Source organism: Schistocerca cancellata, chromosome 2 (genome assembly GCF_023864275.1).
Source record: "Schistocerca cancellata isolate TAMUIC-IGC-003103 chromosome 2, iqSchCanc2.1, whole genome shotgun sequence".
Classification (NCBI taxonomy): Eukaryota; Metazoa; Arthropoda; class Insecta; order Orthoptera; family Acrididae; genus Schistocerca; species Schistocerca cancellata.
The window spans coordinates 795,507,789-795,579,877 of record NC_064627.1 but is presented as its reverse complement, the minus strand read 5'-3'; the positions used below and the strand labels follow the sequence as shown (position 1 = coordinate 795,579,877).

Genomic DNA, 72,089 nt, shown 5'->3' with positions numbered 1-72,089 from the left:
CCCGGCAGGGTCAGGGATTTTCCCTGCCTCGAGATGACTGGGTGTTGTTGTGTCGCCTTTATCATCATCATTCATCCCCATTACGGTCCGAGGAAGGCAATGGCAAACCACCTCGGCTAGGACCTTGCCTAGTGTCCGGTGTGGGTCTCCCGTATCGTCCCCTACCCTCCTTCGAGTGTGGGACCTCACCATCATCATCATCATCATAAAGGTAGCATGGCTTACTATTTCTGCAAGGGACTTCCAATGACTTGTTGAGTCCATGTCAACTCGAGCTGCTACACTACGACGGTCAAAAGAGGTCCGACACTATACTAGGAAGTATCTGAAGACTTCTGCCACCTCCAGGTATATATGTGATAACAGTGCAACGCGACAGGCTAATGGTGCCTTGTCGGTCATGCGGGGATGGTTAATGCTGATTTTGGATGGCGCTAGAGTTGTCGTTCAACGGAGTCCAATATGTGCTCGATTGGGGACAGAGCTGGTGATCGGTCAGGCCAAGCCAACATGTCGACACTTTGTAGAGCAGGATGAGAACGTGGACGAGCGTTCTCCTATTGGAAAACAACCCCTGCTATGCTGTTCATGAACGGCAGTACAACAAGTAGAGTCACTAGACTGGCGTACAAATTTGCAGTCAGTGTGCGTGGGGAAACCGTGAGAGTGCTCCTGCTGCCATATGAAACCGCACCCCAGACTCTAACTCCAGGTGGAGGCCCAGTGCGTCCATGAAGCAGGCAGGCTGCTTGCAGGACGTCAACTGGCCTTCTCCTGATCCACCACACGGCGATCAGTGGTACCGAGGGAGAACCAGCTTTCATCAGAAAATACAAAAGACCTTCACCCCACCCTCCTGAGATCTCTCTCGGCGTCACTGATATCGCAGATGGTGATGGTTTGGGATCAGTGGTATGCATGCTACAGGGCATCTGGCTCTGAAATGTCATTGAAGTAACAGGTTTGTTACAGCTAGTTGTGCCACTGTCGTGCCAACTGCTGCTGAGATTTCTGCTGCAGATGCAGTACGATACAACAGAACCATACGCCGAACACGATGGTCTTCCCTCTCGGTAGTGCCACGTGACCGTCCGGAGCTCTATCTTCTTGCGATTGTATACTGCCGTTACTAGCGCTGCCAGCAATCGTGTACAGTGGTTACAGTCCTACTAAGTCTTCCTGAAATATCTCAGAAGGAACATCGATCTTCTCGTATCTCTACCACGCGACCTCGTTCACACTCAGTGAGATGTTGATAATGGCGTCTTTGTCACCTTCTTGACTAACGTCAACTGACCAATCACATAGGCAAGTAACGCTCACGAAGTTTACGCCGTGTACTTAAAGCAAACCTGATTGGCATGCTCATAGTGGCCTTACTAGCGCCACTGTTGTACGACTGGCGCGAAATTTGAATCTGCATCATCTTTCCGATGTAGAAACATGCCCACCAACATTCATTTATGCCGCACAACTCCTTCTTACAGAAGCGATCTCTTTTCCGTTAGCGTGTGTACATATTTGGTCGCTGCTAACTGTTTGGAAGTTTGTTGATTTGTCTGAGTACAGCTTATTCTTTATTTTATATTCTGCGAAATATTTTCGTTTAGTTGTGACAAGAGTCACGAAAATATTTAAAAATTTGGTTACCAGATTTGACCAGCCTTTTGTCATCTTGAGATTAGTATTCGTAATTATTTCTCCTACACAGCAATCTACTCTGCAATGTATCCACACCATCATGTGCGTATGAACTATTCCTCCTGTCCCCTTCTCGCCTCGTAGGCTTTAAATTCTCAAAACTTAAAGAAAATATGTCACATTGTTGCAATGAAAGTAAAATCTGTCGACGTGGCTACTTCCTGCATGAATATGCTAGTATACGAAAACTCAAAGGGAAAATTGGACTCTCCCCATAAATCCTAATGCTTTGCCTACAGCTGACTATCCTTAACTAGTGAACACGACAGGAATCATAGATTCCTGCTTGCAACGTTTGCGGCATCTTCTGTGCTCATATTGCAGCGCATACAAGGGTGGAATGGGGTTCAGACTGAAGGTTGTGGACTCAATCTGAAGGTTGTGGACTCAATTTAACAAATAATTCGTGAAACATAAAATATGAGAAACGATAAACAGAAACTAATTAACAGCCCAGTACTGTTTTTAAAGGCGGGGCTCAATAAGATAATAAAAGCACAATAATACTTTTAACACTATTAAAACCAAATTAGAATAGACTTCACCTCAGCTGATAGAATCGGGCCAACAACAGTAATAGTTTACAACATATGGCAGTAAAATAATAAAATTAGCTTCGGCAGTTAAGTAGATAACTGTCAGACGTAATTAACGCTATTTGAAATCTTAAACGTGGCTGCGAAACAGCAACTGTGTAAATCTGAAGAGATTAAAAAAAATCAGCCTACCAGTTGCCAAACAAAGATTTATTAGCTCATTTATTAGCCCTTGATCTAGGTTTCGATATTCCTAAAAATATCTTCTTCAGAAGGAGTCGGCCTTGTTACATCGCATCATGATACATTAGATTAGCTGAAGCCGAGCGGTTCTTGTCATATACAAAATTGGCAAAACGAGAATTGTCATAGCCATAGCTTTAGATATCAGTGAGATTACATTTAACGGCTTCAGAATGAATGTTCACTAGTAAACCCCCACAGGTAGAGACTCCTGTCAACATAAAATTGTTACAGGAGTCACACACAAATATTTCAATTTCCAGGAGTGTATTTGCATAAATTACGTGTACTTCCTGCCAGAGACAAGCGCCTCAGAAACACACTAAATGTAATCTGACTGCTTCTATAGCCATAACTGGGATAATTCTCGTATTGTCAATGTTTTGTATGACAAGAGCCTCTCGGCCCACTAATTCTGAAGAAGATATTTTGGAAATATCGAAATTTAGGTCAAGAGCTAATAAACCTTTGTTTGGTAACTGGTTGGCTGCTTTTTTCAAACTCTTAAGGCTATTTACAGTAGCCCTCAACTGAGTATAAATCTAGAACAACTGCCATCATTAACTAATCACTAAGGCAAAGCTGCTCTCAACGAGTCACACTACTACCTACGTAAATTTATCAATACACTTTCCTGTGAAACATGACATACAGAACAGAGCAATCGTACAAATTTAAATGACAAAGTAGTTTTCAGTTGGTAGCAGATACAAAGTAAGTCACACTCACACCCTAACAGACACATCAAAAAAAGTTTTGCATCACAGACGTTGACTGTGGATATTGTATCACAGAGACAGTCCCTTTGACTGTTCGGAGATGTCACTAAACCGGCTCAAATATGTAAACAACCATGAATGACCAGCGTCTATTAGACGGAGAGGGTCCGACAGCCGATCAGTTCCATTCATTCCACCAGGAAGAAGGTAAACGGCTCGTGTTTTCTGCAGTTCACTCATGTCTTGTCAATACTTTGTTACTTTGTGCCAGGTAGGGCAATCAACAAGGGAAGTGTCCAGGCGTCTCGGAGTGAACCAAAGCAATGTTGTTCGCACATTGAGGAGATACAGAAAGACAGGAACTGTCGATGACATGCCTCGCTCGGGCTATCCAGGGGCTACTACTGCAATGGATGACCGCTACCTACGGATTATGGCTCGGAGGAACCCTGACAGCAACGCCACCATGATGAATAATGCTTTTCGTGTAGCCACAGGACATAGTGTTACGACTAAAATTATGCGCAATAGGCTGCATGACGCGCAACTTCACTCCCAACCTCCATTGCGAGGTCCATCTTTGCAACCACGACACCAGGCAGCGCGGTACAGAGTTTGGGCGCTAATGACCATAGCAGTTTTGCGCCCTAAAACCACAACAAAAAAAAAAAAAAAAGCGCGGTACAGATGGGCCCAAAAACATGCCGAATGGACCGCTCAGGATTGGCATCACGTTCTCTACATCGATGGGTGTCACGTATGCCTTCTACCAGACAATCGTCGTAGGCGTGTTTGCATTCAGTCTTAGAAACACTGTCCAGCGAGTGCAGCAACGTGGAGATTCCCTGCTGTTTTGGGGTGACATTATGTGGGACCGACGTACGCCGCTGGTGGTCATGGAAGACACCATTACGGCTGCACGATAGGTGAATGCCATCCTCCGACCGATAATGCAACCGTATCGGCATCATACTGGCGAGGCAATCGTCTTTATGGAAGACAATTCGCGCCCCGATCGTGCACATCTTGTGAATGACTTCCTTCAGGATAACGACACCGCTCGACTAGAGTGGGCAGCATGTTCTCCAGACATGAACCCTTTCGAACATGCCTGGGATAGACTGAAAAGAGCTGTTTTACGGACGACGTGACCTACCAACCACTCTGAGGGATCTACGCCGAATCGCTGTTGGGTAGTGGGATAACCTGGACCAACAGTGCCTTCATGAACTTGTGGATAGTATGCCACGACGAAAACAGGCATGCATCAGTGCAAGAGGACATGGTATTGGGTATTAGAGGCACCGGTGTGTACAGCAATCTGGACCAATACCTCTGAAGGTCTCGCTGAATGGTAGTACAACATCCAATGTGTGGTTTTCATGACCAATAAAAAGGGCAAAAATGATGTTTATTTTGATTTCTATTCCAATTTTCTGTACAGGTTCCGGAACTCTGGGAACCGAGGTGATGCAAAACTTTTTTGGTGTGTGTGGATACACTCATTTACAACGAAGGCTTGTGTATATGATTTATATATATTTTGTGTAAATTGTTTGAGTTTTGAAAACGATACAATTGCCACCTAGTGAATAGCCGCCATAACTCAAAAGAGTGACAGTGACTCGAGAGGCAGAAAACGTGAGCAAATTTGTATCACGCACTGTGATCTAGCAGTAGAGCGCGTGGTTGGAAACCGAAATGTTATGGAAGTGAATCCTCCCTGAGTCAATGTATTTTACTCTGCTTTTCAGCGCTTGGATTCCACGTTACATTCTAGCGTCTCTTTCCTGGATTGGATAACTGGTTAGGGACATCCGGCAAGTGTCGTCCAACTGATTGCATCGTTTCAGAACAACGGCGTAGCGAAAAATCATGCGAATCTAAAACCTGTGGTTTTCAGTTCTTTACGGACACAGTAAAGCGGTTTCCGAAAATCTTCTTCAGCACAGGATATAACTCTGCTTCTGTTTATCTAACAAAGGTTTTGCAGCAGCGCTGCAGCTGACCCAACTTTCAGCTTTCTGCTTTCATTGTGCCAACGTGGATGCGAACGCGAGTCTTTGCCTGGTAGGGCGAAATATGTTACTTCTTTGTACACTTTCAAATTACACAGAAGACTGTAAACGAGTCTCCGCTGGCGAGAAAGAGATTTAGGCCTTTTAAAGATAAAAAAGGCATGGGCACAATCTTTGGAACGGGATTCAGAAATCTCCTAGGGAAGAATACAAAATATTTCGAAATACATCTACAGATGGTTTATGGAAGCATTTCGAAATGTGTACAAAATTTTAGACTGCTAGTTTCTGCTTTCCTAAGGTTAGTAATAGCAGTTCACACACTTAGTCCACAGCAGATACTTCGAACAACGAGCAGCGAATAATTCAGCTTTCAAGTATCGTAATAAATATGACCTCATCATCAGGCTGTCGTGTCATACTTAATAACTTAACCTACAGATTCCATGCAGTCGTTAGAGAACCATTGCATAGGAAAAAAGCAGCGAATGGAAAACACGTGGTGTTTTATTTTTTATGCTACAAGTAAAACGTATTCCGACAAACTTCTTCAGCAACTCTACTTCGGTGAATTAAACGTAGCTGTAGACAGAATTCTTTGTATGGAAGGCGAATAAGTCGTTCATAGAGAGTCCACGACGGAGAGCTGTGCCAATGAGTCTCAACAATAAATCACTGTGCGTACTAAGCTTCGGAAGAGTAATGCTTTAATAGGAGCTGAACAAATAGATCATGAATGTTTTTTCTTACTTTTTCTCTTTGGCACCTCAGCTTTCCTCCGATACATATTGAATCACTTACAAACGCACACTCATGATTTGCAAACAATATTTACATTAGTTGTAAATATATTATTTAAATCACGATGTGCTCTTATTGTCATGAGATGTCATTCCGAATACCAATTCAGTGTGTAACACACAACATTCATGAGCTCAGACAACTATCCTGGCGTGCGCTGCTTAATCCGTCGTAACACTATTTTCTGAATTTCGCTCATACCTCTACGCAGTGGCCTGCGATACGCTAAGCTAGACAAGCCGTGTGGGCATAGATACAATCGTAATGGTACCCGTGCGAAGCCGGGTTGGGTCGCTAGTATATCTGTTAACTGAAATTACCACACGTGGTTCTGTCTGTATGTTCAGGCTAATTTCAAATACAGCTGTAGAGATTTTCAGACCGTTTTCATTGAATGATTCACAAGGAAAGTTTGTGTATTCTGAACTATGATTCCCACCACCGTAAAAACAACGGCGTTGTCATCTAGCTGTGAACAGCAAAACTCCTCGGAATCGTGATAGCTTGGGCGGTGATCCATACCATTGTTACGTGGCAAATTGTGCTTTGTACGAATGTTACGTGACAACGGATCCTTCCTACTGATGTTGCGAGGAGAGGCTACTCTATGCCAGAGATTGCTTCCACCAAAATTGTGTCAAAGGATGCAGCTTATCGATGGTAAGAGGCTGAGGGTGCTTCGTGCCATTGTTGCATGGTAGAGGATACTTCTTAGCAATATTATACGACAGAGTGCTTTGTACCGTGTAGTTTGGCAATGTGTGCTTCGTAATGAAGTCACACTGGAGAGGGTGCTCTGTACCGGTGTTGTGTGGCAGAGTGTGCTTCTTCATACCAGGCTACTTCGTATCATGTTGTGAGGCGGAGGGCTGTCTATATTACTTGCGCATGGTAGAGATTGCCTCGCCGATGTTGAGTCGTGGAGGGTGTAACCTACAGACGTTATGTGGCGGAGGGTGCCTCGTAGTGATGCTGCATTGGGGGATGTGGAAAAAGTCGCACAGAAATTGTAGCTGGCGCTGGACTGTTCCCGGATTCAAGCAAATGGCAACAGGCTGCAGCTCGTGCTGAACGCTGTTGCATTTGGGCGGACCATACCGCACTGCCACTGCAATTGGGCATCCAGCAAGTGACTGTAGCTCGCACCAACACGGTTCCACTGCTGGGCGGACTGGTGAGGACGGTAGCTTCCAGCTTCTGAGCCGTGGCGCTCGTTACTGGCGCGCCAGTCTCTTGGATGTCCATTATCGATTCTTCGATTTTTCTTATCTTTGCTTGCCGTGTTGTTTTCCACATTCGCGGGGCGAGTGGCAGTTGACGTTTGCTCGGGCTACCTGCTGAGACGCCGCGAGGTACGAGGTGGGAAGCAACCACGTATATGTGGAGTTGGTCGTACGCGGTCTGCCGGTTCAGCATGGAGGATATGTGTTGGCTGCCTGCCTGTCTGCTCTCCTAATTTTGCTCGCCGTGCCTTGCGACCGCCTAGCTTGGGTTGCTGCCTGGTGTATCCTACACGAGCCATACCGGACGTCCAGCAGAAGCCAGCAGAAGTTAAGCATCCTTGTGTTTCTTTAAAGAAAAGGAGCAAATGTATAAGACCTTTTGTAACCAATTTTGGTGGCCTCTTAAGTGTGGCCTTCGCGTTTACACTGCCTTTCGGGAGAGCTAATTCTTTTAAATTTAAATAGTTGTGGTCCCCTGTCCTTTATAATCTTTTGGGGGTTTTATTTGAATTTCCTCTTTGGGGTTCCTTCCTTGTGCTTGGTTAAATGTTTACTTGTATAGCGGGAAGTGACTCCTGGTTAAAACTCGGAAAAGGTGTTTGATGTTACTGCCGCTTCCGGCATTTGTCTTTTCAATTAAGTGTTGTCATCCCTTCGAGCGACCTGGTGTCAGTCCTCGTTAATTAATGCTGGTTTATGTGTACTTAATTTTGAATTGGCCATTTGAATTAATATTTTGGAGCGCAATATAGCACTAAGGCAACCTTATTGTATACCACCTTGTGCCCCGGTCTAGTACCTTAATTTTCAGCGGCACGAGTTAGCTCCACTACCGGTTTTACTGATGTGCTCCCTTCAAAATCTTGTCTTGTATAAGTTTTCCCCATGTGTGTCTGGGAACACAGAGATGAGCTTTCGTGTGACTTCAGTGCTAGTCAGTTAATGGAATCTTCATTTTGGCTTGGCTTCCACTGAAGAGTTTGAGTGGAGCGTAGTGTGATTTGTTATTCATTTAATTATTGTAAGTTTGTTTATTTAATGGGGAGCAAGACATTTAAAGGCTGTTGGTATAAACTCCCCTAGTTGCGGGGTGTTGCTAATTCGTTCCAAATGGCCTACTATCTATTCAATGGCAAGGCTGTTGATTGGTTGGTTACTGTGAGTACAAATTCACGCTATTTATTTGTTACCGAAATTGTTGAAGTGCCTGTGTCGTGATTCAATCACTAACTACGTGTTTGAGCTGAATTGATATAAACCTTACATTGCCTCCTTAAAATTTGTTGCCAGCAGAAACCCTTAAGACAACTAAGCTTTGGCACTGCTCATGTTAACCTTTACTGGGAGCAATATTTCATGTAGTTAAATTTTGTCTTAAAATGTGTATTTCTCTGATGTAATAAACGAGTGATAAAAGAAAAAAGCAAAGGGGCCAGGTCCTTCCCATTGGGTCCGGTTTGTAACACGTATCAATCCCACCATTGCCACGACATGTCGCTCAAAGTGTCAATTAAATATCGAAAACATAACATTCGTGCCTTTGAGAAGCTTGGTGAAGTGTCTTGCGTACATAATTTAAATTATATGAAAGTAATAATATTCCATTTACCGACAGTTATTCTCTGAATTTTTATTGTAACTCAACGCAATGGCCCATCTAAAAATCTGCCATTATGCCAAGCAAGTTGTCCAACTGTACATACTTAGCGCTATGCAATCCAAACTGGGGTGGGTCGTTAGTTAGGTATAATTTTGTTGGTGTTTCATCATCTCATAGATAGTTACTTGAAAAATTTTATAGATTATATAATTATCCTTGTTGTTTCTTATTTGTTAATAGAATGATGATGACCAATGGCTGCTGCTTTACTTACCTTACACTCTGCACTAGATGCACGTCCTCTAAGCATCAAGTCTGCAACTGTATTGTTAAACACAAAAACACAATAAAATGCGATAACAAGTCAGTCTCCATTAAAAATGCGTAATGGTGTAACGATAAGGGCCAGTCAAATGAAAATGAAATGGTTCAAATGGCTCTGAGCACTATGGGACTTAACTTCTGAGGTAATCAGTCCCCTAGAACTTAGAACTACTTAAACCTAGCTAATCTAAGGACATCACACACATCCATGCCCGAGGCAGGATTCGAACCTGCGACCGTAGCGGTCATGCGGTTCCAGACTGAAGCGCCTTGAACCGCACGGCCACACAGGCCGGCAACAACATTCCAAATGTACATTCAATAAGATGTCTTGCTCTAGACAGACGGTAGTTGAAGACCCTGTTTTACAAAGACAGAGATCTTCCAGCAAAAGACCGCATAACATTCATGGACAATGCGAAAGTTTCATCTGCAACACACACAAATACACTCCTGGAAATTGAAATAAGAACACCGTGAATTCATTGTCCCAGGAAGGGGAAACTTTATTGACACATTCCTGGGGTCAGATACATCACATGATCACACTGGCAGAACCACAGGCATATAGACACAGGCAACAGAGCATGCACAATGTCGGCACTAGTACAGTGTATATCCACCTTTCGCAGCAATGCAGGCTGCTATTCTCCCATGGAGACGATCGTAGAGATGCTGGATGTAGTCCTGTGGAACGGCTTGCCATGCCATTTCCACCTGGCGCCTCAGTTGGACTAGCGTTCGTGCTGGACGTGCAGACCGCGTGAGACGACGCTTCATCCAGTCCCAAACATGCTCAATGGGGGACAGATCCGGAGATCTTGCTGGCCAGGGTAGTTGACTTACACCTTCTAGAGCACGTTGGGTGGCACGGGATACATGCGGACGTGCATTGTCCTGTTGGAACAGCAAGTTCCCTTGCCGGTCTAGGAATGGTAGAACGATGGGTTCGATGACGGTTTGGATGTACCGTGCACTATTCAGTGTCCCCTCGACGATCACCAGTGGTGTACGGCCAGTGTAGGAGATCGCTCCCCACACCATGATGCCGGGTGTTGGCCCTGCGTGCCTCGGTCGTATGCAGTCCTGATTGTGGCGCTCACCTGCACGGCGCCAAACACGCATACGACCATCATGGGCACCAAGGCAGAAGCGACTCTCATCGCTGAAGACGACACGTCTCCATTCGTCCCTCCATTCACGCCTGTCGCGACACCACTGGAGGCGGGCTGCACGATGTTGGGGCGTGAGCGGAAGACGGCCTAACGGTGTGCGGGACCGTAGCCCAGCTTCATGGAGACGGTTGCGAATGGTCCTCGCCGATACCCCAGGAGCAACAGTGTCCCTAATTTGCTGGGAAGTGGCGGTGCGGTCCCCTACGGCACTGCGTAGGATCCTACGGTCTTGGCGTGCATCCGTGCGTCGCTGCGGTCCGGTCCCAGGTCGACGGGCACGTGCACCTTCCGCCGACCACTAGCGACAACATCGATGTACTGTGGAGACCTCACGCCCCACGTGTTGAGCAATTCGGCGGTACGTCCACCCGGCCTCCCGCATGCCCACTATACGCCCTCGCTCAAAGTCAACTGCACATACGGTTCACGTCCACGCTGTCGCGGCATGCTACCAGTGTTAAAGACTGCGATGGAGCTCCGTATGCCACGGCAAACTGGCTGACACTGACGGCGGCGGTGCACAAATGCTGCGCAGCTAGCGCCATTCGACGGCCAACACCGCGGTTCCTGGTGTGTCCGCTGTGCCGTGCGTGTGATCATTGCTTGTACAGCCCTCTCGCAGTGTCCGGAGCAAGTATGGTGGGTCTGACACACCGGTGTCAATGTGTTCTTTTTTCCATTTCCAGGAGTGTAGCATATCTGGCTTTGTGGTCCACGGCAATGGGTTGCTGCTAGGTAAATCAGATGTTTTACTAATAATTTTGTTTCCGTCAGTCGAGATCGTGAAGAGAGAAGTGTCAGCACTTTTCATGCACCCTCCAATGTCAACAACAGTGAAGCAATAGTTATGATCGCAAACAGCTAGAACTATGATTGAAAAAATAATGCTTATAATTATAAAACATTGAGCCACTGTCTTGTGGATGAATAACCCTCACATGCTTTCCGTCTATTGCGTCAACGCAGTTTGGGAAATCTGTTACTTTGAAAAAGACCGCGCGGGATTAGCCGAGCGGTCTGGGGCGCTGCAGTCATGGACTGTGCGGCTGGTCCCGGCGGAGGTTCGAGTCCTCCCTCGGGCATGGGTGTGTGTTTTTGTCCTTAGAATAATTTAGGTTAAGTAGTATGTAAGCTTAGGGACTGATGACCTTAGCAGTTAAGTCCCATAAGATTTCACACACAATTGACATTTTTTTGAAAAAGTAAGCTACGGTTTCCCACATTTCTTTGTTCCGTATTCGCATAGTAATTTGTCTCATGTGATCCCATATGTACCTGCATACATCCTGTAGTTTTCCAGATAAGGTTGAAATTCCAATTCGGAAAATGTAATCCAAATCAGCAAGTGATGCATCAGATGCTAAGTTCTTGTAAGAAGAATAGTTTTACATAAATATTCTAATGACAAATACCATAGTTTTAGGGAATGATATACAAAAGAAGTGGAAGAATCTGGGATTATTCTGCAGCAACTGACAAAGCTAAATATATTTTTTATGACCTCCTGTCATTTGCTGTACATACAATAAAATTTATCCTCAGTCACCGTCCAACATAGTTTTCTCAATATGGAAAACGTCATCGCTTCTGTGACAACGTTTTTATTACCTTTTAAATGGAGATATGTTGAAGCTTTTTGACTTTTCTCATATCCATGAGAACCATTTCACTTGGGATCAGTGGAAAGTAGATTAGCATATGTGTTCTCCTTTGCAAATGTTCAATGTGTATTTTTGTTGTTCTGACATGCTGTACGTTCTGGAGAATGTAACTATTGATCTATTGCAGGGGCGGGCAGGAATCCTGCACGTGTGCGGTGCACTTGCACGCGTGCAGTTAACAGGTGTTCTGCGTGCACACAGGGGCAAGCTGGCCACCCGCTTACCTCCACTCCCCGCCATACCTTCTGTCCACTCCTTCCTCTGTAATGCGTTTTGTTTTTTCTAGCTTGCTTTATTGAATGATGGAATAAGGTTAGCAGGAGTGCTTGAAATAAATCATGGTTTGAAAGAATACCTATTAACTACGATACGTTTTATTTAATTATCACAGGTGGAATTAACAATACGTTTAATATCTGGAACAAAATTTCTGCATACAGACAAACGCAAACAGTTACGTAAATTTTCATCACTTATGTTTGCTCTTAACCGAGGGCTATTAATTCAGCAAATGGTTTTCCAGCTCTCACTATATTAAGCGCAATTTTATAGCTTGCACGCACCGCTGGGCTATTATTGTTGTCATCCTGAAAAATTGAAAACAGTGCTCCATAAAATGTTAAATCAGTTAGATGTGAGACATTACGAGAGAAAGTCGCAGATCTCTCGTGACAACGGCAACTAGGACAGATGCATCTAATATCGTCAGGTCGCTCTTCTTAAGCTCAGTCAATTTCCCCATCCGCTCAGAATCCGACAATGAATTGTACTCGTGCTTGTGAAATTTATTATAATGGCCTTCAATTCTAAACTTCCGATGACCAGCGAGAATACTGCCACATATTAAACATTTCGAATTTTCCCGTCTTTGCAGAAAGAAGAAATGATTCTCCCATTACTTTTTAAAAGATAGCAAATCTCCCCGTCTCCGTTTCCTTGATTCACTCTGCGTTTTCCGGTTCTTGAAACACAACGTTCAGTACGTAGTGGTCGCTTCGCATCAACGTCCGTGGCTTAGCCTTTTACTACACTGCCGCAACCTGCCGGCTGTCGCCACTGCCCCGTTCGGCGATTGCACGCGAGCAGCACACGTGCAGCGCTGTGCGCTCACGAGCGGCGTGCAACGTTTGCTCACCCCTGATCTATTGGAACCAAAATTATATATAATCTAATGTAATCTAATCTCTTTCTCAGTACTTTCGAACAGTTAGATTCGCCAATAAATTAGCATCAGTTACGACAAACAAAATCTACATGTACTAGCCTACTGCTGCAAATAGTTTGTTAAATGTTGTTATTAAGATCTCAACGGTGACAACCTGTAACCAAATGACATATAATAACATGCAGCATTTAGCAGAGGGGAATTATTGAAAATTACTCTTCCCCACATAACATAAACCTTCATCCACTTTCCATGTATTCCAGTTTTATAGCAATATCAGTTGAATGTGACGACTTACTACGAATATCATTCTGCAACTAGCCAAACCACATTTGAGCTTGTACAATAACTGAAAAATCTGTTCTCTGTCTCGTAAAAATCCATTATATACAAATAACATACACACTATTCCATTAAAGAAAAATGTAATTAGTTAAGACTAGCGCAGACTTTACGTTTACAGTGTGACACACAAGGTGATTTTGCTTTGTAAAGCCCTCACATGCAGTTCCTCAAAGACAAAAGTTTACATTTTCCGAAACGCCAATGGCAGTGTGAAGAACCTATGATAATAATTAAAAGCCATATTGTCCCATTAATCGACCTTATCGATCCATCATTATATTGGAATTCTTCACCATTATTCACGAACTTCAACGGGGTGACTTTATAACACGATAACACAAAACAAATCAGCAGAACAGGAAACAAGATGGCGGTGAAAACAATGTTAGTTACGATGTGATTGTCGATATGTCGATCCTGGGTTTGTTAGTAGCAGTGTCTTCTGCATGTCTTCCTGTCGTATTACTGATTTTGGTTGGCGTTTGTAACAAAATGAGCGACTGTGATAATTTTATAATACAAATTACAGCATAAAACATTCTTTTTTTAAACAATTACAAAGATATTTGTGGAGTCTGTACTCATATATGAATTTAATGTATGGTACGTACTATTTTAAGAGTACTGGTTGAAATCCGAAAAGAAATGTGAATTTTTGAATCCTGTCATTTAATTTAGGATCTCGTTTTCCGACTTATGGCCATGGGTGAATATTTACATTTCTGTGTTGTGACTGTATTCTTCGTTATTTTCTTTACAGAGTGTGCTGCTTACATTGCTTTAAGTTACATAAAAGTAATGATATTCACTTATTTAATGCTGTCCTCTGACTTCTGTTTACAATCCTATTCAGTGGCCTGCAAAGGAAATGAAAGTTATCTGGCAGTAGGTAATTAATGCTACCATTGCAAAATCATCACGAGCCACTAGTAAACAACAAAGAAGGTCTCTCTTGAAGCGTGATCGAAGAAATGCAGGACGAGGAAAGATGAATAAATGATCTAATATACGGACCAGTCAATTGAACGTGAGTCATATGAAGAAGTAAGGCCCTTTTTACTGCATGTGGTTGCAGTGAACCGGTCGGCGCACAGTACCGAATCCCACTCACTGCAGCTGTCACGTGATGCATGAAAAGAACTGCTGCCTTCTGGCGTGTTGTTTCTAGAATCAGTCAGTAACAAAATGTTTCCTGTAGAGGAAGTAGTAGTTGCTGCTGCTGCAGTCGTTATAAAGAAACGCAAAGTACAGAAAATGAAGCCACCCAATAACTAGTTCTCGATTAAGCTTAGGAGTTTTTCATTGCCTTCACGGGACACTTCGAGCAGATACTGAGAAATTTTTCAATTTCTATCGTATGTTATTAACTTCATCCGATGAAATACGTACAGTACTGAAACCATTCTTCCGTTTGGTGGACACCCACATGAGAAAGCATAAAACAGTGGAAGACAGGATGGGTGTGACTCTCAGGTGGGTGCAAAACAAGCTTCTTTGTTGTAAAAATATGGAACATTTTATTAAAATTTTAACAAGTTATTTGCCATAGGCACAAATATCTCAATCAACATAATAGAATCTAATGTCATGGAAGTTTTTGAGAATTGTATGACAAATGAAGTATTGTATGTATTAACGAAGTAAGAGTTTTTTTTCGAAGGCTCAGAATTGACGAATTATCAGATTGGTTTTCTATTTCTGGTGTGGCTGGGAGGAACGTTGTGGGTAAATGCTATCTATCATGACTGAGGATGGATAGGGGGGAGTTGGGTGACTTATTTCAAAGGCATTTGAGGGTAACTGCTGGCGTGGATAAAAAGCAACTGGGGGAACATCACATGTTGTGTCATGTATGCTACAAAGTTTGAGTAACGTGACTGATGCATAGTCGTAAAAATCTGTAGGTTATGTTTAGAAATAATTTATTTTATTTCCCATTTTGCCCGAAGCTTACCGTGTTCTGGAATAGCTGCCGAGTTTTTTTTACCAAAGACAATAAAAAAGTTTGTCCTCATCAGACGATGTTGTCCTGTTCTCTTCTTTATCATATTGATTTTGAAGGGCGTCCTGGGATTGAATCATCGTCAACATCTCATCGGAAACGCTTGACCCACTCAAAAACCGCGTGCATGATAAACACTCTTCGTCATACACTTCTTTTAGTAAAAGATAGGCTTCAGTAGCAGTTTGTCCAAGTTTCATGTGAAACTTCGCGACAGTTCGTTTCTGTATTATTACACTTGTCATTTTTTTTCGGAGAAAAAGGCAGCTCTTACACAAATGAATACCACGGTCACACACATTTGTTTATAGACAACACAGTTGTCGCATTCGACTGAGAAAACTTCACACTGCACAGCTATTGGTCGTTCATAGTTGGCGTATGTGCAGTTGATTTGTTACAGTACCAGTCGCGTTATTTTACAGCCATATTTCGTACGATGAACGAAGCACACGCTCCGTAAGAAATCATAAATATTATGAAATCAAGGTGCTCTGCATCCTCAATTGAAGAAACTCTCTGTGCTATGTAAGTGGAAGACTAGTAGAAGTATTAGTCACGCTATGGCAACCAAAGCCAATTAACGCATTACACTGATTTTTTTCAGAGTAGAACTACTTCCCATATCGCGTGGCACCGGTAGATGTTTACATATCATATCTGTTAGCGCGCAAGTGCAGTAATAGGCGTCACCTCGTACTTTTGCCCGCAACAAGAGTTTCTAAAGCGCTCTCGGGCCTTCACCCAATTTTCGTTCAGCCGTTAAACTTTTAACGCTCATTCAACCTAAAGGGATTCGTAACGTACTCATCTCACAACGCCCGAAAACATCAGTAACATTGATTACACAGGTAAATCGTTAGACAGTGCAGCTTTTAAATGGTTACATTCTTGACATTTGCGCTCCATTTCCCTCCTTCTCAGCCATGAGTTACATTCAATGTAAAACTCAAAATTATATTGATTTTTATTTCTATTGTCACAGTCAGTATCAGCAGGTTCAGTGCAGACACTCATGACATGCGAATGTTCAACCTTGTTTACTTTGTTACGGAACTCGCGAATGTTTCAGTACTTCCATTTTCATTTCTTGGAAGGGAATACGATTAACGATGTTTGGTTCTAGTTTTTCAGGTTTTACTGTGTGTGGATCATACAACAGTTACGCTGCTAGCTGATAATAGGTCCCTAGGAGACTTCAAAGAAACTTTTTACCCATATTGCGCACAACGAAAGCAAACAAATCTTTGTAATCACAAGTCTGTATGTCTAAAATCAGTGTCTGCTTTCGAGGTATACTTATCTCAACTCCACGCCTTGATTTGTTGTGGCAGGAAAAAGCTGTGCACCTGTTCTAGAACACGCGAGGGTAATTGTCCCACTGCAGCCAGATCGCCTGACGAGTTTTGGTAGCACGCAATCTGTCACAGCTTAGAACTATGAAACTTTTGTCGAAAATTTGGCCGATAATAAGTACTTATGCGGATTATGCCGAGTGCTGAGCTCTGCTGCTGTAGCCAATCATCCCTGGCGTGTTTTTAGGAAATTTAAACCAGGGCTTTGCTAGTGCTCTTCGAATAAGATGGAAAGTAGATGGACAAAACTACATAATACTTATGCGGCTACTGCAATTGCATATATGCAGAAATGATTTCCTGGTATCTGTGTTGTTTTATTTCTGTTGGCTGTTGAATCTGTTTTCAGCACAAACGCGTTTTATCACAGGAACGAGGAGTCAATTATATAACACCAGTTGTGAGTTTTTCAAGAACAGTCACTTGTTCTGTCACCTTGTTAAACATATTCCGGCGACGCTGAACTTCAACGAATTGCGTAACTAGAAGGGGCTTACACATAGCGTCCCACATTTTAAGACCATTGCTCAGTAAGAATTGCGTACTTGTCAGAAAACAGTGCATATTCTGAATTTCCTGCAGAAAAAGTTTGTTGAGGTTACGGACAACAGGTGCAGCACAGTGCGGGACTGAAATGGAACGGCAACTGGAAATATACTCCAAAGTAGAAATACACAGGACTGTACAATTCTTGTGTGCCTAACATCTAAGTTGCACAGAGATTGATCGCGAAATTCTAGCGGTATGTGAACCAACTGCAATGTCATGTTCAGCCATAGTTAAATGGTGCCAACAATTTGACCTGGGTCGAACAGACTTGGGTGATTCTGTTCCGAAAGGAAGGTCATCGACATCGACTACAAACAACAATGTCCAGCCAATCGAGGAAGAGATTCGCAACAATCGCAGATTTTCCGACAATAATGACGTTAACGCAGTGATTGTCGAGTGGCTCCGCGACCAAGTAGCGGATTTCTATCGTCGAGGAACTGAACGACATGTACAGCGTTCCGACTGTTTATCCAGTTTGATAACTATGTTGAAAGATAGTGTAACTTATCTGTGTCAAGTGTTGTTCAGCTTCCATTGTAAAGAAAACTGCCTTTTAGAAGTCCCCTCTTATTATTTTCGTCAGCACACGTCTCGCAATTAGATAAGGATGAGGACCACCGTCTATAGTTACAATTATAAAGACGATGTGTAATAATGTAGTTATTAATAAGATAAAAGAAGCAATTGAGCATAATATTAGTCCAAGGGGAGACGGAAAGCATCCATCCAATTTTCTGAGGAGCAAATTCCAATACAGAAACCAAAATTTGCCATTCAAGAACTTTTGTTTTTACAGTTTTGATAGACATGATGGTGAGGAAAACCAATTAAGAAGAAATCAAACTTTGTTGTTCTGTTTACAAAAAGAAAAACAAAAAATAGCAGTTCATTCGTATACTGTAAAAAAAAATTGTGTATATGAAGAAGCTTGTGAAGCTGTAAACGATATGACTGTTCTACCAATACGAACACATATCAATACAGGCATTCAGGCATCTCATATTGATGTAAGTAGTGCAAAATTACTGAAAGCTCGAGTTTATGTTCAAATGTGACACTACTTCAGCACTGACAGGATGTTATATACACATCAGAATATTATGGTAGAAGTCTAATAGACATATACATTAATTTTTTGTACCATGTTTCAAACAAAGTGAACTGTTCAGTTAAGTAACGACAGAAAAGGAAGACCACTACGTATGGACAACTGTGTTTTATTCATTCCACAGATGCCGCAATTTCTTCTCAGAAATGAAGTTGCACATACCACTGATACTTATACATACTATTTGATCAAAAGTATCTGGACACCCCCAAAAACATACGTTTTTCATATGAGGTGCACTGTGCTGCCATCTACTGCCAGGTACTCCATATAAGTGACCTCAGTAGTCACTAGACATCGTGAGAGAGCAGAATGGGGCGCTCCATGGAACTCACGGACTTCGAAAGTGGTCGGGTGATTGGGTGTCACTTGTGTCAGACGTCCGTAAGCCAGATTTCCACACTCCTAAACACCCCTAGGTCCACTGTTTCCGATGTGATAGTGAAGTGGAAACGTGAAGGGACGCGTACAGCACAAAAGCGTACAGGCCGACCTCGTCTGTTGACTAACACAGACCGCCGACAGTTAAAGAGCGTCGCAACGTGTAATAGGCAGACATCTATCCAGACCATCACATAGAAATTCAAAACTGCATCAGGATCCACTGCAAGTGCTATGACAGTTAGGCGGGAGGTGAGAAAACTTGAATTTCATGGTCGAGCTGCAGCTCATAACTCACACATCACACTGCTGAATGCCAAACGACGCCTCGCTTGGTGTAAGAAGCGTAAACATTGGACGATTGAACAGTTGAAAAACTTTGTGTGGAGTGACGAATCACGGTAATGAACGCCATCTGCCAGCGTGTGCAGTGCCAACTGAAAAATTCGGAGGTGGTGGTGTTAGCGTGTGGTCGTGTTTTTCATGTTTTGCGTGGCACTATCGCAGCACAGGCCTACATCGATGTTTTAAGCACCTTCTTGCTTCCCACTGTTGAAGAACAATTCGGGGATCTCGATTGCATCTTTCAACACGATCCAGCATCTGTTCATAATGCACGGCCTGTGGCGGAGTGGTTACACGACAGTAACACCTGTGTAATGGACTGGCCTGCACAGAGTCATGAACTGAATCCTATAGAACACCTTTGGAATGTTTTGGAACGCCGACTTCGCGTCAGGCCTCACCAACCGACATCGATACCTCTCCTAAGTGCAGCACTCCCTGAAGAATGGGCTGCCATTCCCCAAGAAAACTTCCTGCACCTGACTGAACGTATGCCTGCGAGAGTGGAAGCTGTCATCAGGGCTAAGGGTGGGCCAACACCATACTGAATTCCAGCATTACCGATGGAGGGCGCCACGAACTTGTAAGTCATTTTTAGCCAGGTGTCCTGATACTTTTAATCACATGATGTATTTCGCAAGTTTCATGCAAACGCTTACGAGAGTGAAAGAATATTTGTCATTGAATAAATGAAACAGGTGTAATATGGCAAAACGTACCATTGAAAAGAGTGAAGTAAGACACGCGATATAAGCAAGCCATGATTATCAATATTTACTGTCGTTTCGATGTAAAGTGAATTTTACCAGAAATAAATAATTACTCAAAGGAATAATAAATACGTTTATTTCATACTACTACGTATACTTACATTGTTTAATAATGAACCAATAGACTTAGGATGAGTAGTGAAGTCGGAAAATAACGAGCCAAGACAGGGGCTCCTCTCAGTACGTTAACTACTGGTTGAAACTATTGTAAACTTGAATTAACGGTCCATTTGATTAAATTAGGCCATTAGGTGGAGCATGAGTTGCGGGAGTATTTAAGGCCACACGGTAGCACCATCGTTATCTGCGGCTGTCAGTCGCTCGTCAAAGAAGAACCAATACCGATTTGTGATGGAGACTGTTTATGCGCGGCGAATTGGTTGTACCTGTTAAAAATTTAAACGTTTTACGTATGGTAGTCTCTGGCAGTTAGGGCCTTTGGGTCCTAGAATTTTTTTCTGTTGTTTCAATGACAGAATTTGCCATGCCCCATACTTAAACATGCTTGTGAATGTTGTAGCCCCAGTAGGGACTTTATTTGTGCTGCCGTGGAACGGAATGAAAAAACGTCAATGACTTAAACATTTTGTGTATAGATCGTAGGATAGCGCATTGAGACACTGAATATCTTTATACACTAACGGTTGGCCTGTAGAGGAGCTTAGGTGCTTCATGGTTTTGTCGTTATGTTGCAGTTGCTTGACGGAAAGTGCTGACGCTTGTTAGCTCATGAACAAGTTTAAACTGCAATGATTATATTTAAGATATTTATATAGAGCTCCACCAGTGCCCGCTGTTTGTTTCGTTACAAGACCACCCACCATTCAAGAGTTTGATCACAATGAATGAAAATTAAATTCCTGATTTAATTTATACATACATTTTTGGTGCCTGCTACCACCACCGCTCCTCCTGGTTTACAGTCATTCATTTATTACCTATTTTGCAAACGTGCGTGAATTAGTAAGGAAAACTTCTTGTACTTTTACTTGGATCAGCTGCAGCGCAAGTACGTCAAATAGATTTATTTGTTGTTTAAGTACTTGAGGTAAATCTTTTATTTCCAGTTTTATACACGGTCCGGTGATACTAATGTGAGCACCGCCTATGTTCAACGTAAATGTGTAATAACCACTCACAGACGATAGGTGGCAGCGCCGGTAGTGGAAGGAATATACAGGGCTATTACAAATGATTGAAGCGATTTCATAAATTCACTGTAGCTCCATTCATTGACATATGGTCACGACACTCTACAGATACGTAGAAAAACTCATAAAGGTTTGTTCGACTGAAGCCGCACTTCAGGTTTCTGCCGCCAGAGCGCTCGAGAGCGCAGTGAGACAAAATGGCGACAGGAGCCGAGAAAGCGTATGTTGTGCTTGAAATGCACCCACATCAGTCAGTCATAACAGTGCAACGACACTTCAGGACGAAGTTCAACTAAGATCCACCAACTGCTAACTCCATTCGGCGATGGTATGCGCAGTTTAAAGCTTCTGGATGCCTCTGTAAGGGGAAATCAACGGGGTGGCCTGCAGTGAGCGAAGAAACGGTTGAACGCGTGCGGGCAAGTTTCACGCATAGTGATGTGAAAGATTCAGTGTTTAAACCTCCTCTACCAAGAGACGTGCCAGAACTGCGAGCTCGCATCAACAATGCTTTCGATCTCATTGATGGGGACATGCTGCGCCGAGTGTGAGAGGAACTTGAAAATCGGCTTGATGTCTGCCGAATCACTAAAGGGGCACATATCGAACATTTGTGAATGCCTAAAAAAACTTTTTGAGTTTTTCTATGTGTGTGCAAAGCATTGTGAAAATATCTCAAATAATAAAGTTATTGTAGAGCTGTGAAATCGCTTCAATCATTTGTAATAACCCTTTAAAGCCTGTCGGAGGGACGCGCAAACAGTGCAGTAGTTGCCAGGGATGGAAGCATTTGCGAAACGGCTATTTGTAAATTGTTCTCGTGCCACTATGGTTAAAGTGGGGAGAGTGCGCTATAAAAAACCGGCGGTGAGACAGTTGTGGTGCATGAAAAGCCTTAGATGACAGAGGCGAACGACGGCTGCGGAGATATGTAGACGTGCAATTGTTGAGAAGCTGACTACCCGGACGAACCAAGGGGCTACCATGGGTGCTTCCTCACTGACGATTCCGTGAACGTTACTGCGTACTGGCCTCTGCAGCTGGCGCTTGATTCATCACCAATGCTGACTGCTGTTCACTGGCAACGGAGCCTGTACGCCACAGGACGCAACAGGACGTCCACTGAGTAGCGACATCGGAAAGGTGGCCATTGGTGTGTACCGCGTCCAACGTTTGAAAGCAAACACCCTGCAACAATCGTCGGAAGGGTCACTGTGGAAAGCAGAAAGGATCAATACAAATATGCATCTATCCTCGGGACCATGTCCATTCCTACATGCAGTTTGTATTTCCTCGGCATGACGACATCTGCCAGCAGGACAAAGCAACGTGTCACATAGGTCGCAGTGTATGTGCGTGGTTTGAACAGCGCCAGGATAAATTTACTGTACTGCACTAGGCACCAAACTCCCCGGATTGAAACCCAGTCGAGAAACTCTGGAACCATCTCGTTCGGGCTGTCCACGCCATGAATCAAGAAACCTGGTGTAGCTAGCCATGAGAATGGTGTCGGAATGGTTCCCCATCCGTTTCGGTACCTTTAGAACCTCACTATCCTCCATGGCTCGCAGCGGTCCACGCTGCAAAAAGTTCTTATTCAGGCCTTTGACAGGTGATCACATGAATGTGACTGGCAGTGTGTAATGTATACAGGGTGAAACGTCCCCTTATGCTTAAACTGACACACAATATTTTTAGCGCAACGCAATCTGACTATCAAAGATCCCTGCAAAAGAATGGCCCTGAGTAACATTAAACTATACCTTTCACAAATAACTTACCTCACAAAAATCTTCATTACTCGAACCACTGCAATACAGCGAGCGCCACTACTGCCAGCTAAATAAAAGATTCAAACTACGGAAGTCACTAACTACTGATAGGGATAGTTAGCAAATGAAAGATTTTAATAGAGAACAAACACTGTATTTACCTTAATAATCATAATATATATAGCAGTTCAATTTCAAAACTTCCGCCATCTCTCTCCCCACATCCACCACTGCTGGCGGCTCACCTCCAACTGCGCAACGCTACGCGCTGTTCACATCCAGCTGCCGCTGCCCAACACTACAATGGCAGACAACAATGCAAACTAGCCACAGACTGCATACAGCACAGCCAGTGATTTTCGTACAGAGCGCTACGTAACGTTGCCAATAAGAAAATATAAACAGCCTTCTTACATAGAGGAAACATAAACAGCCTACTTACATAGCCCCCATGCTCCCCACAAAAAATTTTACAAAACATTTTTGGGCAGTGGCCAATAATGATTTTCACAGGAATTGCATAAATAATTTCTTTACGATTTGGTAACTTATCTGCTAGTGTAAGTTCTTGTGATGCATCACTCTAGTGTTAAGATGTGACATAGGTATTAGACATGGCCATTTTACTGTAATATTTTTTCTGCTTGAGCTATGTAATGTTTAGGTATAAGTTGCTGCTGTTTGCCAGGCATAGTGTTATTGAATTTGACTTTGTATTATTCTGTTAAGCCAGTTTTACTAATAATTTATTTTTATTGTTTGCTGCACATTGCCTTATATTAGTTGTAATATTACAATCGCTTTGCTAATTTCTTAATGCTGCTTGCTCCGCAAATCTGCGTTTTTTTTTTCATTGCTGTTTATATTAATTGTTTTATGTGATGCTGCATTGCCTTGTCCCTTGGTATATATATCTGAGCTCAGTAGATTTAAGTTAGCTTAAGAGGGGGTAGACTATATAAGAAACTAACTATGATGAATTTATAAGAAATGCATTGAGAAGCTATCAGAAAATGGTCTGGCTAAAAAAAAAAAAAAAAGGATACTGTACAGTGGAGAAAAACTATTTTTGACAGAGGATGTGAACAGACTACAGAAAGCAGGCTTAGATAGGACTTTTTGGGAATAACGATGAACGAAGGGAGATCTCCATGCAAAATACTGCAGTAAAACAAACCCTGTCCTTTCCTTTTTTGTCATCCCTCTATATGTTTGTGTACCCTTGTGTATTTGTGTTTTTTCTGTCTTTGTGTGTTTAGCTAATAAGAGTCATGTTGTAGAATTTTTCTGATAATATGTTATTTTCTTTGTAAAGATGTTTAGACATTATGTATCCTGTTCTGTTTTAATGCTCATGTGTGAAGTTGATGTTTCGAAATTGATTCTGATATTTTATTTTTGTACTCATGTCATAATTCCTGTAACACTGATGTATATGTTTATTTCTATTCTGTTGTAAAGCCTGTACTACAAATGTTATCTGTATTGTTATGTTTTTAATGATGTATTTTGTACTTTTGTAATTGTATTCTTATGTTATAAAATTGTAATTGACACCAGTTCATCTAATTAAGTAACTTGTAAGTTACATTTCACTGCACACGTTTCTGTTGGTCATAGTATATCGACAATATGTGAGAAGTAGGGACTGTTCGTGTTTGCACGTGTGTTGATAATTCAGCAAGGGACTGGATAACAGCATTGCTGGTTCTAAGGACAATTCCAAAAACTTTGTGAGTGCACAAGTGGTGGCTTATGGACTTGCTATCTTCTCTGCAAGACTCTTCGATGGTGATTGTGCACCTGCACAGTCGCAACAGATGGCTGCTGGCCATCTCTACAAGGACTGCAGTGGGTCTGCAACTCTGGTGGCCCACCAATACCACAATCTCTACCAGGACTACAGTGGGCCTGTCCACAATTTCTACAAGGACTGCAGTGGGTCTGCACCTCTGGTGGCCCACCAATACCGTAATCTCTACCAGAACTACAGTGGGTCTGCTCTGTGAGACCTACCTAACAATCTTCTTCAAAACGTCGAATGACTCTGCTGTGGGTTTGCTCTGTTGTGGCCCATTACCTGTCAGCATGTCAAGAGTCAGCACTGTCTTTCACTTGGAAGGACAACACTACTTCTTCAAGACTGGATGGAAATCCACTACTTCTGTATGCAATTTCTTTTACTAATGAGACTTTGTGAAAAAAAACTGTAATTACTATTATGATGAATGATCATGACTATCTTTATGGACTGTGAGAAAATTTTAGCTTTTGACCAACATTGTATCAATAAGTGTGTGCATTTGATTTCTTTGTTATTGTAATTACAATTATGAAAAATTTTATCAAATCATTATTGGCCACTGCCCAAAAATATTTTGTAAAATTTTTTGTGGGGAGCATGGGGGCTATGTAAGTAGGCTGTTTATGTTTCCTCTATGTAAGAAGGCTGTTTATATTTTCTTATTGGCAACGTTACGTAGCGCTCTGTACGAAAATCACTGGCTGTGCTGTGTGCAGTCTGTGGCTAGTTTGCATTGTTGTCTGCCATTGTAGTGTTGGGCAGCAGCAGCTGGATGTGAACAGCGCGTAGCGTTGCGCAGTTGGAGGTGAGCCGCCAGCAGTGGTGGATGTGGGGAGAGAGATGGCGGAAGTTTTGAAATTGAACTGCTATATATATTATGATTATTAAGGTAAATACAGTGTTTGTTCTCTATTAAAATCTTTCATTTGCTAACTATCCCTATCAGTAGTTAGTGACTTCCGTAGTTTGAATCTTTTATTTAGCTGGCAGTAGTGGCGCTCGCTGTATTGCAGTAGTTCGAGTAATGAAGATTTTTGTGAGGTAAGTTATTTGTGAAAGGTATAGTTTAATGTTACTCAGGGCCATTCTTTTGCAGGGATCTTTGATAGTCAGATTGCGTTGCGCTAAAAATATTGTGTGTCAGTTTAAGCATAAGGGGACGTTTCAAGGGGTTTCACAACTCTTGTTACAGGCTTCTTGGGTTTGGGTTGGGTATTTAGTAAAGTTTTGATAAGGAACTCAAGCCCAGGAATGTACCATGTGGGTATAAAATAAGTTTTAAAACTGAATCGCTTTCAAATCTTCCACTTATGCTATGATTTAGCGGCATAGGACACAGACTGGTGATGTGGTTCACCCGTCCGTCGTCTTCTTCGTCGTGGAGTGGCTGGCTGGTTCCTGGAGCTGGTCGTGAGCAGCGGCACAACCTGGTCTCTGAGCATACGACTTTGGAGACTAGTTGAAGCCAATAAGCTGACAACACAGGTGGGTTGCCTCGTATGTAAGGAGCGTGGGACAGGCGGAGGTGACTGGCAGGCTGGCAGTTGGTCAGACAGCAACAAGGCTGTGGAGTCTGGTAGCATGGCCTTGGAAACGAGTGCCAGTAGGCTTCTGGCAACTTGTGGTAGTGGCCCCGTATATAAGGAGCACCAGACGGTCGTGGTTGTTTTGGAAACTGTAGCAGCAGCCAAACTCTGGCTTAACAATGAGGAAGAACTATCAAGAAACAACAGAGGCAGCAGTGTGAGAGGTGCTTCTGGCAACATGTGGTAGTGGTCCCGTATATATGGAGCACCAGACGGCCATAGTTGTTTTGGAGACTGTAGCAGCAGCCAGTATATGGTGGAACAATGAGAAAGAACTATCAAGAAACAACAGAGGCAACAGTGTGAGCAGTGCTTCTGGCAACTTGTGGTAGTGGCCCCATATACATGGAGCACCAGATGGCCATAGTTGTTTTGGGGACCGTAGCAGCAGCCAGTCTCTGGTGGAGCAATGAGAAAGGACTATAAGGAAACAACAGGGGCAGCAGTGTGAGCAGTTCTTCTGGCAACTTGTGGTAGTGGCCCCGTATATATGGAGCTCCAGACGGTCATAGTTGTTTTAAGGGCTGTAGCAGCAGCCAGCCTCTGGCGACCAATGAGAAAGGACTATCAAGAAGCAACAGAGACAGCAGTGTGAGCAGTAGGGATGGAGCTGCCAGTCTGCGTGGCCAGCAGTGGGGCAGCGTGGTGTGGTGTGCGGGTCTGAGATAGTGGCTAGCAGCAACACGTTATCAACATGCAGATAGTTGTTGGTGGTCAGAGTGGGTGGATGGTGCCTGACGTCTTGGCTCCAGTGAAGATTGTGGTAGCTGTACACAGTGAATACTACCTGTAGAGTGTGCTCTTGATTGGTGGTGCACAAGACGAGTGTCCTGTCGGTGGTGATTTCGAAAACATTGTCTGTGTAGTCGTCTGAGGTTTGGGTGTGGCCGGCAGCTGTGGCCGAGCTGTTCTAGGCGCTTCAGTCCGGAACTGCGCTGTTGCTACGGTCGCAGGTTCGAATCCTGCCTCGGGCATGGTTGTGTGTGGTGTCCTTAGCTTAGTTAGGTTTAAGTAGTTCTAAGTCTAGGGGACTGATGACCTCAGATGTTAAGTCCCATAGTGCTTAGAGCCATTTTGTTTGGGTGTGATTCACGTTTAAGCTCGCAACCAGTTGCAAGGTTCAGTGTTTTCCTGTTTACTATTGTCTTAAAAGCGGTTCCACTGGAGGATCAAGTTGTCCTTGCCGGAAATACGTTGCAGTTGTGGAAGGATCCCTGTTAAATTAGACCCTTGTGTCGCAATCTTATATTGCGAGCTTAAACGTGAATCACACCCAAACAAAATGGCTCTGAGCATTATGGGACTTAAAATCTGAGGTCATTAGTCCCCTAGAACTCAGAACTACTTAAACCTAACTAACCTAAGGACACCACACACAACCATGCCCGAGGCAGGATTCGAACCTACGACCGTAGCGGTCGCGCGGTTCCAGAGTGAAGCGCCTTCAACCGCTCGGTCACGGCGGCCGGCAATCTTATATTACTGGTCACGTTATGTGTAACTGGTTAACTTTCCTTATATGGAGTCTGTTGGTCTAGTGCTCTTTGCTTTGGTGAACCATTCTATTTCCCAAAACTGCTCTGTAACCTTATTAATAAACCATAAATTAGTATTAACGATTAATGAAGTACGCACACAGTTAAAACTAGGTTGCACCGTTTCCTTTAATTTGTACAGTGGTGGGTGCTTGTAGTATTTTTCTGCAGCTTGGGATGTCTATCCGGCCTGAGAAAGCCCAAGAGCACCGAGGGGAGCACAATGCGCAGAGCACAAAAATGTTGATGCTGAAAACCAGGAATCGGTCAGCTACTCTCTGGAACCGAAGGCTGTTTTTCTACTGATGCAAGGATCCCGGGCTACAGCTGTGGGGGCGCCAGATCAAGGACGCCCAGCATGTTTTAAACTTTCAATGTGCGAGGAGCTTAGAAAGAATAAGATATGCAAAGGGAAAACATGAGGCACATGGGACATACAAATTGGATGCCAGAGGAGACTGTAGGTGTAGATTCTTACATTTTGTAAGGAGGCCCATTTTAATTAGGAAACAGCGTCCTGTACTTGTTCCATCAACTTCTGTTTTACTATTGTTCTTTACCAGTTTGATAAGTTAATTAGTTGTAGGCTTGTTCATTTACATCGTGCTTTCATTTTCTTGTTAAAGCAATATTTATTTAAAGTATCAAGATTTTGTCAAGTCGACTGTTAATGTAAGATATAATGTTCACAGTTTTTTCGTTAGAGTTGAGCGTAAGTACCTAGTATTTCCTCCTTTTGCCGTTTTACCTGATACGCTCTGATTAGCGATGTTGTTCTGTTAATAAATATACATGACGATGAAAAGTATTTACGTCTGCACAACACGCAGCCACTCACCACACCTACGTCTCCTACGCCACAAGCTTCACGATATGCATATCGTCATCAGTCCCTGTTGTAATTGTGACGTAACACCATTTTCGTCTCACCACAAGAACGGCTGCGAGAAACGTGTACATGCGCAACTAAGACGTTTGTCTCCGTGCTCCACGGATGCGGCGCACTCTAGACTCTGAAGACGACGATCTGAGTCACGCACAAGAGAATCCGGTTACAGGTGCTGAAAACATTTCCCATTCCATGTGCTCCTAAACCAAACACCTTGTTGTTGAATGCTTTACTGAAGGTTTTTATGTTCTGTAGAGTTTTAGGATTTTAGTGTTTGTAAACTTTTCACTGAATGTTTTCTTAATATTCGAGCTTGTGCCGAAGCGTGTTGTAGAGTCAAAATAAGATATGAACTATATGGTTTACATGCAGGCGAATTAAACTGTTCCGCCTTCATTACCATCATACACAGAGATATGCCAACTATCAGAGGCCACCGAGCAGGTCTTGCGTGCTCTTATCAAATCAGTGCAATTCGAGGTTACTTTTGCACGCACAAATTTTACAGGCCCTAATAAAAACGTCTCCAGTAAATCTCGGTGCATGCACGCGACTTCCTCATTTCTCAGTCCTAATTGTCCGATGAAAGAATGAGTATGAAGCCGACGGGACGCTGGAGATGTTACCCGTCTGAATGTATAGAAACAGAGGAGATTTCCTTTGATCTAGCATAGCTGTGAATGGATCAGAGGGTATTTGAGCATACAATTAATGAATAAAACACCTTCAAATCTAGGTAGAATTGCCACTATATTAAGGATGTTTACCAAATGCAATGGAATAACGAATGGTGTACATTACAGTGTCCAAACTGATGAATTTTGGAATCATATCAACGACATCTTCGAAAACTGTAAGCAGATTATTCTCAATATGCACGAAAAGAAATTAAGTAAGGTTTTTTGTCTTCTGCCTGTAAAAAAGTATTTTATACCAATGTTCCAAAAAAAAAAAGGATTACAAATTTTATGACAGAATTTTAAAATGAAACTGACAAATTTCACGTAAGATTAAATTTCATTATTGTAAAATAGTTTAAAGTACGCCTAATTTGTCTGACCAAAATGTTACGAAACTCGATTGTGGATCTTAAAACTGGCCCCGATTGCATAAAAATGGAAAATTGTTGCCGTTCTCATGATCTGCAATCTTGTAAGGAAAAATTTAGCTTATTTTTAAAATACAGTTTATTGTAATAAAATATTAATTAAATCCATTAACGTTAAGCACAAAAAAATTAAGCGTTAATAACGAAATCCGATAAAGGCAATGCCTTAGTTATTGCTAGCAGACAAGAGTACATAATGGAAGCTAAACAGTTTTTTGAGGAAGATAATATTTTCGAGCTACTCGAGGACCCTATTCCAATTTGCAAAGAGAAATTAGATACAATATTAGAATGCAAAATTTTTACTTATACACTTTCGTAAGAGACAGTTAACTAACATGAATCCTCAATCTCCAAAATTACTTTTTCGGTTTAAAGTCGACAAAATAGATCATCCACTTTTCCTGATATCAAATGGCATGAATAGAGCTTAACACGATATAGCAAAGTTTTTTCATGAGAATTCAAAAAATCTTACGTCATTTAAAATAATTATTCACATGAATTTATTTCAACTTGTAGTAAAATATAATTGTTTTGTTTTCAGTGGACAGTTGTATCCGCAATCCGATGGTCTTGCAATGGGGGTATACTTGCAGTATATTCATAAATTCCTCAGAAGAAAATTTAAAAGAAAGATTCTGTAGGTGACAATTACCTGTTCTTTAACACTCCAAATATGTAGACGACATTTTGGATATTTAGATAGGACCTAATAATGCAGCTGATCGCCTGTTCAAAATTTTCAACGAGTTCTAAGAAAAAATTACTTTCTTATGTAAGCTCGAAAGCGCCTTCTGTGAGTTAAATTATCTGGGTTTAACATTAACAATAACCGATAAAATATCTTTCATATTTTTCGCAAAGAAACCTGCACTATTCAAATACTGTCGTCTTGTTCAACACATCCTCATTCTCACAAAAAACTTTTGTCATTCTTCCATTCATAGCTCTGGTGAAAATCTTGAATCTGAAATTAATTGTGGTCAATAATGGATATGAGCCAACCATAGTAGATAATATTTTCAAAAATAAAACCAAATACAGAATTACCACTCTTGGCACTTCTGCTGATAACAAACACAACGAAAAGAAATTTTTTCTCTATTCTATATTTAGGATCTGTGTCTTATAGGATCAACGTCTCCTCCAAAACAAATATGACTGTACTGTAGCATTTTCTACTAATAATAGCTTAGAAATACACTCATTAATAATTTGAAATCTGCACATTCTCCCTTACAGAAGTCACGTGACTATAAAATTATTGTTTTATTCATGGGTGTAATTTTCAGCAACTGTAATATCATTCTTTCAGGATAAAATTCAGTCATCAGTTGCAAACAAATTAGCCCATTCCTTTCATATATTAGAACTATGTATCATGTTTCTTCAAATGTATTATACATGTGTGGAGGGAACTCGTAGACAGTATATAATTTCTTTATATATCGTGGTTATATTTTTTATATATATTGAAACATCCCCATAGAAAAATTCATGAATTACTGTACTGGTAAACCTCTTACGTTATTTGATTTTCAAACAGCTGAGCAAAACTGAATGTACGCAGACATTTTTCTCTTTACTTATTCTGATCATCATTAAACTGACACACAATATTTTTAGCGCAACGCAATCTGACTTTCAATAATCCCTACAAAAGAATGGCCGTGACTGACAATAACCTATACCTTTCACGAATCACTTACCTCACAAAAATCTTCGTTACTAGAACTACTGCAATATAGCGAGCGCCAATACTACCAGCAAAATAAAAGATTCTAACTACTGAAGGCACTAACTACTGATAGGCATAGTTAGCAAGTGAAAGATTATGATAGAGATCAAGCAATGTATTTACCTTAATAGTGTTCAAAAGTTATAATATGTATATATCAGTTCATGACATGCAGTCTTACAAATTTCGTTTTTCTGACTGACACACGTCCAGATCGTCCGCTCTCAAAAGCCTGCCATCGCTCTTCCCACATCCACCACTGCTAGCGGCTCACCTCCAACTGCGCAACGCTATGCGTTGTGCACATCCAACTGCCCAACACTACAAAGCGAATATTCCAACAATGAAAACCAGCCACAGACTGCACACAGCACAGTCAGTGATTTCCATACAGAGCGCTACGTGGAGTTACCAACATAAAAACCTAAACAGCCTACTTCAATGTTCCTTGTTGCTAGCACAACGAGTACATACATTGTCAGTCAGGGTTTAAAATAATCACAAACGAGTACGATATGTACATTTCTGGACATCCCATGGCATTTTGATTATATGAAAAAGATATTGACATCTGCTAAAACAATACTAAGTAAGTTGCTGTAATGTAATTTTTTACGCTTCTAAAGACAACAAATTAATTTATCGCAACTGGCAAAGCATAATAAAATTTTATTTGCAACTGATTACTCGATTTTATCCTGAAAAAAAACTATAAATTTAGCTGTGCCATATAGGACAAAGAGTTTCTATTACATAAAAGAATACCTTTTAGGGAAAAAATGATGCCAAAATACACAATTCGTCATTTACCGATCATTTATTAATAACAAGTCATAGCCCCAAAGAAGTTCATGACGTCTGTATCCTGCACACAGAGAGGAAAGTCTTTAGACTTAATATTCTTGAAGAGTTAGAAAGTTCCAAACAGCTTTCCTTTAATGACGGTTTCATTCTTAATGAACAGTCGCAATTACACAATAATTTTATTTATTTGTAGAGAGACATTATTTAGAATGAATAAAGATGATCCCCCTTTTTTCTAGAGTAGACTTTAAAATATAATTTTCTTCTCTGTCTCTCATTTATAACATTACAATCGTTTCGTTTAAAAATGTACATAATATTTGATGTAGCGTTGTTCTGTATCGTTTTTCATTTTGTGTAATACAGGCGACTGATACTTGAGATGAACACTTACGTGCTAATTAATTGGACAGCTGTTACTTTAGGTTATTATTAGATGCGCCGCTTATGTTGTGTCTACGTTGTGGCATCTTCCACATGTGAGCCTCTTAGTCTGGTATCACCTCCAGTAGTGACTTGTCTCTCGCAATCCTTAGCGGCGTGTACCGTGCTACGCCACATAGGTATAGTTTCACTGGCAGTTACCAGCTTTATGGCAGTTTTAATGTTCTTAATTTCAAGTGGTTTTAATAAAAAAATGGAAATGTCGTGTGGCTAGGACCTCCCGTCGGCAATAATAACTTCTTAATGAAGTTTTTTGTGACGAAAGCGTTATTACTCTTAAATTAGTTCGTCAGTTACTACAAGTGTGTACAGTCTTCTTATAAATCTGTTCGGAACAGAAATTGCCTATTCTGCAGTTGTGTCTATGTTAATGTTTATTACAATTTCTTTAGGTAGTCGCAATTTTCTGATGAGGGCACTCATAGTCGGTGTCGAAACATGGTATAACTAAAATTTTGTTGCAGCAGGTTGGCTCTTTCGTGCCTGTCGTATACAAAAGTAGTTCTGGATGTATCGCAGATAGGAGTGATAAATATATGTTAATAAGTAAACAGAATGACTGCTTTTGTGTCACAGACATTTTGCATTAGACGTAGTCATCTACGACTAAGTGTTTCGCGAATAAAAGCAAAGAATATGCAGTAACACCTTGACGGGGTCCTGGCGCAAATATTGGCAATTGCCTGAAAGGCTGAAGCAGAAGGTTATTTTTGGTGGGTATTCTTTTATGATTGTAAGGGGTGTTTATGAGATATGTGTTCTTAGGAGTAGGGACCGATGTTTTTGTAGTTCAGGTCAGGGTCTTAGGAGTTTTGGTTGCGACTTGAGAGCTTGGGGAATTAGGTTTTGGGGTCCAAGACATAAGGGCAGAGGCTCCAGACATTGTGGTTGGCTTAGTTTACGTTACGTTAGATTACTCTGACTAATATTCTTGCGTCATGGGTCGTCTATGGGTATATAGTTCTGCAAATCGTGCGGATAGGAAAGGGAATTATTCTGTAGAATGAACGTAGTGTAGTAAAAGCAGACCCAAGAATAGAGGAAAGCTTCAGGCGGAGTGACATGTTGGAGCGAAGAGCACTATAGTCAGTTCGTGTGACGTCAGAGGGGAGCTGTGTACTGCAGTGTTGCCTGCAGAAACGGCGCAGTGCGTATGGAGCTGGAGGGTTCAGTCAGCTGTAGCGCTCTCGATGACAGTAACATGGTTAGCGCAAGTAAAACGGAGCAGCCTGTCTTTCTGTCTGTTTGGGAAAATCTTTCTTTTTGTGCGATGAAGTGAAGTTGCAAATTGTTTAACGAGTAACGAAGAAGTACACAGTAGTAAGAAATGTAAGTTACGTCATTATTTCATTATTTTGTGTGTCACGCAAATGAGTATGAAAAATTTCAAGAAGAACACGACGCAGTAATATTGGAATTAAAGCAACATGCTGATGTGGAGGACTATTAAAGTAGCGAAGCGTCTGTCCGTCTGAGCTACAGAACAGCTCTTCGTGTAGCGAAATAAGTAAGACCCTTTACTGACGTAGACTTTGAGAAAGAAGTAATAGTGATGGCCTCTGAAGAAATTTTGTAGAATACTTTGAAAAAGTAAGTTTGTCTTCTAAGACAATTACGTAAAATATTCAGGGAATGGGTGCAGAGGTCCTAGAGGAACTAGGTGTTGTGGCGTGTAAATCCTTCCATTATTACTCAGCTGTCGATGAGAGAGGTGACATACCATACAGAGTGCAATTAGCTCTTTTATCACAGGTGTCTATGGCAAGTTGGACATCACAGATGATTCGCTGGATTTAGTTCCCCTTAAGGGCAACACCACGGAGAGGGACATTTTCAAAGGTGTTGAAAGAGCTGTTGAAAACGTTGGTGTGAGTTAAGATTGTTCCTGTCGCAACAAATGGGCTCCGTCAATGGCAGGAGTCATTTTTAGATAAATAACATGGATGAATGAATATATGAAACGTGTTTCTGGGCGCTACGCATGATCTCACTGTAATCCACTGCATTATTTATCTAGAAAATCTTTGCAACAAGTACATTAAAGTTCATAATGTTATGGATACTATGGCACAAATTACAATTTCCAGCCGGTCAAGAAGCTTAGACGTAGACAAACAAACTTTTATTGAAGAATGTGGCAGTCAGTATGGTGATCTCCCTTACCATTGTAATGTTCGCTAGTTGAGCTGCGGTAACGTGTTAGATCGATTATTTTAGAGAAGAGATACTATTATTCATGACTAACCAAAATCAGCCTGTTTCTCAGTTGCAATAAAAAAACTTGGATTTGTGACTTAGCTTTTCTTGCTTATTTAACAGATCACTTGAATGACATAAATACCTCACTCCAAGGTAAGGGCCTCATCATAACAGGTATGTACTATAGAATCGAAACTTTCGAAATGGCATTGGATTTTTGTACGAATCGGCTACTGGCTGGAAACTGTGAATTTTACGAAGTCATCGCACGTGCGTACTCCAGATATTAGTCTCTCTGAACAGTATGTGCGAATCGTGCAAAATCCTTCTAACCAGTTCGAGGAGGAGGAGAGGATCTACGTTTAACGCCCGGTCCACAACGAGCTCTTTAGAGACTGAGCACAGCTTCGGATTGGCGAGGGATGGAGTAAGATCGCGGCTGTGCTCTACATCAGAATGACCGGACCCGGATGTGAACTGTTGTCCTTCGGAATGATAATCCAGTGAGCTAACCACTGCGCTAGCACGCTCGGTTAACCAGTTCGACTCCACGTTTCAAGATGTAGACACATTGTCTACTACGTTTCAGCATTTTGCAACGCCGTATTTTGCGGTTATCAGCAACGTGCCTACCAGGTACAAAATGGAACTGTTACATTCACAATATGACGATTTGTTGAAGGGCAAACAAATCCACAAGGAAGACCTGGCTGATTTCAACAAGAATGTTGCCCAAACCAGATTTCCGAGGTTGGATGCACTTGCTGCATGGATATTATGTACTTTCGGTTCGACAAACGTATGCGAAGAGTTCTTTTCTATTACGAAATTAGCAAAGTCCAAATGCCGATCACAGACTAGCGAGCAGTCTGTTATTAAAAATCCCAAACATTACGTCCTAACATTGATAAACTAGTTGAAGGAAAACGAATCAGAAAACGTCGGAAAAGTGCACGTTGTTGTTCTGTACAGCTCTCTCCGAAATTGTAGTGAAAATGTTATTATATTGTGTTCTACTTATGTTATAACACGGCTGTCCTTCATATTAAACTAGAATGTTTATACATTTTCTCAAGGAATAGAGCTGAAATGTAATTTTTTTTATAAACTGTGACCATTATATTGACAATATCCGAGAGTCAGTTGTGTTACAACCACCAGATGTGTTTCCTCTCTTTCCTGAATTGCTGCAGCCCTCGCGCCTCTTCCCCTGCTGCAGCAATACAGAGAGCGGTGACGTCACATGCCCAACTCTCTTCCTTGGGGCACGTACAGCAGTCTGGGAATGACGTTGCATCGCAGACAGGAGCGCCAGCGATGGTGTACTCAACGACGAACGTGGGTGCATGAATGGCAAAACGTCATTTTTTCGAGTGAATCCAGGTTCTGTTTACAGCATCATTATGGTCGCATCCGTGTTTCGCGACATCGCGGTGAACGCACATTAGAAGCGTGTATTCGTCATCGCCATACTGGCGTACCACGCGCCGTGATGGTATGGGGTGCCATTGGTTACATGTCTCGGTCACCTCTTGTTCGCATTGACGGCACTTTCAATAGTGGGCGTTACATTTCAGATGTGTTACGACCCGTAGCTCTACCCTTCATTCGATCCCTGCGAAATCCTACATTTCAGCAGCATACTGCACGACCACATTTTGCAGGAACTATTTGGGCCTTTCTGGAGACAGAAAATGTTCGACTGCTCACCTGGTCAGCACATTCTCCTCTCTCACCAATTGAAAAGTCTGGTCAATGGTGGCCGAGCAACTGGCTCGTCACAATACGCCAGCCACTACTCTTGATGAAGTGTGGTATCGTGTTGAAGCTGCATGGGCAGCTGTACCTGTACACGCCATTCAAGTTCTGTTTGACTCAATGCCCAGGCGTATCAAGGCCGTTATTACGGCCAGGGGTGGTTGTTCTGGGTACTGATTTCTGAGGATGTATGCACCCAAATTGCGTATATATATATATATATATATATATATATATATATATATATATATATATATATATAGAGAGAGAGAGAGAGAGAGAGAGAGAGAGACTAGCGATCCAGCCGTTCTTTGCATTGGTAGGTAGCATTAAGTATGTACAGCCAGAGGACTTGTGTGGCATAGCGTATTTGTTTGCGGCAACTTCTAGAGTTATGAATAAATTTCAGAGAACAACATTCAGTAACTGAATGTCATCACTTTCACAGAACTAATGCGCTTTAAGCAGCGTATGGCAGGAAAATTACCCGGAGGGATGAATGTTATGTATTCCTTACTGAAATGGTGTTTGGAGTGACATCTCATGGCAATGATGCGAAGACGTCGTGATGGAAGTAATAAGTTTAAAATCAATATAAATATCGTATGCAAATGACGGGTGTGTGCGTGCGTGAGTGATTCAATACGTATCTGAGTCTGGCTTAGGTGACACAGCTGAAAAAAATAGAAGAAGTAATCATGTAACACACGTTTGTCTCATGTCACATCATTCCTCTTGTGAAGCCTAGTACTCTCTGTGATGCATTGTTGAGACTCATTGCCATACTTCTTTGTTGTGAACTCTACATTGCAGACTTCTTCGCCGTGTCACGCAAAGAATCGTGTCCACACCTAGGTCTGAATCAAGGAAGGCAGACCTAAAAGCTATGTCATTTGCCGTGCTGTTGAAAGAGCGTACTGTATGTAAACGACGCGAAGTTGCTGAAGCAGTTTTTCGGAAAACTTTTCACATGTAACATAAAAAATTAAAAGCCCCATATATTTTGGATTCGTATGCGTTTTCGCCATGCAGGTGTTCTCAAACGATTGCAGCGAAACTGTTGGTTAAAATTATTTGATTATTTCAAATCGTAAGTCTTGCATGTCAACCTGATGATGAGGTGGTTGTCTCTTCGTTATTGGTCATACTCATTAAGATACCTCAAAGCTGAGTAACTGACTGCTCATGGTTCGAAAAATTTACAGTGAATTGAGAGTCGAATTGCGTGTGCCTTTTTCAAGGAAGCAGAAACTGGCAGACAATTTTACTCTTATTTCGAAATGCGTATTTCCACATCCTTGAGAGGTAAATGCTGAGTTAAAAGAGGAAGTGGAAAAAGTGACCCAGTCCGGATTTGATCCCACAAACTTCCAGTTTCTAGTCGTATGCTCTACCGGTAGACCACCACACCAAATCTAAATCAGATAGCGCTTGCTGCGTCCTAAGGCACTGCTACCACCTCGAGTTAAGACGGCTGTTCACTAGGTGACAATGGCATCAGTTTTACAACTGAACTTTAATTCATCATAATTCAGGCAATTTATACGAAATGTATATACATTATATACGAAAACCGTCCTCGTGGATCAGTGTATGTATTAGTTAAAACTGGATCAAAATCCCTACAGCAGTTCCTGAGATTAGTCAGCGTGTACAGACGGACGCGAGGAAGCGACTTCAATTTGTATGAAGTTTGAAGAAAAGTTCGCGGACTTCGCAGCGAGATTCTTCGCAGACAAGAAATTCGAAAATGTCTCACAAAATTTCCTTCTAAGCATATTTCCTGCAGTAAATGGACGTTGAAAGTTGGCAGTATGACAACACTTTAATCACATGTACTGTGATTATCTCTGTCAACAAATAGATGTTGTGCTGTGCAGTACATGGGCTTTTGGATTACCATGCAGAAGGTGGAGGGTTCGCCTCTGTGTCGAAGCGTATTTGTTTTTATTTGCTAAATGTAGTCTGTGTGGTACAGCATTTGCCGTCTTAATAGTCATACAGCGTTACAGTGGGTCTTCTACAAAACATTTGCACTTACGTACTATGAGCACAGAAATGGAAGTGCAGTCTTTCTCGTTGGTCAACTTTTGAAGATGCCTTTTGCACGTCGTGGAGGCGAATTGTTTCACAGCACTGCAGCTACTAGATTCCAGACCGGTTTTCTGCGTATCCTTCTCCACTCATTCCATCGATTAGTACCAACTATTATTCTTGCCATGTTCAGGTCAATTACATTTCGTTAGGCCCTTACGTCACCTGTAGCGCAAGCAATGTGTTTTGCGAATAATTTACGAACTCGGTTAGCATTTGTATGTATTATCACCATCCAAACCTCTAGTTATGTGTTGCAACACCGAGTCTACTAAGCGCATACTGTTTAGTAAGAGGCTCCATGCATTACTTTTATTGGTATTACTATTAGAATAATCGTCGGAAATGTGAAAATATCACGTCCATTACCGGCAAGGCAACAGCGTAATTCTAAAACTAACATGCCACAGTTAGCAGTGTCGGGATGAATCATGGAGAACAAAAGCTGCAAGCACAGGTGATGCGCGTTAGTTGGAGCAGCCCGCTGCAACTAATGACGTATTTAAAGTACATGCGCTGTTCACCAAACAGGGAATTTCTGCTAGCGGAGTAACACGCCCTGACAGATTCCATGTGCATTCGTACACGTATCGAATATTCTTCTCGTGTTATTCTAAAACAGTGTGGCAGATGAATGGCATACACAAACGATAACTACGTGGATATGCTTCTGGTCATTGGTGCATCTGATAACCGGGCTAGTATTGCTACCCGTGACAGGCTTCCTTAGGTATCCTAGTCGACGTCATCGAGATGAAAATGTGTTCCGTCGTCTGGAGCTTCGTTCTCAGGAAGCGGGTTGTCTACTTCCACCATCGCGTGACAGACGTGGTCCACGGCCTCGCCGTTCTGCAGCTACTGAGGAAGCTATTCTGAACATCACACACTAAAAACCCCAGGCAACTAGGTGTGTCACTACACACGGCCGTTGACATGCTGCACGAGCATAGGTTGCATCCCTAACATTATTCTTTAACCCAGCACCTGCATGCTGCAGACCGCTGTCTGCGGATGCAATTCTGCGAATGGTTCCAACAACAAGAAGCTAACGACGACTTCATAAACCATGTAATATGGTCAGATGATGCAGCGTTCACAAATGAGGGCGTCTTGAATATGCACAATGCCCGCCATTGGTGTAACATTAACCCGCATATCACCAGCGACTGTGGATATCAAAGTCGCTTTGACATCAACGTCTGGGCCAGAATATTGGAAGACAGGAGTTTGAGTTCCTACTTGTTGCTTGACCAGGTGAATGCACAAAGGTATCATGCATTCCTCTCACACTATTTGCCTAACATAATGGAAGATGTTCCACTTCATGTTCGACAGAGTTTATGGTTCCAACATGATGGTGCACCTCCACACTTTTGAATTAATATGCGATGGTATTTAGACAGAACATTTCCAAGGAAATATGTCGGCTGGGGGGGGGGGGTGTCTAGTTTTATGGCCTTCGCGTTTACCTGTGAGAATACTTGAAGGAGCACTTGCTTGTCCGCAGCTCGTGGTGATGATGATGATGATGTTTGGTTTGTGGGGCGCTCAACTGCGTGGTTATCAGCGCCCGTACAATTTCCCAACCTTTGCTCAGTCCAATTTCGCCACTTTCCTGGATGATGATGAAATGATGAGGACAACACAAACACCCAGTCATCTCAAGGCAGGTGAAAATCCCTGACCCCGCCGGGAATCGAACCCGGGACACCGTGCTCGGGAAGCGAGAACGCTACCGCGAGACCACGAGCGGCGGACACAGCAGCTCGTGGTCGTGCGGTAGCTTTCTCGCTTCCCGCGCCCGGGTTCCCGGGTTCGATTCCCGGCGGGGTCAGGGATTTTCTCTACCTCGTGAGGACTGGGTGTTGTGTGATGTCCTTAGATTAGTTAGGTTTAAGTAGTTCTAAGTTCTAGGGGACTGATGACCGTAGATGTTAAGTCCCATAGTGTTCAGAGCCATTTGAACCATTTTTTTGAAGGAGCACTTGCATTCTACTCCGCCGACATATTTGGCAAAACTGATAGTTCGAGTTAACACTGCTCTCATATCTGTGGATGCACCCATGTTGCGAAGAGTCCAGAACTGTGCGATCCAGCGTGTCGCGCAGTGTTTGGACGTGAAGGGGGATCGCTTTGAGCATCTGCTCTGAGGACGTTGTACTTTATGTAAACGTGCAAACGTCTTCGGTCATTGATATGGAAAGTACTATTGTCCGTGGTTGTTAACGTGCCTCATCTGAGTGGACGTACTGCATGTAGCATAAATAACTAATAGATATTTAGTGCAATCATCTTTATCATCTCGAAATCGATGTTGTTTTCTTGTAGCGATTCTGCCCTACGACTGGTCATTTTTCAACTGTGTATTTCTGAAATGTCTGGTCACGTTTTCATTAAGTTCACCGTTAGAAAATACTGTACTATGTAAATTTCGCATACCTGTGGCTTAAGAAACGGTGTATACTACAGTATTGATAGCAGAACGAAATTGGAGAGTAAAAACAAATAGGCCTCGACCCAGAATCGAATCTTCGACTTCTTGCGTGCTGCTCCCAAAACGCCATCAATTGCACCAACTGCACGACACAACTCCTATATGCTGCCAGAGGTAGTTCCCATACATTTGATTTCAGTGTTTCCGCATTTCCTATCTTTAACATTCGTTTACTGCCGGAAATATGCTCTGGATGCAATTTTGTAATAGAAACTTTTGTATTGCTAATATAAAAAACTCTCCTCCCGCACAGGTCACGAAGGCTCAAAGGTGCCGACTGGCCACCGTGTCATCCTCAGCCCACAGGCGTCATGGGATGCGGATATGGAGGGGCATGTGGTCAGCACACCGCTCTCCCGGCCGTATGTCAGTTTACGAGACCGGAGCCGCTACTTCTCAATCAAGTAGCCCCTCAGTTTGTCTCACAAGGGCTGAGTGCACCCCGCTTGCCAACAACGCTCGGCAGACCGGGTGGTCACACATCCAAGTGCTAGCCAAGCCCGACAGTGCTTAACTTCGGTGATCTGACGGGAACCGATGTTACCACTGCGGCAACGCCGTTGGCTTGCTAGTATAAAGAGCATTCAAAAAGAAACGAGCCGGAGGCATAATTCCAGAAACCAGAATCTGCAAGAAGTATTGACCCTGGCTGTTGAGACACTTGTCCCACTGCAAGGCGGTGAATGGCTGTCTCGCAAAATAACTGGGGCTGCGATGTTAAGCAGTTCCACACGTACTGCTGGACGTCGTCGTCCGAGGTGAATCGTTTGCCGCTAAGGGCCGTTTTAAGGGGACCAAAAATGACGTAAGCACAGTGAGGAAGGTCTGGACTATGGAGGGTGGCCGAGAACCTCTGCCGCGGCTCTGTTGACCGTATGAGGCTTTGCACTGTCGTTCAGCAGAATGACCCCACAGGTGAGATTGCCTGGTCGTTTTGATTTGATCTCTTGGCGAAGGGTGGTCAAGGATTGCTAGTAACGCTGGGCATTCACTGTTATCCCATGCTGTAGGAAATGAGTCAGAAGGGGGCCATTTTTGGTCCTCTTAAAAAGGCTCTGAGAGGCAAACGATTCATCTCGGAGTACGGCGTCCAGCTGTATGTGCGGAACCGGTGAAGATCGCAGCCCTGGGAGTTTTATGAGATAGCCATTGAGCGCCTTATGTCACAGTGGGACAAGTGTCTCAGAAGCCAGGGTCAATACTTCTAACATACAGGTACTGGTTTCTGTAATTTCGCTTCTGGCTCGTTTCTTTTTGAAGTCCCCTTATATCTGAGGGATCGCGCTGCGAAGTCCGAGTGCACGAACTTTGCTTCACCCTGTGTAGAGAGAAGATTTACAGCCATAGTAACTGGCCTTTCTAGTTTCCTTATGAAGTTAAAGATTTTGAGTACCATCAACATTATTGCGACATACCTGTTGACACTTTGAGGAAACGAGTTATACTGCCGTGCAGTGACGAATGACGTTCCTGCACTCTTATCACGTTAGTTCACATGACTTCAGCAGACATATTCTTTTTAATTAGCGTGCAAAATCTTGCCTGCAGAATTTTGTGCAAACAGATATGAAAATGTTGGTGACTGTGCTTACACATTTTAAAATAACGTGTAGCACCAAAAAAGGTTTTATTAACAATATAACGCTAAATGCGAGTGCAATAAAAAAATTAACAGAACCATTACAGAAAGCAATTGGTAATTAAAAACAACAGATCTGCAGCTCACCAATGAAGTAGAAACAAGGACATTTTAGCTGAGAAGCTTTGCCTGCACAGTCCATCCACCAGTCGTGAGCACACAGACCGGCCCACAGTAATGCCAGGGAGGATCCAAAAGTAACGGGGGAGGGAGAGTGGGGGAATCGATTATTCGACCAGGTGTCCGTTACGGTCACCCTGCCGGAGTCAGTGGTCAGTGTACTAAGTCGTGTCGCTGTGAGTGCGTCGGTTCGCCCGTGAGAGTTTTTTTTAGTAGAACAACTTTTTCCATTTCGGCGAGAACGTGATAGCAGATTTTCGAGAGCAACGCGCGGTTCTGAAATTTTGTTTACTGTTTGGAAACTACCGCGGGGACTACTGTAATGCTTAAGACTGTTTATGGAGATGTTGGCCTGAGTAAAACCAGAGTTTGTGAGTGGTTTTCACTTTTTAAAAACGGAGAAACGTCAATTGAAGACCAACCCCGTCCAGAACGTCCCTCAACGTCGAGAAGTGACTAAAACGTCGACGAAATCAATGCCCTCGTTCATGAAGACCGTCGCCGAACCATTGAGCAACTCTGTGAGATGTCTGGAATATCATGGTGTTCAATTCAGAGTATTTTATCCGAAGATTTGCACATGAGAAGGGTTGCAGTTAAATATGTTCCCCGCCTCCTCACAGACGAGTAAAGGGAGCGTCCCCTTTAGGCATGTTTTGAGTATCAAAATCAGCTCATGGAGGACCCTGAATTGTTTTCCAAGGTGATTACTGGTGATGAATCGTGGTGCTGTGGATGTGACCCCGAAATAAAGCACCAATCAAGCCAGTGGAAGACAAGTGGATCTCCTTGTCCCCAAAAAGCTTGCCAAGTGAAGTCAAACATCAAGACAATACTCATTTATTTCTTTGATTGCAGTGGTGTTGTGCACACGGAGTTTGTTCTCCCGGGTCAAACTGTCAACCAGGAGCTCTACTTGGAGGTTTTGAAAAGATTAAGGGAGAGTATCCGAAAGAAAAGGGCAGATCTTTGGCGCACACGCTTCCATCATGACAATGCGCCCGCCCACACTGCCCTGTCCAGTTTGTGACCAAAAACGGCATGACACCGATGTCCACCCCTTCTCCCACCCCCACACTCACCGGATATAGCTTCCTGTGATTTCTTTATGTTCCACAGATTCAAAAGGGACATAAAAGGAACGCGTTTTGCCACTACAGAGGAGGTAAAACAAAAATCGCTGGAAGGCATAAAGAACATCCCGATAAGTGAATTTGAAAACCGTTTTGAATAATGGAAGGATCGTTTCAAGAAGTACGTTGTGGTCAATGGAGATTACTTTAAAGGTGATCAAAATTTGGTGTAAAAATATTAAGAAATAAAGACGTTATGACGAATTCCCCGATTTTTTTTTGGTCTCCCCCTCGTACACAGCGAAGTGAGGAAACAACTGTTAGTGGACATAGTTATCTATTAATCCAATCTTATAAGAGTCACAAAATGACTACAGCACTGAAGAATTAGTCGACCGACTGTTTCGTAAGCCAGTGATTCCGCTTAGAAAGAATCCCACCCTAGCTTCTGGTATTTCTACAAGTAGTTTTGTGTAGTTGTTTCACTTTGGTCGCTTCGGACGGTTACTGCTGCGTATTTTATGGTTGTTATAGTTTCTGTTTTCAGTTATTTTACCTAAAATAGTTTAGCCAGACGGTAATGGATCTGATGGCCTGTTTCTGCTTAATATGTTGCAATAACCGATTATGCTCTGCAGCTCTTCCTGCGTTTCTCTACGGATTTCTGGGGTTGAAACCTTTTTTTCTCACTATACACATCTGGCGTCAGGTGGACGAACTCAGCTGAGAAACTTTAAGGACCCTATATGACTGATTAACCATGCTACGAAGTACTCCTCCACATTGAACCAAATAGTGACAACTATCAGCCTAAAGATACAAATCAATGTGAGTTGGCTTCCCAAAAACGGCATGTGACAACGTATGATCATAATTACTACAGACCAACATATCGAGCAAGGGAAGGTAACCATCCTTTTCAACCGCCATCAAGGAGTGAATATTCAGATGGATTGAACTACACGTTCTGAAATTATCATATCCAAGAAGCCAAATAACAAATGTATCGTTCCGTGACCTCGTCCATAAAATGATTTTCAGAAAAAAACGACAAAAGGAACATCGAAACTCCAAGCGTCCACTTATAGAACTGCACATTGAATAAAACATAAATAGATTTCAAAACCGGTCGAAGAAGATTAGATAATTCAATAACAGACATAACTTTAGTCAATGAGTCTGACAGACGTATGTGAGTCAAGACAGACCACCTCGGAACTTACTAAAATATCAGGCAAACACATTCCCTCTAATAGCCGTGTGAAATATTGCCAAATCCCAGATGTCATGTACATTCTTAATTACTACTCGTAGCTGGCTCAGCAGAACAGTAAGTTGTTTTGATACATGGTATGTGGGAACACCAACGTTATTGACAACGGGCCAGAGGCAAACCTTTCTTATGGATCATTGGAAAGCCGTATGACTTAGGAAAGACAGCACAATACTAGTTAAAGACTCCGATAATATCTTGCTTCAAGGAAAGTTTCTTGAGGAGTGTGTTAGTCTCCCTCTCAATTCTTTTTGTCGGATTTTCTGAGATACGCTAGTTGCTCTTGCAACGGCAGTGATATGCAGTAAGCCATCTGTGGTTATTTGGAGAGTGGAAGGACTGGGCAATGGAAATCGAACATCATTCACAAGAGCAACACAGTTTATATTATTTCGAGGAGTGGCGTACAATTCCAACAATTTTATCAATGCAATAGCAAAGTGCGAATGATTGGGTTACATATAAGCAAGCTGATCCCCTGTAGCCCCTTGGCAGACAGTACTCCAACCCAGAGGTTGCCCACTAGTCTGGACGTGTCGCAGAGCATATATGTGTAACGCCAAAACCGGCTACTTCTAAAACACAAATACGAAGTTTTTTCTGTCAATACTCGTGATAAGAGGGTTGGGGGACATCGGCGGTTCACTTCTGTAATAAAATGAAACATATACAGCCATCCTTAAGATGTCATTTGTTGTATGGATAGCAGTTTCGGTGCTTAATTGCACCATCTTCAGGTCTTAGCAAATGCTGAGGGGGAAACACCATCGATATACACGATGCATCAGTGGCCAACATCTATAACTGGTTTTCACAGACTACCTGCAACCGCGAGTTTGTCTCTCCGACAGTCGACTCAGTTGATAGTTGCTGGCTGGGAGACAACGTAGTGGTTACAGGTTGTCTACGAAAACCAGTTATAGATATTGGCCACTGATGCATTGTGTGTGTGGATGGTATTAACCCCCTCAGTATCTGCTAAAATCTGAAGATGGTGGACTGAAGCACTGAAACTGGTATCCATACAACAAATGACATCGTAAGTGGCTGTGTGTGTTTCATTTTATTACACATATATGAAGCCTTTTGAAAATGAATCCTAAGAAAAGAAATGCGGGTCGACCTGTCCAATGAACAAACACATTAAGAAAGTAAATTTCATTCAAAATAATGAGACTTACAGACTGCCTTTAAAATAGCATGACACAGTGAATTTAAATAACAAGCCCCTCCAAAATTTGGGAAGGCTAATGACCAACCAGAAAATCAGCAACAATTGCAAATAGAGGACAAAACTTTTAAGGAATTTCTGATTAACAAGGCAGACAATATCAGCAGAACAAATCATCAACAACATACAAGGTAACCTTGACTGGCTGAAAATTTGCAATTAATGACAGGTAAAAAAACCCAAAGGTTCATTATTAAACACAGAAACAATAAAAATACGCTGATAAGTACCCAGAGAAGGAGACTGTACAGTATCACGCAGGGAAATCTGTTCCTCTAGAATCTTTAAAATTTTCAGACGCCGTTCAAGATTATACCATAAGGTAGCCTTGGGCTACGATACATATAACAAAACGACACCACCTGACAATCACTCACAAGTCCGCACAGCTAAGTCCTAAGTATAATCATTTCAATGAGAATGCCACACTGCCACAGTGCACTCACAATTTAACCAATTCGAAGTAACCTAACCCGTTATAGTCACTTGGTAGAGGTCTGCCGGTGGTGGTAGACCTGCATAGGTATCGTGGACGTTGTCCTGTTGCAAACGGTTTCCTGTTCCCCACACGGTCTCCTGTCGATCGCCTGGCAGGCAGTGTCATTACATTAATACTTCTTCCTTAGATCATGAATCCGACATTTCGTAATGATGTGGAACGTTTCAATTTAACATAAATTTTCTTTACATGATACAATCCTCTTTTATTACAGTCACTACTTCATGTCTAAAAATTCATCTATTGAGTAGAAGGAACTGTCATACAGAAATTCTTTTAATTTGCTTTTAAATGCTGGTTGGCTGTTTGTCAGACTATTAATGCTATTTGGTAAATGACCAAAGATTCACCCCTTTCTGCGCCAATATCAGATTTAACCCAGAATAGTGAAGATCATTCTTTCTTCTAGTGTTAAAGCTACGCATTTTGCTATTTTTTTAAAACTCAGATGGGTTATTAACAACAACTTTCGTAAGCGAAAGTGTTTATTGCGAAGGTACTGTAAACATCCCGAGTTCCTTAAACAAATGTCTGCAAAGTGTTCTTTGATGGGATCAAGCTATTATTCTAATTACACGCATTTGTGCAATGAATACTTTTTCTCTTACTGATGAATTACCCCAAAATATGACGCCATATGAAAGCAGCGAATGAATATAGGTATAGTAGGCTAACTTACTGATGGGTTTATCGCTAAAATTTGCAATAACCCTAATAGCATAAGTAGCTGAACCTAAACGCTTCAGTATATCATCGATGTGTTTCTTCCTATTCTATTTCTCATCAATGCACACACCCAGAAACTTTAAATATTCTGATTTATCAACAGACTTCTGTTAAATGTCTATATTTATCAATGGTGTTATGCCATTTATTGTGTAGAACTGTATATACTGTGTTTTCTCAAAATCTAGTGTGTCAAACTGCAGAAAACCATGAAATAATTTTCAGAAAGATATTATTTACCGTTTTCTCAGCTAATTCTTGTTTGTTGGGTTTGGTTTCTATACTCGTATCATCAGCAAAATGAAACAGCTTTCCATCGTAATGAATACAGAGTGGCAAGTCATTAATACTGGTGTATACAATAAGGGAACCGAGACTGAAGCCTGTTGGACACCATTCTTGATACCTCCCCAGTTTGGGGACTCTTCTAATTTTCGGAGACTATCTGTACAGTTAATTTCAACCTTCTGCATTATTCTAAATGCCGATGTTCTGACCGCGCTACAGAAAGGGGCCTGGTTGTGTATCCGCTGACACTGACAAGACGAAGAGCTTTCGGGTCGGACATTCGAGATAAACTCCTCATTCCCTCCGTAGGTCCGGTGCTGTTCGGCTCAGCTAAGGCCACTCGTTACACACGGGCAGCGTGCTCGCACATAGTCCACAACAAATCCCGAAGTCAGTACGGCAGAGCGAATCCGACCGCTGGTAGACTCTCCCATTCAAACCAGCGGGTCCTGTTGCCAACTGACACGCTCCACCGGGTTAGTCTGCTAAACGACCTCGTCTAAAACCCGCGCGTGTCCTGGCAGCTTTTTTCCCTGATGTAGAATCTGTGGAACCAAAGAGTGTGCCGCAGCCTATCGATTATCGCGACACGTCTCCTGTACACTTGTTTTTGTGAAACGTTGAGATGAAAATATCAGGATCTACCCTGAGAGAGCGCAAAGCAGACTTCTCTGCTGCTGTAGCAGCAAATGCATCCCTGTCGACACACAACATGTTTCTGTGCTAGCGTCGTTAGAAGGGCACACAGGTTGTTTACAAACAGACTGTTTGACAGAAATAAAATCGACAACTGGCTTTTCATTTTGTCCATAAGAGACGCAAAGTCGTGGTTATTAATCTCAATGTTAAAATTAGGCTCAATCACCTTTCTCGATGCAATTGCCCTGGAACTGAAGCGTTTCGAAGAGCAAGTCTTCATCATTAGAAGTACACTTCAAGAATCTTACAAAAGCGACAAAATCACAAATATAAATATAATTAAGTGAAAGTACTAAATATTCCTGGTTATTTTTATCGGTTTTATAGGACTGTTGTAGAGTAATTCTGATGAAGGCTTTCTCCATCGAAACTCTTCAGTTCTAATGATTTTACATTGGGAAAGGTGGTTTCGCCAGCAAGGCTGCCTGTTTGACTAACATTCGGGGCCGGCAAAGGCTCGCTATCAACTTGGGGCGTCAGTACTCGTACGATCGGGAGCAGTGGGGATTGCTTGGCTTCCTGCATACAGGTGAAGTAGCGAGGCCAGAAATGTTAGCTGTGGTGTGTTGACTACGACAGTTCGATGAAATTGTGCCAGTTGAGACGAATGCAGTCTTGTAGTGCAGTCGAGTGATTGGCGTTGGCCAAATTAAGTTACCAAGAAATCATAATTTTTATCTACAGCGGGTTCATTGTAGGGCATAATGTGTTAATGTTAGATTTAATACATCTGCAGACTCGCTGCCGCCGTTTCAAGGACGTCGTCTAGAGACACGTTGAGTGATCGAGGGAGACGTTGATGTGCTCAGTAACATTTTAATCTCTCCTTGTTACTAGCATTCACTGTTTTGTTGTCCTCATTTATTGTGTCCAGCAGAGGATAACTTGGTCTGGTGTATTCTATTTCAGATTTTCACTATTTTGTTAGTTGCCTGCCTAGTGTTAGGGTGTCAATAGTTTGTTTGAGTATATTTTAGTCTTTTGTATTCTGGGCTAAGATTGAGTATTGTGTGTTTTCTTTTTATTTTTTTCCTGTTCTGTTAATACTTTTGGTTCAATATTTCTTGCTCCCTTTATTGTAAAGTTGGCGAAATTCAAGGGGCAGGTTAATTTATCGTGTGTACTATTGTGTCACATATTTAGTTTTGCATTTAGATAAATTACTTGTGTCTTCTTGGGTATGCTCTTGCAGTTGCCGAAGTAGATTAGTAAATATACGAGTATAAGTGCAGATATTTTTATATGTGGTACCTTAATATGTCCACACGTCTTGTATTCTGTCTGCCTCGAACAGTGTTTCCACAAAAGTGTCACAAACTTTACGACCTGATGCTTTCTGCATGGCCATAAGTGCTCCACTAAGTGGGTTATGCGTGTCGGAATACACAAACAATTTTGCGTCCATGCGTCACACTTCAACCCTGACCTGCTGTCCTGGAGAAAATAAGCACTTGTACTTACAGGTACTAACCAACCTAAAAACATACTTTTTCTAATACCTACAATTATTCCTCTGCAGGTAAAGTAAATACTGATGAAATTTTCAGTACACTGTGTCACCGATAGAAATATCTGCAGTTCTATGCGTTACGCCCTCTTTCAAAATTATTAAGAATTTACAGCCACACAATAATCACCATTTTTAAATTCCCCTGTTTCCTGCGCCATAATTAAAATGGTGCAAGGATTAGATGAGTATTAGACTCTAAAGTGAAGATGGTTCTGTTTGTTGCACCACGTAAAGGAAGGGGCCACAATCATCTTCCCTGTAACTTTAAACACTTGGAGAAAGGTCGTCTTAATAACTGATCTTAACACAGTAATAGTGATTCAGAATTGCATTTTCATAAGCTACCATGTTTTCTGAGAATACGTTATTTATAAACGGTATTTCAACCAGTGATTTTTTATCTCCTTAAGTGAATTACTGAATCTGCTCCCATAGCAAAGCTTCTTCCTGAAAATTTAATGGGGATCGACACCAATGTAGGCAGGGTACTGCTGGGCAGTATCTTGAGACAAAATCGGTGCTGTGAAGACGTCGCAAGTAAGTGAACTTTCCGTCGACATAGAACTGTGACTAGCGTAGTTTTAAACAAAGACTGCCGGCCCGAGTGGCCGATCGGTTGTAGGCGCTACAGTCTGGAACTGCACGACTGCTACGGTCGCAGGTTCGAATCCTGCCTCGGGCATGGATGTGTGTGATGTCCTTAGGTTGGTTAGGTTTAAGTAGTTCTAAGTTCTAGAGGACTGATGACCTCAGAAGTTAGGTCCCATAGTGCTCAGAGCCATTTGATGCATTTGAAACAATAGACTTATGTGCTTCAATTACATGTTGATTGAGCTCGCCAGTGGGTCAGTCTCTCGTCCCCAGCTTGCTAGTCTGTCTCTCGGCCGCATTTGTTAGGGAGTTAGTGTCTGTCTGTCGTTCGGATCAACCTTTAAAGCCGGCAAAATGAGAGTCTTTCCACTCCGCCAGTAAGAGAACTCAGCGAGAGGTCGACCGGTCGGGGCTTAGTTCCTGCATCTGAGTCTGCGCGTTAGGCCGCCAGTCTGCTCGAGTTTGCTGAGGCAATGGTCACTGTCGGTTGGATCGATCGGTTGGTCGGTCGCGCACTGAGACACAAGATGACTTGTCAGTCTTGAGCGCCGGCGCACGTGAGGTCGCCACGTGAGTCCAGTGGGCCGCGCCGTATAGCGAGGGGTAGTGACTTCGCGGTCGACAAAAGAGCAACAGGAGTCAACCCACGACCTCAGTCTGGCCGGTGCGAGCTGCGACGCCGTGAGACGGGAGAGCGGCACTCCTTCCTGCGTCCGTTGAAGCGGCTGGCAGTGGAAGGTTCGGGAGAGCGATTTGGGGGTGCTGCGCCAGGTCTTCTCGAGAAATCGCAGTTTATTAGAAGCTAAGTGACTGGTGATATGTTGTTTGATTTACTCTTGTTAAATTCTGCCGGCCGGAGTGGCCGTGCGGTTCTAGGCGCTACAGTCTGGAACCGGGCCACCGCTACGGTCGGAGGTTCGAATCCTGCCTCGAGCATGGATGTGTGTGAGGTCATTAGGTTAGTTAGGTTTAATTAGTTCTAAGTTCTAGGCGACTGATGACCTCAGAAGTTAAGTCGCATAGTGCTCAGAGCCATTTGAACCATTTTTGTTAAATTCTACTTGTTTTCTTGGTGAGGTCACCAGCCGTTTTGCTTTGGGGTCGTGCCACCATTCTTCTCCGTTTTTCCCTTGTGGAACAGGGGTGGGTTAGAGCAACCTGCGGTTCGGGTTGATCGGTAATCTCCCATTCAATTATTATTGCCTATGATCTTGAGAGGCGGTATCTGTGTATTGTAGAGCATCTTAACTATTGTTTGGCCAACCTTGTAGAATTTATATAAGATTGCAATTCATGGGCTTTTATTTCAATGATCATTTTAGTATATTAAGTTGCCACCTTTTCACCGTAAGACTTTTCGTAGAAGTTAAAATCAAGTTGCAGCTTCGGTGGCAAGGTTAATATTTTAATTGTTAGTGTTTTGTACCATCTCCATCCCTGGTGTGTTGCAGATCTGCACCAGTGTAGTCTTTCAGGGGCTGTTGTGAGCGGTCGTAACTACGGCCGTGTCAAAAGGGAGCGGCAAGATTCTCTGCCCGAAAGCTCATACAGTCAAAACTTGTTTCTTTCTACCTCTGAATAAATTGTAACTTTGATATTTAGAGGGTGCTTTCTGATTATAATTTTAAATCTTTTTCTTTTAAAAAATGCTTTTAGGCACTATTCAAGTGAATAAAATTCCCATTTGTTAAAAGGAATTTGGTTATGATTTCATCAGTTACTCCCTGGCAACTACTTCCATGCTTGCATAGAGTGATTAAATGTGTTAATGTTCTTGTTGAATCGCTAGTAAATAAAATAAATTCTTAAGAATATTCTTTGAAAATAAATCACGGTTCACCAGTCAGCTTTTGTAGCAGTTGGGCCGTTAGGTTAGAGTCGTACAAGAGAATTATGCAGCGCTGTTGTGCGGAAAAGAAACTTGCCCGGAATCGTTAAAGTGAAGTGTAGGCGGATGGTACCTGGAGAGGCGCGCAGCAGGAGTTTTCGTTCCTCGAGGAGCGCCCAACCGGTGCCGCATCTGCCTCGTTATGTGCTGTGCCCGCCGCACGGAGACGTCTGCAGACCCGCTGCCGCCGCCTACAGGAGCCCCTTTAGGAGGGCTGCTGAGTGATCGAGGGAGACGTCCGCAGCTCTCATCGCGCTCTACTCGGAAAAAATCCATTGTCTGGAATCGATAGGTGTACCCGCCATTGTGAAGAGCGATATATCGACGAATCGTGCCGGTATTTGGAACGTGGACACACGATTTGTTCTTTGTCCTCACTTGTTCAGCGTTGTCAGGCGCGAGTCGGTGAGATTGGTGAGCTGTGAGCGAAAAGTAGGTGGGGCTCGTAAGGTTGTAAGGAAATGTCTCCTGCGAAATAGTTGCATATCTACACTACTGGCCATTAAAATTGCTACACCAAGAAATAAATGCAGATGATAAACGGGTATTCATTCGACTAATATATTATACCAGAACTGACATGTGATAACATTTTCACGCAATTTGGGTGCATGGATCCTGACAAATCGGTACCCAGAACAACCACCTCTGGCCGTAATAACGGCCTTGATACGCCTGGGCATTGAGTCAAACAGAGCTTGGATGGTGTGTTCAGTTACAGCTGCCCATGCAGCCTCAACACGATACCACAGTTCGTCAAGAATAGTGTCTGAAATATTGTGACGAGCCAGTTGCTCAGCCACCATTGACCAAACGTTTTCAATTGGTCAGAGATCTGGAAAATGTGCTGGCTAGGGTAGCATCGAACATTTTCTGTATCCATAAAGGCCTGCAACATGCGGTCGTGCACTATCCTGCTGAAATCTAGGGTTTCGCAGGGATCGAATGAAGGGTAGAGCCACGGGTGGTAACACATCTGAAATGTAACGTCCACTGTTCAAAGTGCCGTCAATACGAACAAAAGGTGACCGAGACGTGTAACCAATGGCACCCCATACCATCACGCCGGGTGATACGCCAGTATAGCGATGACGAATACACGCTTCCAATGTGCGTTCACCGCGATGTCGCCAAACACGGATCCGACCATCATGATGCTGTAAATAGAACCTGGATTCGTCCGAAAAAATGACGTTTTGCCATTCGTGCACCCAGGTTCGTCGTTGAGTACACCATCGTAGGCGCTCCTGTCTGATGCAGCGTCAAGGGTAACCGCAGCCATTGTCTCCGAGATGATAGTCCATGCTGCTGCAAACCTCGTCGAACTGTTCGTGTCTTGCAAACGTCCCCATCTGTTGACTCAGGGATCGAGACGTGCCTGCACGATCCGTTACAGCCATGTGGATAAGTTGCCTGTCATCTTGACTGCTAGTGATACGAGGCCGTTGGGATCCAGCACGGCGTTCCGTATTACCCTCTTGAACCCACCGATTCCATATTCTGCTAACAGTCATTGGATCTCGACCAACGCAAGCAGCAATGTCGCGATGCGATAAACCACAATCGCGATAGACTACAATCCGACCTTAATCAAAGTCGGAAACGTGATGGTACGCATTTCGCCTCCTTAAACGAGGTATCACAACAACGTTTCACCAGGCAACGCCAGTCGACTGGTGTTTGTGTATGAGAAATCGGTTGGAGACTTTCCTCATGTCAGTACGTTGTAGGTGTCACCACCGGCGCCAGCCTTGTGTGAATGCTCTGAAAAGCTAATCATTTGCATATCACAGCATCTTCTTCCTGTCGGTTAAATGTCGCGTCTGTACCAAGTCATCTTCGTGGTGTATCAATTTTAATGTCCAGTAGTGTACATTTATACTCCATAAGCCGATGTACAACTAAAAATAGTGTGTACGTCGTACCAGTTTCACTTGTCCCGTCTGGTAACGTGTGAACCAAAGGCGATATAACTGCTGCTTCTCACTGAACGCAGCCCCACTCTCGTATAAATATTAGAGTTTCTACGAGATATGTACAACGGAATAAAAAGAATTATTACACGTTCCTCCTCGAATACCGGGTCTGCACTTTTACCAGCACGTTACACGACAGCAAAATCTCGAAAGATGCCCATTTACGTCCATCTTTGTAGCACATTTTCTGTACTCTACGCTGATTCACACAAGACGGAACAGTCACTAAGAAAATTAATGTTCTAACATTTATGGTCTAAGTAAGTTAGTGTGTATAGTGTGTGCGGCTTACAGAACACAGTTACTTACAATAGGTATCCAATGAGTCTGAAAACGACGTGGACCTATAAATAAACACTAACTTTTTTTTTACTGCACTAAATCTAGCGTTATCCATTTAACACTGAAACTCTTACGCTCTGTAGCCGATCATGTTGTAACACAACATGTGGTTCATGCACGCTGGAGCTCTTGCACATTTCAGTCGAAGTGTTCGTACGCTTCTCAACAACAGATTCGGTGACCGATGGATTGGTAGAGGCGGACCAATTCCATGGCCTCCACGCTCTCCTGACCTCAACCCTGTTGACTTTCATTTATGGGGGCATTTGAAAGCTCTTGTCTACGAAACCCCGATACCAAATGTAGAGACTCTTCGTGCTCGTATTGTGGACGGCTGTGATACAATACGCCATTCTCCAGGGCTGCATCAGCGCATCAGGGATTCCATGCGACGGAGGGTGGATGCATGTATCCTCGCTAACGAAGGACATTTTGAACATTTCCTGTAACAAAGTGTTTGAAGTCATGCTGGTACGTTCTGTTGCTGTGTGTTTCCATTCCATGATTAATGTGATTTGAAGTGAAGTAATAAAATGAGCTCTAACATGGAAAGTAAGCGTTTCCGGACACATGTCCACATAACATATTTTCTTTCTTTGTGTGTGAGCAATGTTCCCTGAAAGTGTGGCCGTACCTTTTTGTAACACCCTGTATATACAGAGGAAAACAAAACTTGTCCACCCATCCAGAACCCTGGAAATCCCGCAAGGTGATACAGGATGGCAGGCGGCCGACTCCTAGGTGTAGGTGCGTCATGTTTCATTCCGAATAGGGCGGGCACCTGCTACGCCGGGAACACACCAACTTAGTGGAGGAGTGGTAAAAACGCTGTTAAGATGATTGCCAAAATATGCGCGATAACGGGAACCGCGCGCAACTGCTGCATGCTCAGTCTGCAAGTATTGCCAAAAATCAAGGCGCGAGTGAGGAGCGTCTCCACATAGATATGTCAAAGAGCAACCCTTTATGCAGAGAACTGCCGCAGACTTTGTTGCCCGCCGCTGGGTAAAGAAAGGACCTTGGGTCAATAAAAGGCGGCGGCGCTGGAAGAGAGCACGCGACTATTTGTCGCCCCAACAACCAGACATCTCCAACGGTTACACAGCTGAATCGGTGACTATCGTCGTCGATGTTACGACAGATGGCGCATAGGGGAGAGTCCACCAGTCCTATGGCATGGAGCGCTCATTATTTGGATACTTCCGACAGGTCACTTAATACCAAGTGGAAATATTCGTCGGAAAGAAGCTGTGATGAATGAGCCGCCAAATCACAGTCCACCCCAACAATGGGAATTTGATTTCTACAACGTTACATGTGAAAACACGCAAGGAAAGGACGTAGAAATTCTTTGGCCGCTGCAGGCGCGTTCCACAATGAAGGCCGCGACGTGTGCAACGTTGGCCTGATCTACCGACCGGGACCGGCGGAGAAAGGGGAACTGGCACAAGAACGGCAAGGAAATGGGGCGTAATGAAGGCGTCGACACTGCGCCATTGTTTGTGCGTCGTGGCCATGTAAAGTGGCTGCCACATAACAGCGGAAGTTTCTAAAACCAAGCCCTCCTGCGCGCGGGGGACTAGTGAGTGTGTCACAGCGTATTTTGAAGATGGATCCAGCCGTCAGAAAATATCGGAATTGCGCTTGAAAACAACGTTCTATCGTAATTGGCAGCGGTAGAATTTTCCCAATATGAACCAGTCTGGAGCCTACATAAGAACTGATGTAGGCGACACGCTACAAAGAATCGAGGTGGCGTAGAGAGCTGTGACTGCTTGAAGAAAGTTGACTCCGCTGTATGGCGCTTTGACGAAATAAATGTGAACCTAAGACAGTAGATATGTTGGACACGCGGCAGGGGCGCCAGATCTTCCTGGGGTAGACCGCGACCAATAGACAGCGCCGTGGCTTTGCTATCATTCATCACACTTCTAGCCGCCCTACCATGAGCCGTGATGGTGTCGAGGATCCCTGTGACCTGCTCCAGAGAACGAACCAGCAACAGGACGTCATCTGGGTATGCACGAGATTGGGAGGTGTGACCGCGGTAAGGAGAGTCCAGTCAATTGCGTCGTCATCACACTTGTGAGCGGCTCCAGCGCCACTTCACGAAGGTACATGGGCAGAGGGCAGCCTTATCAGACAGACCGTAGTGTCGGTACCGGACCCACCACACGCCCATTGACCTGGACCAACGAATGCGTGCAGCCACAGAGTCGCTGAAGGGCACTGATTAACTGGGCAAGAAAGCCCAACCGTTCTAGGACAGAGTATAGGAAGACATGGCGCACCTTCTCAAACGCGCTGTCAAAATCTTCGGCAACAATCGTCGCACGAAGTCTGCACGCCTCTGCCAGCGCAATCACGCTCGACAGTCTCCAGTTGCTGTCTGGACGTCACTTGTGCCACCTGCGCGGTGGAGAGGACACGTGGTAAGAGGGGTCTGCAGCGCGCCGCCAATAACCACGCAAAGGTCTTGTAATCAGTATTAATATGATAGGGCTGTAGTGACCCGTAGTAATTCCAGGTGCCGGTTTCTGAACAGGAACAATAATGCCCTCGACTAAAGCTGGCGGAATCGCAGCTGCAGACGTAACCAGTTCATTACACATCTCGTTCATCGTGTAGACACGGGGCTACAAAAGTACGATCAAATTGAGTAGAGAGTCCGTTGATGCCAGGGAACTTGCACAGTGCACCCCTGAAGATATCAGTAATGGCCTCCTCGGTGGTGAAAGGTTCAAATGGCTCTGAGCAATATGGGCTCAACTTCTGAGGTCATTAGAACTAGTTAAACCTAACTAACCTAAGGACATCACAGACATCCATGCCCGAGGCACAATTGGAACCTGCGACCGCAGCGGTCTCGCGGTTCCAGACTGCAGCGCCTAGAACCGCACGGCCAATTCGGCCCGCGTGAAAGGTTCCATTAATGTAACTTCCTCCTCAAGTGTGAGGGAGCGCCCTGGTGATAGGATCGTAGTCCAGGACGGTGCCATCATCGGAAAGGTAGGCTCGGCGATAAAACTGGACTCCAGCGCCGTGGTATCCATATGTTCAACGGCTGCCGACACTGCCAGATCGGCTGGTATTGTTCCTTCTTCGGTAGGGGCTTCAGACGCAGGAAAATATCGTTCCGTCTACGCGAAAGCCACTGAGGGCCGTTGTTCCACTGACGCACTGACGTCGCCGTCCTTCGCGGTCTCAGACGCTGAAACTTTGATTTCCTCAAGAGGTAGTGTATCATTTGGACAGGGCAAAGAGTCCCGTTCCGACGTCGTACGGCGCCTCCTTTTGCGTCATTAAGGGTAGCCTTGTTTATCCAATCGTCCGTCCGTGTCCGAAGACGGGAGGGAGCCGGTCCAGTTGGGATAACCAGAGAGTCATGTTCGTTATAAGGGTCATCCACAAACGCAGCCGGAGCAACCACCGAAACTGAGGATATGACTGAAGTCACGTCGTCTGTCACCCCGTCGCAACCGGCTCAGGAAGGAACGGACGGCCGCGCGGGATTAGCCGAGCGGTCTAGGACGCTGCAGTCTTAGACAGTGTGGCTAGTCCCGGCGGAGGTTCCAGTCCTCCCTCGGGCATGGGTGTGTGTGTGTTTGTCTTTAGGATAATTTAGGTTAAGTAGTGTGTAAGCGTAGGGACTGATGATCTTAGCAGTTAAGTCCCATAAGATTTCACACACATTTGAACATTTTGATCAAGGAACGGAACACTATCCATCAACTGGTCACGTGATTCCGAGAGCCGCCGGGCGGCCGTCGGCGACTTAAGCGCCGACACATATGTGATCGGAAGTGCCGTATAACGACGAGGGACGTGCCACTCCTCAACGTGGTAGTTGCGTTATCCGTCGCTGCGGACATTCAGATCTGATGTGTCGCTCTTTTCCACACACAGAACAAGTACGCGGCTGTCCGTCGTATACGATTACGGACCGACATCTACTGATGGTCAGATAAGACGGAACATGGCTACGCAGGTCAATTGTCATCTGACAGGGTATCTGGGGCAGTGGACCCAGCGTTCTGCCTTATGATCATGAACACCACCGTATGGCCGGAAAGCCTGTATGATGTCCTCTGCAGGTACCTCGAATGGCAGTTCGAATACTCGAATAGTTCGAACGCCTAATCCTGCATGTTCGGCTTTGACCACGCCGGTGTTACCGTCAGCGCGACGGAAACGGAGTCCCTGTTTGGCCACATTAAAAACGCTCTATGACGCCTCGTTATTGATCATTGTAACGCAAACGGTGTTGTTGAGAATCGAGGGGTCGACAGCAGAAGTTCCGATGGCGGGATCGTCGCTTCCTCACGGAGAAAGCGTTCCACATCTATGGCTTTCGGTCGTGCAAATTCCGTTCAAAAGTGGAAATGTAATGTCGATTTCCTTAACTTATTTTGCCACGCTCTCAGTGCGCGAAGCCCGAGCGCAAGCTAAGTCGCAGTGTAAACAAACACGAGCTCACACGCTCCGCAGGCGGAAGCACGGCACGTCCTCCCCGGGCGGCCGCTAAGGCCAGACTCGCTAGGCATGTGCGCCAAGCACTACGCCACTGCGCGGAATACGCTAGCACGCCTCCCTGCTCAACCGAAATTCCCATTCTCGCCTCAGACTACTTGGTATTCCCCCTAAATTCGAACAGTATTGCAGAGGCTCTCCAGCTGTACTGGAACAGCACCTCAGCATCGAACGAAACGAGGTATCCAGCTTAAACCCAGGAATATGTGCTTCAATCAAATGATACCACATGGTGCCAAAGATCTTTCCAGGTCTCAGACATCCATCTAACTCAGACTTGAAAAGGTCTCTGGAACCATATTGTTTAATTTGATAAAAGGAAATTTGTTAATTTCCAAATTAACAACGTTTCTACACACTCCTTTTGATTTACTATAAAAGAAATATCTTTTAGTTTTAAACAGAAAGCAGTTAACACGTGATTTTCGCATAGGACAGCTTGTTGTGAAGATATTGCGGCAGTTATCTTGCCAATTTATATGGAAAGGCCATATATTTAAACTACGATGTCGCAAAAATCCCTACGTTGGCTACACTTTGTTTCGTTGCTGGATTCAGACGGTTTGTGACAGCTTTGATTAAGATGCTGGCATTCGACGATCTTCGTTTTGAAGACGATGACTCCACACTGTTTATCCGTGTATTTCAGTAGATGTTCCTACTATTATTTACCCTGTTTTGCCGTCGAAACTTTAATACTGCAGGCTTCTGATGACAATATGTGCACACTGAGAACACGCAACTCGTAATTAACTACGAAGCGTAATTGCGTGTACACTGTCCCGCTCCACAGTGACCACAAAATCGTAATTGACCTGGTTAGTTCAAAGTATATTCACTATAATCACAATCCTAGTACTGTTCGTATTTATAAAGTCCCCACGTTCTTTGAAGTGCAAATATTCGATTGTTGTCTATAATGCTCGTAAAGCAGAATTAGTGTATTTAGCTGTGTAACACAACTCTCAAATTATTCACTTCTTGCGCAGTTAATAAACCTAGGTCTTGACTGTCAAATATCGCAGCTCTGGAACGTGGGAATAGCGCTCCCTATATTTGGGTGGGAGTTTCCAGTTCCAGATTAGGCCTGCTCCAACTGGCCGATTGGTTCCTATGAGACATTAAGAGGAGTGATCCTTGATCGTGGAACATGTGATCAACATATCGCCAATTCATCTAGCCATAATTGCCAGTTAGGTCAATGTTGATGATGCTGCTGCTTCTTTATTCAAGAAGCTCCTCATTTGACCTACCGGGGCTGAGTGTACCCTGTACCAAACCTCCCTATCTCATAATAAATCTGAGATGGTACCAGGAATCGAACTCGGGACCTTCCGACACGAAGACAGCATTTAGCTACTTTTTTTGCCAACGTGTAACAGAGAACACTATCGGCTAAACACCTTGCCAAAGACATCTGTCAGATAAAGACCACACCCATTGATCACCTTAACCAATAGCCTGACTGGTAAACGTGAGATGTAGCATGCTAGCAAATTGTCCCGACAACGGGGTAACTGCGAGGCGTCCACAATATGCGGTAAGCATGTACCGATGAAACTCCAAAAGGTTGTCGTCCCCGCCCGGACACACACACACACACACACACACACACACACACACACACACACACCAGCAATAACAAAATGTACAAAATGAGCCGTTAACCACTTCACGGAACTAGTTTTCGACTTGGGAAAGGAGGAGGAATCCAGTCGTATGATAATGTCGATCGTGCAAGCAGTGACAAAAGTCCTGGTGAATAAAACAAGTTGATTCCGCATCTAGAACCAGTTCGCCAGGTGATCAGTGCAGGTAAATCTATTTGGAAACGTGTCCAAGGAACCACACGACAACATGTAACCATGTCACTAAGTCCAATTCGGTGTACCAATAGGAAGCCACTTCCATCGTGTGAGTCAGAAGATTGATGACATTTGATACAACCATCCAACGAACATGCGATGTTGACAGTTCACCTGCATTCGAGCAGATCACTCCGTCTCCGCAAGCAATCAGGCATGATCACTTGGCGCCTCATTATTTCGTCCTCCAGATAGCTCACCGCAATATAAAATTCTTGAACGTGACGCAATTTGAAATGAATGCGACCTACGTCAGCAGGCGAAGCAAGACTGACAGGATGTACGAGAGTGAAGAGTCGTGATGTAATAGTATGCAATTCATGGTAACAATCAGTATCGTGGCCGAACATACAATGCAGAAGCTTTGCGTGTGATATCAGAGAGAGAGCCCCTTCCGTGCCGTTTCGTCACAATCTGTAAGCGTAGTTTAAATATATGGCTTTTCCATATAAATCGGCAAGATAGCTGCCGCAATATCTTCGAAACCATTCTGAGAGGGCGAAAGATAAGCGCGTTATAATATGCCTTACACAAAATATAGGTATCCAATATTCATATGTTCTGCAAAATGGTAAGTGAGGTTCGTTCATGTTCCAGTACGGCACCCTGAATTTTATCAGTAACAGATTTCCAGTTCAAAGCCGACATCTTCAATGGACAACGGTCAGCGACAACCCGTAAAGATGTATGCTGATCCACAAAACGCATCCAAGAAAGGACAGCGTCCTTGAAACCTCTTAGGTTGAGGAAATTGCATTTGTCTTCATTGAACGAGCTCCTGAAGTACGACACAACCGGCGGCGAGAGTCGCCCATTGCCCACCACTGACGCTGCAATGTTCCTGTACAAGTTACAAAGATCGAAACGTGCAGGAACGGTGAAGTCAACAATCTCCAACAAGCAATCGAGATACGCGTGAGTAATGCGATCAAATGTCTTAGAAAAATCTAAAAAGGGAACAGCACAATGAATAGATGTAGCGTGGGGGAACGAAAACCAGCTGCTGTTAAACGGACATGATGCTTCGTAATTAGAACAGTTTTCCGCACCTTTAAGCTCGCAGGCAAAGCTCTCCCCCGCAAAATCTCGTTTAAAATGAAAGCAAAAGTAGAACCCAAGAGACGCTGAAAATGTAAATAAAATTATTTCAGAAGGCATTCCGTAACATGGGATTTATGGAGTGGGATATCAGCAACAAAATCAGGCATTTCGTTCTTCTGAAAATCCTTTAAAAATTCAACATTCCGGTCAGGCATAATCATTTTACAAAGAGTAGCGAAACTAGCATCGGAATGGTGGCCCACGGCGTCATGTGCAGCATAGACTGGCATTTAAGGTTTGAGTCACTTCACCCTCAGTATCCTATTTAATGTCACCATGTGCTGTGAGGAAGGTAACACGAGACCGACGACAACGAGTGTGATGGCGAAGAATGTGATACGAGGATGTCAGTTCCTTCGTAGTGAGAGAACATGGTTTAGACATTATCCTCTGAGCCGTGGTAAAAATTTGCTGTTTTGAAGAGCGCATAGTTTGAAGCAGTCGCCCTCCATTTCTGGCGGTGGCACCGCTGTGGCAATCGCAGCTTTGGTGTCTCCCTCTGGTGGGAAAGGGGAAAGGTTGCCTGTTCGGGTGCTTTTAAGGGGCGCTATGGGCTCACGAGGCGAGGAGGTGTGATCAGTCGGTCAGCTGGGTCAGTGTGGAGCAGTCAGTGTCTGTCTGTCGTCCGGAATGCTAGTATGTATTAGGTCCCCAGTCTGCTCGAGTTGGCAGGCAATGGTCATTGGCGGTTGGATCGATCGGTTGGTCGGTCGCTCACTGGGACACAAGATGACTTGTCCGTCTTGAGCGTCGGCGCATGTGAGGTCGCCACGTCAGTTCAGTGGGCCGCGCCGTATAATGAGAGGTATACTCCATTCACCGAAACAAGAGACGTACTGTAAACACGGCAAGGCGCGTGACCACAGCGGTGCCGTCGAGGGGTTTACAAGGCAGGAACGTCAGAAGTTAAAAAATTAAAGTCGTGTTTTTTTATAATTTGGCGCCTGAACATGATAAAGTGATCCGAGAACTACCTTCCGACACCTTTTTTTACATTATATTAAAATTTGTTGTCACTGAAAAGGTTAATATTTAAGCTTTCAGGAAAAGTTGTTTTTTCGCGTTACTCTATATTTATCACGCCATATCTCCTAAACTGTGTGTCGCACAGCAAAATAATTTTATAATGGCCTTCAGTACTATATGTTGATGACGTCTGCAAATTTTCTGCCCAATAGAGTCAGTAATAGTGAAGTAATAAATTAAAATCTCACGTCTGATGCAGAACTTTTACCAAATCATAATCCGAAATATAGTAAGCGACAAACTTTTCCCCTTTGAATTTTTTTGTAGGGGTGTAAGCGAGAAAAGTTTCATAAAGGTTTGAATTTAAATTTGTAGTTTGTTCGAATGCGATGGGTGCAACCATTTGTACTTTATGAGCGATGCATTGTGCGGTTCGCAGGCGCGGCGCTCAGTCAGTGTGGCCGTCTCAGTTGCAGGTGTGAGCTCGTTAGTGGCTGTTGTACAGCGGCGATTTCAGGGTATCTTAAATTCATCTGTAAATACGCTTGAAAGACTAGTTGTTGATTATTAGAGTAAGTATATGTGTTTGTAGTCACGCTGAGCATTCACTGTTTAGCGCATCCAATAGCATCGCATGGTTCCTTATTTTACATATTCACTTATTTCATTGGCATCACATACGGCTGTCTTCATTATGTCATCCACGGATTCAGCGAGCGAGGTCGACGTGTCAGTTCTGAGTCTACCAAAGAAACGAGCAAAGAAGAAATCATTGAGTTCTCCTGAGAAGCACATGGTGCTTAATGTGTATAAAACGGAACTGTTACATCCAGAGCAGTCGATGAGTGACATTGTTTCGAAAACAGCTGCAGCTACAGGTGTTAGACATTCTTCAATGTATCGTGTGATGAGTGAGTACAAGGCCACACACTCTTTGAAGTCTCCCAAGAAAGGAAAATTACGACAGAAACTTTCTGAAAGTGTTGATGACTTTGATAGAAATGCGATACGAAGGAAAGTACACGATTTTTTTTTTCGTAACGAATTGCCAACAATTGACAAAGTGCTTACAGTCGTGAACGTAGATGCAGATCTGGGCAATTTTCGGAAAACTACATTTTATAAGTTATTGAGAGAAATGAATTTCAAATATGTACGGCGTGGGCGCGATAGCATGCTTATAGACAGGGATGACATGATTTTGTGGAGGCGGCGTTATCTTCGACCCATTAAACGGTTGAGAGATGAAGGCAGACCCATTTACTATTTGGACGAGACGTGGGTGAACAGGACATACCCGAAGTTACGTCTGGGTAGATGACACTATAAATTCCTCAAAACAAGCGTTTCTGTCCGCATTATCCACCGGAAGCAAGGGCCCATTAGGTATAGGGAAACGTCTGATTGTCGCACACATTGGCAGCAAAGCAGGGGTCGTTGAAGTATGTGTGTGGACTTTCGAATCCAAGAAAAGTGGAGGTTATCATGAGGAGATGTGCGCCGAAACCTTCGAGGAGTGGTTTCAAGATGTTCTTCCTCGGCTTCAGGTAAAATGCGGTTATTGTTCTTGATAACGCGCCCTACCATTCTCGGAGAAAAGAAAAAGTTTCCAGTGCGAATTCCAATAACCACGAAATATCAGAGTGGCTAAAATCTAAAAACATCGATTTCGAAGACGGTATGTTGAAGAAAGAACTTTTAGATATAGTTAAAAATCACAGAACAGCGCACAAGGAATATGCAATAGATGAAATGGCGAAGAATGCAGGGAAAACTGTTCTCAGAATTCCTCCGTACCACTGTGAATTAAACGGCATCGAGTTAGTGTGGACAGAATCAAAGGTTATGTTGCAGCGAAAAATAAAACATGCAAAATGCCGGAAGTACTGCTAGAAGAAGCAGTAAGAACAATGGCTGCACAGGATTGAAGCAAGTGCGTCCTCCATGTCGAAGAAAAAGTGGAAACTCAAATGTGGAAATTACACTGCATTATAGAGGAGAGAGAGGAGCGGTTTGTTATAAACCTCAATGAAAACAGTTCGACAGAGTGAACCTTGTTTCGTCCTTTATCATTATTATTACTGGTATTGTTATTAAAATTAACAATTAATTGTGTTTGAATGGAGCGTTTTGTTAGCAACCTGAATGACAATAAATCTGCTTCGACATAATGAACTCAGTTTAACATTATTTTAACATTATTGTTAAATTTATTTCGTACATTGTTGCTCAGGTTTCTCACGGTCCGCTGTGACAGCTCGGCAGCCAGCCGAACGCCGCCAGCTGCAAAGCGTGCGCCAGGGATTTTCCACACCCCTACGTATCACGTGAACACCGAATGCTTTCTTTGGAAACGAGCGTAGTCACTCACGTGACACTGTTTATGTTTCTTCCCAGCTCTCGGTGAATAGACTTGTAGTGGCTTCGCGGCCGACACGAGAGCAACAGGAGTCAAACCACGACATTGGTCTGGCCGGTGCGAGTTGAGACGCCGTGAGACGGGAGGCCGGCGCGCCTTCCTGCGTCCGTTGAAGCGGCTGGCAGCGGACGGTTCGGGAGAGCGTTTTGGGGTGCTGCGCCAGGTCTTTACCAGGCGTCGAAATTTATTAGAAGTTACATTTGAACATTTTGTGTGAGTTGTTAAAATTTTTAGTTTAAAATAATCTGGTGTGTTGCAGATTGGCACCAGTGTACCCTTTCAGAGGTTGTTTTGAGCGGTCGTGACTATGGCCGTGTTAAAAGGGAGCGGCAAGATTCTCAGCCCAAAAGCTCATACTGTCAAACAAAAAAAAACATTGTTATTTCTGCCTCTGAATAAATTGTAACTTGATATTTAGAAGGTGCTTTCTAATTATAATTTTTAAACCTTTTTTTTTTTAAAAGAAAAGATCGGGTTTTAGGAATAAAATTTCCATTTCTTGAAAGAAATTTGTTTTCATCAGTTACCCACTGGCAACTACATCCACGCTGACTTCGTGTGATTAAATGTGTTAATGTTCTTGTTGAGTCGCTAGTAAAAAAAAAAAAGTAAATTCTTTAAGAACATTTTTGAAAGTAAATCCATGGTTCACCCTCAAACCAACCTTCTTAATCAGCAGCAACTTCGACTTGATCCACCGAACGTCAGCTATCCTTAGAGGGGCATAACCAGCTCGTGCATATGATTCACGAAGAATGGAGTGATAAAGCTCACAAATGTTCCGAAAGTCTCCTGCCCTTGCAGCACAACGACATATCAGCGTTTTTCGGATTCGTGGCTTTGCATACTCAGACCACCATCCGCACTACCGAACAGAGGCAAAACACCAACGTAGCACCGATGACGGCATCAAGAGACTCATCAGCAAGATGGGAAACGCAGCATCCACTGAGCACATCAATATTCCATGAGTTATCAGGCGAAGCTGATAGTCGCTGCAACAGCGCAGTGATCAGTGAAAGGCGCTGGAATTACGTCGAATCTGATGACACAAAACATAGAACAAATAAAATTTGTCAAGTCCGCTACTAGACGTTTCACCAAAAATCTTGAATTTCATCAACGTTGGAAACTTTTGTTCCCAACCATCCCTCAGATGAGTCGTACGAACCAGTTCAAAGAGATCACGACTAAAATTTAAATGAAGGGATTGGTCACCACCCAGCAGAGCATTCCGAGGATTCTTACCTTAAAGATTAGGGAGATCCTCCCTTTACCATTTCGAGCGTGCCACCGTTTGACCTGTGCCAAACGGTGCATAAAGCACAACCAGGGTAAGGCAGAAAATATAACCAATCCCGCGGCTGGAATCGAGAACTTCAGTGTTAGTGATAGGAATACCTTCGCGAAAAAACAGCAGTACACGCCGAATCTTCAGTTCGGACGCTACATTAAAAATGTCAGAAACAAGCGGAGAGGAAAGGTGGTAAACAATAATTCCTGCAATAACATAATGTCTGCGCTAGAACCATAAACAAACAGACAGAGAAAAGCAAGATTTAACTCATATTCAATGCGACTGACATTCAGAGAACAAGAGAGTCATCTACCAAAGGAAGATTAAAGTCCATCTTTGCCACATTGCGACCATTAATCCATTTCCAAGTGTGGTGTCACCGCCAGAAACCACACTTGCTAGGTGGTAGCCTTTAAATCGGCCGCGGTCCGTTAGTATACGTCGGACTCGCGTGTCGCCACTATCAGTAATTGCAGACCGAGCGCCGCCACACGGCAGTTCTAGTCTAGAGAGACTCCCTAGCACTCGCCCCAGTTGTACAGCCGACTTTGCTAGCGATGGTTCACTGTCTACATACGCTCTCATTTGCAGAGACGACAGTTTAGTATAGCCTTCAGCTACGTCATTTGCTACGACCCTTCAAGGCGCCATATTCAGTTACTATAATTACTTCAAGAATGTATTCTGAACAGATAGTATTGTGAATCATGTACCGTCAAGAGTGACGTTAATCATTAATGGATTAAAGTTAAGTATCAAATTAATTACGTCCGCTTTCTGAATTCTCATTCCTTGTCATGTTCCAGACCTCACGTCAGTATAGCTCTTCCATCCTCACGCCAGCCTGCGTGAGCTAAAACGCGTGCATTTCGGCCTCCACTCTTAACACGATGTAGGCTCTTCTGCTAACACAAAACCAAGTCCACAGACGAGTTCGACGAAGGGGGGCTAGTCTCACAACCTGCAGAATCCTTGCACCGCGATTCTTTACGCGAGGCATATGGAACCGGTTGGACACGCTGTGTACGCCGGCAGAGAGGCAAAATCTCTTCAGCAGCCCAAAGAATAGGGGGATCAAGTGCAAGCTCTGAATCCACCCGCTCTGGAATTGGAAAAGTAACCTGCTCCTCAGGGAGCAGGCGGCAAGACTGAAACAAGTTGGGGTAACTCGTGCAGTACAAGATTCAATGGCGGAAGCTACGACAAGGAGACAAGAAGGCGTCGTTGTTCGTCAGATTGCGGTATCTGGGGGGAGGGAGGGAGAGAGGGTGCGGCGAGGGTGTCAAAGCCGCCACAACCGATCCCTGACGCGACTCCATAAGATCCACGCCAGTGACCGAACGAACTCTAGAATCTGCCGGCCCCACAGCCTTCACAGGAGAACGGGAGGCCACTATGCTATTTGATCAACAAGATCCAAGATAAGGTAACACGGGGGGAGCCCACGATGTCACTTATGTTGGAGCACTTGAGCTTTAGCATGGGGAGCAGACGGAGCAGAATCCGCCTTCGGTTTTAAGGGGAGAAAACTGGCTCCGGAACTCAAACTCAGACTGTGCATTGACACTAGAATCAGCACCAGGCGGGACGAGATTTACTACCGTCAATTCATACCGTTGGTGAAGAGAATTTATGAGAACAAAGACCTGCTTTGGAAAATAGAGACGCTGATGACCGCTGTCATTACATAAGAAACATAATCTCACTATGAGTAACAATGTCTCGATAACCACAAATATGAATGTGACGAGAACTCCTGCTTTTGTACATCTCGACAGAACATTTACCACAGTAGCATTGCAGGCATTTTGACTCGACCAGCGTTCCTAGGAACTGCCTTTAACATCACCAATCTAAGCAACACATTCTTAAGATATTGGTCATCTACTTTCGGCGGCAAGTTGAAAAGCCATACATTGATATATTCAACATCAGCATTGGAAAGGACCATAACAGTAACTGACCACTCTCTATGAAGGAAAGAAACCTGACTTAAAGCTCAATGTTAAAACTGCGGTGTGAACGTTTCCACTAACCTATCATGAATTTCGATTTAATTTGGCTGGACATCTCGAGTAGACTTGTCAAAAGCAAAACTAACAGTTCCTTAACGAAGTGCTCGGAACCGCTGCCAGAAACCCACTTAAAGTGACACAAAAGACGATGCAACGACGAATAAAAAAGTTAGATACAACCGCGTAAACAACCAACTGCTACGACTCGAAACGTTGCGGCGGAGAGGAACAGTAAACACGTCCGGCCTGTGCGGCGCTCCAAGAAGAATTGTCCACTTGGGCTATCCTTGCACGCTGTCTGGACGGACCCCGAACTTCCATATGTCACTCTGTCTACATCCTTACATTGTAGTCCACTAAATTCTTCACTTAATGCTCGCACCATTACTTCGATTCCCGCAACAGGGAGAATGATACAACGAGGAATCGAGACCAATGTTGTCGTCGTATGCCCGATTAGGTGTGTAATTATGAAAGAGAAAATGCTCACGACCCACAGCTGTACAAAATATTTTCGAAATGTATTCGTTGACTGCGGTTGCTTGACATTAGCCATTTCAGGTATAGATGCACCCTCATTAGTGACATATAAAAACTGGTGCCGGACTGGGACTCTAAACCGGAATTCCCCACTTCTCACGAACGGTCGCCTTAACCCCTTCAGCTATCTGTGAACGCTCCCCGTACCAACCCAAATGTTCTAAACTTATTCTCCCTATTGGGGGAATCCAAGGCTGTTGCGAGCATTAGGTGACGAATTTAGTGGACCACGATCTTAGGACGTACACAGTATGACATATGGAACGTTGGCTTGGTATGAAGAGCGTTTACGGATAGCGGAAGTGGTTAAGGCGACTGCACGCGATAAGAGGGAAATCCAGGTTCGACTCGAGGTGTGTGACAAATTTTCATGTGTCACTACTGGGTAGTCGATCTGTACCTAACACAGCTGATGTCTAGGAATCCGCAGTCAGCGAATGAATTTCGAAAGTACAGCTGTGGTTCGTCAACAGTGACCTTTCCAGACATGCAAGTAAGTATAGAAACTATATCTTGTTTTGGTTGACATCAGGGCAGAAACAGAACGATTGCCAATTCATAGGTAATTTAAAAGTATCTTTTGTACTGTTCAGTGTATTCGATTATTGAAGGGTTGATAAGAAGTTGTGACGAAATATGTCCAATTTATCGAACCGACTCAGCTGTCACTGGAAACTTCAACGGTGGGAATAACAGTGCCCAGGATCGGGTTGGAACCCACATGTTCGCTACCGCCCAGCGCGCCTTTCTATTCCGCAATATAGGCCAGCAGCTACGCGAATTGATCGACCCACGCGACACAACAGATATCGCCAGTGTCCATTTGCCGTGGAATGCGTCAGCAGGATGCATACTGCGGCGATTCTGGTCTGCTATTTTCTCAGAAACTGAAACGCTACATTAGTGCACCGAAGAGTGACCTAACGCTTTATACGATGTGTAGTCATTACCTCGAAAAAAAAAATCAAGTGGTGACTTTGACACTTATTGAGTGTGTGAGTCGTTCCCTACATCTTCAACCTTCAGTGCAATACATTCAAGAATGGATAGTTTGGTGGAAACCTCGATTGTAGAAGTCTTCATTTTTGCTATTGAGGATACGTTCCATTTCGAAAATCATCTCGGTCGTCGTTCTGGAAATGCCTGCCTCGCAATGATTTCTTCATCCGAAGAAAGAAGTAAAAATCACAGCATGAAATGTCAGTACAATACAGGCGATGAGGAGGAATTTGACAGTCCAAAGAAGCAGCGAGCTCTGCGAGTGACGAGCCGGGACATGGTGGTGGATCAAAAACAGCTTACTGTGACTCTTCGTCTTGATAGACTTCTGTAAGCTTAGCCAGGAAATTTCCACAGTGTAATTCTATGACGGTTTGCCCCTTACGAATATAATCCATTGGCGCTAATCGTAGTACTCCCAAAAACCACTCAGGGCGATTGTGTTTTACGGCGGTGGTGAAATGTTTCCACTCCTTGCCTTGCTCATGGTCATACCGACATAGCCAGTAATCGTCCCTGGTGATTAGGCTGATAAGGAAGTCATAACTTCTCTGACAGGGAGAAGGAGTGAATACACGCACATGTAGGCTCATATAGCTTTTATTTTGGAGGAGACGTCCACTTTTTGAACATATTCGGTAAGTGCGCAAATTTGTAACACATTTGCGTATGGTGTACTTACTATTCTGTTGTTCTGAGTTATTATGTAGTTCCATTATAATAAATTTTAGGACTTTTTTTAGTAAGATTGTGTGTAATACAGGATTGGAAAAATCAAACTGGTGCGGACAATATTTACAATAAGACCGATGCGGGATTGACCCAGCTTATTTAACATCACAGAAGTTGCAGGGAATTGGCAAACATTCACGTTATTTTGTTTCTTGCATTACAGATTTTGCTAGAGATTTGATCAAAACACTTCCAGTCTTACTCTCTTCAGTCGTATATGGTTACGCACAATTTTCCTACCAACAGTGCTTCGCATAACTCTCAACGATGAACTCACGCTGCTTTTCCGTGAGCTTCATTTTGTGTTGCACTCACCTGGTGAACCAGCAGTGTTCTCGGCACAGAGCATGTGAGAGATGTACATGCA

The 72,089-nt window shown here is 43.4% G+C and overlaps 1 pseudogene; it reads right to left on the bottom strand.

Annotated features, from left to right (window-relative positions):
* Positions 1 to 41,850: 41,850 nt before the first annotated feature.
* LOC126163647 (5S ribosomal RNA) lies at positions 41,851 to 41,968 on the bottom strand (annotated as a pseudogene).
* Between the last annotated feature and the right edge of the window lie 30,121 nt (positions 41,969 to 72,089).